General features: G+C 41.6%; 1 protein-coding gene and 1 pseudogene across 7 annotated transcripts; both read right to left on the bottom strand.

The window, feature by feature from the left end:
- Positions 1–36237: 36237 nt before the first annotated feature.
- LOC118640310 lies at positions 36238–36907 on the bottom strand (annotated as a pseudogene).
- Positions 36908–40299: 3392 nt separating this feature from the next.
- On the bottom strand, positions 40300–58123 carry ZNF202 (zinc finger protein 202). 7 transcript variants are annotated; one of them, XM_036276836.1, is made up of 11 exons: positions 58031–58123; positions 57001–57124; positions 56686–56803; positions 54089–54125; positions 52807–52927; positions 47557–48054; positions 46705–46915; positions 46302–46390; positions 44346–44475; positions 43737–43847; positions 40300–43227 (listed from the first exon to the last, which is right to left on the bottom strand). In XM_036276836.1, exons 6-11 carry the CDS (start codon positions 47956–47958, stop codon positions 42236–42238), a joined length of 1935 nt encoding a protein of 644 aa, XP_036132729.1. In that variant the 5' UTR covers positions 47959–48054; positions 52807–52927; positions 54089–54125; positions 56686–56803; positions 57001–57124; positions 58031–58123; the 3' UTR covers positions 40300–42235. The 7 variants fall into 7 exon arrangements, with proteins under 7 accessions (XP_036132729.1, XP_036132726.1, XP_036132725.1 ...); XM_036276833.1 differs by having other exon boundaries at positions 56691–56803; positions 56902–57124; XM_036276832.1 differs by having other exon boundaries at positions 56902–57124.
- Positions 58124–72089: the final 13966 nt, after the last annotated feature.

Below are 72089 nucleotides of genomic sequence, written 5' to 3' on the forward strand. Positions count from 1 at the left end.
TAAGCAAGTTAACAGAACTAGAATTTAGAGCCATGATGTTGAGGAAGCTCAACAGCATGTGTAAGAGTTGAGCACCATGAATAAAGACATAGAAATGTTGAAAATCAACCAGTTGGAAATTAAAAACCACCAAGAAGAAATGAAGAATGACATATCAGAAATTAAAAACAATTGGAAGGTCTAAAAATCAGAGTAAGGGAAGCTGAGGACCGGATCAGTGAATTAGAAGACAGGGTAGAAAAAGTAAACCAATCAGAAAACCAAAAGGAAAAAACGATTATAAAACAGGAAGACAGCTTAAGAGAACTGTGGGACAACTGGAAATGGAATAATATTCGCATCATAGGAGTCCCTGAAGAAGAAGAAAATGATCAAGGGTTAGAGAATATATTCAAAGAAATAGTGGCAGAAAACTTCCCTAATTTGGTGAAGGAAGAAGGCATTCAAGTTCAAGAAGCACAGAGAGCCCCAAGTAAGAAGAACCCAAACAGGCCCACACCAACACACACAGTAATCAAACTGCCAAAAATTAAACACAAAGAGAAAATCCTAAAGGCAGCAAGAGATAAGCAACAGGTTACCTACAAAGGAACCCACATAAGGCTCTCAGCTGATTTCTCAACAGAAACACTATAGGCCAGACAGGAGTGGCATGAAGTAATCAAGGTCATGAAAAACAAGGATCTGAATCCAAGACTACTCTACCCAGCAAGGCTATCATTCAAAATAGAAGGTCAAATAAAGAGCTCCCCAGACAAAAAAAGGCTAAGGGAATACATTAGCACCAAATCAGCACTTCAAGAAATGTTAAAACGACTGCTGTAATTACCAGGAGACAGGGGAAGAAAAATAGAACCACACTAAACAAAAATGGCAATAAATAAGAACATATCAATAATCACCTCAAATGTAAATGGATTGAATGCTCCCATAAAAAGACAGAATAGCTGATTGGACAAGAAAGTATCACTCAAATATATGTTGTTTACAAGAGACCCATCTCACAAGAAAAGACTCACATAGATTGAAAGTGAAGGGATGGAAAAAAATCTTCTAAGAAAACAGAAAGAAAAAAAAGCTGGGGTAGCAATACTCATATCTGATAAAATAGATTTCAGAATGAAGGCCATAACTAGAGACAAAGAAGGCCACTGCATGATATTGAAAGGATCTATCCAACAGGAAGTATAACCTTGATAATCATATATGCACCCAATATAGGAGAACCAAAATATATTAAAACACTTCTGGAGGACTTCAAAGGAGAAATCGATAGCAATACAATCATAGCAGGGGACTTCAACACAGCGCTGACATCACTGGATAGATCCTCTAGACAAAAAATTAGCAAGGAAATAGAGACTCTAAATGAAGCACTAGACCCGATGGATTTAATAGATATCTACAGAGAATTATACCCCGAAACTACAGAATTCACATTCTTCTCAAGTGCACATGGGACATTCTCAAAGATAACCACATGTTAGGGCAAAAACTAAGTCACTACAAGTTCAAGAAGATTGAAATCATATCAAGCATCTTCTCAGATCACAATGGCATGAAACTAGAAATCAATTGCCGGAAGAACATACAAAGACATTTGAACACATGGAAGCTAAATAACATGTTATTAAACAATGAATGGGTCACCGAGGAGATCAAGGGAGAAATAAAAAACTTCCTGGAAACCAATGAAAATGAAGACACAACAACACAAAATCTATGGGATGTAGCAAAAGCAGTTCTGAGAGGGAAGTTCATAGCACTACAGGCCTACCTCCAAAAAGAAGAAAAATCTCTAATAGATTATCTGACCTCACAACTTAAAGAACTAGAGAGCAAACAAAAAGAAAACCCCAGAGCAAGTAGAAGAAAGGAAATATTAAGATCAGAGCAGAGATAAATGACATAGAGACCAAAAAAACAATTCAAAGAATCAATAAAACAAAGAGCTGGTTTTTCAAAAAGATAAACAAGATTGATGGACCCTTGGCTAGACTTACCAAGAAACAAAGCGAGAGAACCCAAATACACAAAATCAGAAATGAAAGAGGAGAGGTAACAACTAACACCACAGAAATACAAAAGATCATTAACAACTACTATGAACAATTATATGGCAACAAATTCGACAATCTAAGCAAAATGGACAAATTTCTAGAAACACATAGTCTCCCAAAACTGGACTGGGAAGAGATAGAAAACTTGAACAGACCAATAACAACAGAAGAAATTGAAGATGTAATCAACACTCTCCCAGAAAACAAAAGCCCAGGTCCAGATGGCTTCACGGGGGAGTTTTACCAAACATTCAAAGAAGAACTAATACCCATTCTCCTAAACCATTTCAAAAAATTCAAGAAGAAGGAAGACTTCCAAACTCGTTTTATGAAGCCAGCATAATTCTAATTCCAAAACCAGAAAAAGACAATACAAAGAAAGAAAACTACAGGCCAATATCTCTGATGAACCTAGATGCCAAAATCCTGAACAAAATACTAGTAAATTGGATCCAGCATTACACCAGAAAAATTATCCACCATGACCAAGTGGGATTCATCCCAGGGATGCAAGGCTGGTGCAATATTCGCAAATCAATAAATGTGATACACCACATAAATAAAATGAAGAACAAAAACCACATGATCATATCAATAGATGCTGAAAAAGCCTTCGACAAAATCCAGCATCCATTTTTGATCAAAACGCTCAGCAGTGTGGGAATAGAGGGATCATATCTCGACATAATAAAGGCCATATATGAAAGACCTACAGCCAACATCGTACTCAATGGGCAAAAACTAAAAGCATTTCCCTTAAGAACAAGAACAAGGCAAGGATGCCCAATTTCGCCATGCTTATTTAACATAGTACTGGGAGTCTTAGCCACAGCAATCACACAGGAAGAAAAAATAAAAGGGATACAAATTGGAAAGGAGGACGTGAAATTGTCATTATTTGCAGATGACACCATACTATACATAGAAAACCCCAAAGACTCCATCAAAAGTTTACTAGACTTAATAAATGAAATTGGCAAAGTAGCAGGATACAAAATTAATGTCAAGAAATTGATGGCATTCTTATACACCAATGATGAACTCACAGAAAGAGAAACTAAGAAAACAATCCCATTTACCATCACGGCTAAAAAATTAAGATACCTAGGAATAAACTTAACCAAAGAAATAAAGGACCTATTCGCAGAAAACCTCAGGTCATTGAAAAAAGAAATAGAGGAAGATATAAAAAAAAAATGGAAGCACATACCTTGTTAATGGATTATTTGAATTAACATCATTAAAATGTTCATACTACCCAAAGCAATTGATAGATTCAATGCAATCTCCATCAAAATACTAACGGCATACTTCACAGAACTAGAACAAATACTTCAAAAGTTCATATGGAACCAAAAAAGACCCGGAATAGCCACAACAATCTTGAAAAAGAAGAACAAAGTAGGTGGGATCACAGTACCAGATATCAGGATATACTACAAAGCCACTGTAATCAAAACAGCCCGGTATTGGCACAAGAACAGGCATATAGACCAGTGGAACCGAACAGAGAATCCAGAAATGAACCCAAGGGAATATGCTCAATTAATATTTGACAAAGGTGGCAAGAACATGCAGTGGAGTAAGGACAGCCTTTTTAATAGATGGTGTTGGATAAATTGGACAGCTACATGCAAAAAAAATGAAACTAGACCATCAACTTATACCCTACACGAGAATAAACTCAAAATGGATAAAAGACTTAAATGTGATCCATGAATCCATAAAAATTCTAGTAGAAAATGTAGGCAACAAAATTTCGGACATCATACGCAGCAGAATTTTCACTGATACATCACCTAAGGCAACAGAAACAAAGGACAAAATGAACACATGGGACAACATCAAACTACAATCTTCTTTACATCAAAAGAAACAACCATCACAATGGAAAGGCAACCCACTGTATGAGAGAACATCATTGCCAATGATATATCAGATAAGGGGTTAATTTCCAAAATATATAGAGTATTCATACAATTCAACAAAAGGAAGACAAAGAACCCAATTAAAAATTGGACAGGGGAGCTGAATAGACACCTCTCCAAACACGAGATACAAATGGCCAAGAGACATACGAAGAAATGCTCAACATCACTAATCATCAGAGAGATGCAAATTAAAACAACAATGAGGTATCACCTCACACCTGTCAGAATGTCCACCATCAACAAATCATCAAACAAGTGTTGGCGAGGTTGTGCAGAAAACGGGACTCTAGTACACTGCTGGTGGGAATGCAGTCTGGTGCAGCCACTATGGAAAACAATATGGTGTTACCTCAAATAATTAAAAATCGAACTTCCATTTGACCCAGTGATCCCACTTCTAGGAATATACCCTAAGAAGCCCGAAACACCAATCAGAAAGAATATATGTACCCCCAAGTTAATAGCAGCACTATTTACAATAGCTAAGATCTGGAAACAGCCCAAGTGTTCATCAGTAGACGAATGGCTAAAAAAGTGGTGATACATATACACAATGGAGTACTATGCAGCGGTAAGTAAGAAAGATCTCTTATCCTTTGAGACTACATGGAGGGACCTGGAAAGTATCATCCTAAGTGCAACAAGCCAAGCAGAAAAAGACAAATACCACATAATCTCACTTATTTCTGGAATATAATGAACATAACAGTCTGAGGAATAGGATAGACCCAGAAACATAGAAGTAGGGTACAGACTGACAAGCCTCAGAAGAGGGTGTGGTGGGGGGATGGAAGAGATAAACCATAGAATTTATATGCATGTATGCATAACCGATGGACATGGACAACAAAGTCGGGTATGGGGCGGGGGGGATGGGGAGGAGGGTGTCAATTGGGTAAAAAAGGAAAAACATTTGTAACAAAAATAAAATAAAAAATAAAATAAAAATTATAAAAAAGAAAAAAAAGTTAAAATAAATAAATAGGGATTGTAATTCATAAAAAAAAAAAGGAAACTCTCCAGTCTATAGTGTTTTGTGAAGGCAGCCCAAGTGTACTACGACAAGTGCTTTTCCCATCTCTTTTTTCCTCACACTTACCCAGTGTCTACCAGTGATAGTGAACAAAGCCTGCTTTTTAGTCACAAAGCTGCTAAGTTCCAAAATTTCTTAATAACAGAGGCTCAGGATAAAAGGCTATCATCAATAATAAATGATCTTAGATGAATAAAAGCTGGGCATAGTAAAGAAGTCTTGCTGCATACTAACAAAACTTTAGAATAAGGTTTGAAAAGTAAAGGTTTAGGGAAATTTTTATCAGTAAGTGTAAATGGTTAGTCATGCTCTCTGCAAATAGAGGGCCTTATCATTTCCTACATCTCCACCCAATCAATCTCTTACCCCTTCTCCCCACACTTTTCCAGAAACATTCTGTAACAGCTTCTAAGATGTGAAGGAGACTTGAGACTGAATTCATAATACTTTTTAACTTTTAAAATTTAGCCTTGGCCCATATTCTTGGCAGAAAATAATATTTGTGTTTGCCATGCAAGGAGAGAGAAAGGGGCATTGAGCAGCTGGCTGCTTTCTGATTACCGTTGGAAGCCTTCTCCAGTTACATGAGCAAAGAAAGGAGGAAATATCTTGTTTCATGGTTCATATTGATTTCCTCATCATGCCTGATACTAGCCTGTGGAGAGACTTACTGGCTACAGATAAATGAGGCTTGTGGAGTGAGCAGAAGAGGCTAAAAAAAAGAAATCTAAAAATATAAGGTCTGTTAGGTCCAAACAAACAGACAAACAAACATGAGGCTTTTAGACTGCAATTTACTCTGGCCCAGCCAGCCTAGGCATTGGGGAGAACTTAAATCATGATCACTGGAGTCTGATTTGTGGATAAAAGGCTTACAATCAATACTGTGTAGGGAGAGAGAAACAAAATTCAACTACTGCCTCTCCATGAAGTTGGCTGAAGGTGAAGGACACTCTACACAGATGCTTCGCCACTTTGCCCTCTTAGGTGAGCCTCTTAGTGCCCCTGTTAGGCTCCCTTTGATGCTGGGATGCTGGACTTGGTGTTGATGATAAGCAGTAAGTGTTTCAGCTGTATCCTGATCACAATTCTTCATTCTTTCCCTAATGCTAGGCCTTTTCTACATAATAAATGTTCGTGCCACCTGGGTACTACTCATTGTGCACTACTGTGCATTTTTCCCCTATAATCTGTCTGCCAATGAGATGGCAAGCTCCGTGCACACCAGAGCCAGGTAGCATGCCTTCTGCATCTCAGGGAATTTCCCCATAGTGTCATATGCAAGAGCAAAGTGAGGTAAGATCTACTTAAGAGAACAGCAAAGGACAGAGGAAGTGGGCACAGATGTGACACTAGAAGACTCCAAGTAAAGGGGAAGGGATCGAGAGGGTGTATTTATGTGAAGTCGCAAGAAACAAGCACTGTCTGGGGCACCAAACATGGCCTAAGACTAACAGGACAGCCCACACAATGGGGAGCTAGTCAGTAAAGCAGGGTGGTCCAACATGAATAATGGGTGCACGTTCCTTGGACAGACAGAATACAGTGATGGAGAAACTAGGAGTAAGCCATAGTCAGGGACTCAAGCAGACACAAGGCAAAATCAGGGCATTTTCTCATTAGGTGGAAGAAGCCTAGCCACTGCCCAGGTGTCAAGGACAGAGTGCCAGTCCTAGAGGACTGAAGGACAGATTGACAAGAATATGGCAGAGTCCTGGATTCAGGAGGCCTTTGTAGTAGAGAGAGTATTTGTTGGATATGTGAGCTCAAAATTCAGTTCTCTAGGTTTGCATCCCAACATGAGCAGTATTAACTTTGGACATTTACTAAACTTGTAGGTGCCTTAGTTTCTTCATTTGACAAATGGGGATCATAATGGCACATACCTCATAGGTTGATAGGCATTATATTACATAATCCATGTGAACCAAAAAGGACAGTATCTGGCATATAGAAGCACTCAATAAATGTTTGGTGCTATTGGTTTTGTAATTATCGCTACTATTATAAGATTGAACCATCTGAAATTGCTGACATTGAACTACTTTTAAACTATAAAAATGAATGATATCTTATAGTATACTTAATTCTAGTCAGGTTATATAGACAGATAAACAGTCATAAGGGTTATAGTATTATCTACCATTATTATCTACCATTTATTCTATGGTGCAGTTTTGGTTAATCCTTTTAGCAGTATAAGACACACAGGAAGTCCATGAAGCACAGAGACTCCAAAACAAGGTGAACCCAAAGAGGTCCACACCAAGACACATCATCATCAAATGAAGAAGATTAAAGACAAATCTTTAAAGCAGCAAGAGGAAAGCAGTCAGTTACCTACAAGGGAGTTCCCATAAGACTGTCAGCTGATTTCTCAAAAGAAACTTTGCAGGCCAGGAGAGAGTGGCAAGAAATATTCAAAGTAATGAAAAGTAAGGACCTACAACCAAGATTACTCTATCCTGCAGAGCTATCATTTGGAATCAATAGATATATAAAGAGTTTCCCAGACAAAAAAAAAAAAAAGCTAAAGGAGTTTATTACCACTAAATCAGTATTACTGTATATGAAATGTTCTTGAAGAAGAAGACAAACCATATGAACAATAAAATGGCAAGATATATCGTAATTAAAATGATAAGTGTAACTACAAAGGAGCTACCATAAAATTGTCAGCTGGCTTCTTAACAGAAACTTTTTATGCCAGAAGTGATTGGCACAAAATATTCAAAGTGATGAAAAGCAAGGACCTACAACCAAGACTACCCAGCAGGGCTATCACTTTAAAAAAGAAATAAAGAACTTCCCAGAGAAGAAAAAGCTAATGAAGTTTGTTATCACCAAACAAGTATTACAAGAAATGTTAAAATATTTTCTTTTAAGAAGAAAAAGAAAAAAGAAACATATTTAAAGAGAATAAAATGGTAGTGACTATGTATCTATCAAAAATCACTTTAAATGTAAATGGCTTAAATGCTCCAATCAAAAGACATAGAGTAGCTGAATAAATAAGATAACAAGACCCATATATATGCTGTCTACAAGAGACCCATCTCAGAACAAAGGATACACACAGACTAAAATTAAAGGGATGAAAAAAGATATTTAATGCAAATGGAAACAACAACAAACTGGGATAGCAATACTTGTATCAGACGAAATGAACTTTAAAGCAAAGGCTGTAAAAAGAGACAAAGAAGGACATCACATAATGATAAAGGGCTCAATACAACAAGAGGATATAATCATTGTAAACATTTATGCACCCAACATATGAGCACCTAAATATACAAAACAAATGTTGATGAACAGAAAGGGAGAGACTGACAGAAATATAGTCATAGTATGGAATTTTAACACCCAATTGACATCAATGGATGGATCTCCCAGAAAAAAGATCACCAATGAAACAGCAAGCTTAAAGGACAAACTAGACCAGATGGATTTAATTAATATTTTCAGAGCATTTTACCCTAAAGCAGCAGAATATACATTCTTTTCAAGTTCATATAGAACACTTTCTAGGATAGACTGCATGTTAGGACACAAAACCAGTATCAATAAATTTAAGAAGATTGGAGTCATATCAAGCATTTTCTCCACCACAATGGTATGAGACTAGAAATCAGTTACACAAAACACACACAAGCACATTTACATGTTAGTAAATAACATGTTACTAAACAATGAAAATGTTAATAATGAAATCAAAGAAGAAGTCAAAAGTTACCTTGAGAGAAGTCTGGGTGGTGCCCTACAGTGGTCCAGACCTGCACTCTCAGATTTTGAGTAATTCTTTCCAGAGAAAAACAGATCATAAAAAGGAATTAGAGAGAGTGATGTCAGAGGAATGGCAGTATGAGAGATTCCCCTTGGTCTCTTCCCTTGAAGTTTTAACAATTTGAACAGTTATCATTCAACAATGGATTCCTTGCTCAACATGGAAACACAACTAAGAGATCTGTTCATTGAAACATCTAGAGGTGGGCAAATGGAAGCAAAAGAGGGAAGCAAAAATGAAGAAACTATGAGATGAGCAAGAGATACAGCCAAGAGATACAGGAGTTCATGGTGGGGCTCAGTCGGGAAAGGGGGAAGAATCAGGTTGTGGATAGAAATCTCTTCAGCCAGGAGGAGCAGAGAGATTCCGTGGGCATTCCTGCAGGAATGGGCAATACAAACTGTGGCTGAGCATAGTAACCTGGGCAGGGACACAGCACAGAGGTGTGGCCATGATTGTCTGGTGTTTGGCATTTCAGACAGAGAAACAAAGCATGGGGCCTGAACCTCCCAGAGTTTTTTCCCTTTGCTCTTCGTGTTGAATTGTGGAGCACAGTAGCTGCAAACCCAAGAACTGGTACTAGAGAGTCACTTTTTCTCTGAGCAAAAGGTACACTCTGTTACTGGCCCCAGAATAAGGGGTACAGGTGGGATTCCACAGAGGTCTGAGATTGCTATTATGGGGGGAGGGTGAAAAACAACTTAGAAGGTGGCTGGACTACCTCAGCCAACCCTACCCCAAAAAATCATGGCTACACTGACAACAGCGTCTGGCTATGGAGGACAGCACTTGGATTTCACTGATTTGGAGTCCCATCACCCACCACATTTCTTTGTGGGGTTAGTCCCCTGGGACTGGGGTGACCAGATCAGAGGGGGAGGATCTACCTTCCCATTTTCTACCACTTCACAAAGATCTGAAAAGCCAGAAAAGTACAAGAGATCTAAAAATCTTGTGATTCAGCAAAACCTACTGGAAAATAGTAGAAAAACTTCTTTGTACCAATTTACTAGAGAAATGCCACTCATACATAGATGCCTAGATAGAGCAGGAACCCATAAATGCCATGAATAGCCAAGGTAGTGAGCCAACTCAAGAAGAAAATAAAAAATCTCCAGAAAACAAACTTAAAGACATGGAGATATGTGATTTAAATGACAGAGAATTCAAGATTGCAGTTCTGAAAAACCTCAACAAGATGCAATACAATACAGATAGGAAGTTGAATGAGCTCAGAAAACAAATCAATGAACAAAATGAAGACTTTACCAAAGAAACCGAAGCTTTAAAAAAGAACTAAATGGAAATTCTGAAGGTGAAGAACTCAATCAAAGAGATCGAGAATAACTAGCAAGCATATGAAATAGAGCCGGTCAGATAGAGGAAATTATTAGTCATACTGGAGATAGAAATCTAGAAATGATGCAGAGGGAAGAAGAAGAGACTTGAACATTAAAAAATGAAAGAATTTGACAAGAACTATCTACTCCATCAGAAAGAGAACATTAGCCATGCCAGAAGAAGAGAGCGGGAGAAAGAAACAGAGAACCTATTCAAACAAATAGTTCACGAGAACTTCCCAAACTCATGAAAAGAGCTAGATCCTTGAATCAAAGAAGCAAATAAAACACCTAATTACCTCAATCCAAAAAGGCCTTCCCCAAGGCACATTGTATTAAAACTGTAAAAAATTAATGACAAAGAAAGAATTCTGAAGGCAGCCAGAAAAAAGAAGATGGTAACTTATAAATGAAAGCCCATCAAGTTATCATTAAACTTCTCAGCAGAAACTCTACAAGCTAGAAGGGAGTGGAACCAAATACTCAAACTACTGAAAAAAAAAAGAAAAAAGAATCAACCAAAAATAATATATCCAGCAAAGTTATCCTTTAGATATGAAGGAGAAACAAAGACTTCTCCAGACATATAGAAGCTGAGAAAATGTATCACCAGAAGCCCTCCATTTCAGGAAATACTCAAGAGGGTTATTCTACCTGAAACAAAGAACAAAAGATCACAAAATTATGAATGATAACACCAACAGACTTACAGGATAAACAGGAATAGTTTCTCACAACAAAAACATTAAAGGGGAGCGATAAAGGTCAGAATTTGCAAAGATGGAGATTAGACACATTTAAAAAACAGGACTAATGTATATATAAAACTTTCTTTTTCATAAGCCTAATGGTAGCCACATACAGAAAACAAAACTGAGATCATCATTAGAAAAGGAGGGGGGTGTGGACAGAGAAAGGAGGTATGGAATATTACCATACAAAAGCAACATATAGAAACACAAAGAAAAAGAACCAATGGAAACACAGATATCAGAAAACAAAAAAATAAAATGGCTATAGGAAATCCTCATACGTTAATTGTTACCCTAATTGTAGATGGACTGAATTCACCAATTAAACAGGCCAGAGTAGCAGATTGGATCAAAGTACAAAACCCAACCATGTGCTCCTTTCAATAGATACATCTACACTGCAAAGAAAAAGATAAACTAAAAGTGAAGGGTGGAAAATAATTCTCCAAGCAAATAGCATCCACAGAAAAGCAGGTGTAGTCATACTTATAGCTGACAAAACAGATCTCAAGATAACAAAGGTAATAAGAGACGATGATGGACATTTTATAATTATAAAGGGAACACTACATCAAGAAGACACACACTTCTTAATAATATGCCCCCAATCAGGGATCAGGGAGCACCAAAATATATAAAATAAGTACTAACAAAAATAAAAAGAAATTGAAAAAAAACACAATCATAGTTGGGGACCTAATCCTTGATTGACAGTTCTAAACAGACCATTCAAATAGAAAATTAATAAAGAAATATTGACCTTAAATGACACATTAGACCAAATTGACATAATTGACATTTACCGATCTTTTCATCCCAGAACATCATATTATACATTCTTCTCCAGTGCACATAGGACATTCTCAAAGACAGACCATATTTTGGATCACAAAACAAGTCTCCACTAATTTAAGAAGCTTGAAATCACACCAAGCACATTCTCTGACCACAATGCTTTGAAATTAGAAATCAACTATAAAAAGGAAGTAAGGATACCCACACATATGTAGAGATTGAACAATATACTACTAAAAATGTACTGGGTCAATGAAGAAATAAAAGGTGAGATCAGAAGATACATAGAGACAAATGAGAATGACAGTATGACATATCGAAACTTCTGGAAGACAGCGAAAGCCATGATAAGATGGAAGTTTATATCAATACAGGCCTGGCTCCCCTCCAGCTTTATTTCTAATAAGCATGCAGGGGATGCTGCTGGGCCATAAAATTACTTTGGGGAGTAAGGGGTGCAATGTATTGGGAGTTGGGACACCTGGATTGGAGGCCCAGCTGCAACACTCTCTGTGGATTTAAATAAATCTTATAACCAATCTGTAAGTAAATGGATTTACGTCAACACTAGTCCTTTCTAACTTCTTTAAGTAGGAAAACAGGTGTGATTATTGATTAGAGGCAGGACAGTGCACATCAGGGATTCTTACCCAGAAGACCTCATGGGATACAGAATGCACATGAAAAAAATAGAAAGAAGGAAAAAATGAAATAATAGAAATCTCAAGTAAACAACCTAACATTACAACATAAAGAACTAGAAAAATAAGAATAAAAGCAACACAAACTAAGTAGAAGAAGGAAAATAATAAAAATCAGAGCAGAATTGAATGAAATAGAGAACAAAAAGACCTTACAAAAAATTAATATAATGAAGAGCTTGTTCTTTGAAAAGATTAATAAAATTGACAAACCCCTGGTTAGACTCACTGAAGAAGCAAGAGAAAAAAACACAAATAAACAAAATCAGAGATGAAAGAGAAGTTATCACAGACATACAAAGATCATACTAGAATACTATGAAAGATTATATGCCACAAATTTTAATAACCTAGAACAAATGGGTAAGTTCCTAGAAGTATATGATCTTCCTAGACTTAATCATGAAGAATTGGAAAATCTAAATAGTAGACTGGTCAACAGTGAGGAAATTTATATACCCGTCAAAAACCTCCCAAAAAATTAAAGTCCAGGGCCAGATGGCTTTATTAGTGAATTCTATCAAACATTCAAACAAGATTTAATACCTATTGTTCTTAAACTCTTTCAAAAAAACTGAAGAAGAAGCAATACTTCCTAACACATATTATGAGGCCAATATAACCCTAATATCAAAACCTGGCAAGGGTAACACAAAATGAGAAATCTACAGACTGATATCTCTAATGAATACAGATGCAAAATTCTAAACAAAATACTAGGTATAGAAGAAAAATACCTCAACATAATAAGGACCATATATGACAAACCCTCAGCCAATATCATACACAGTGGTGAAAAGATGAAAGCTTTTCAGCTAAATTCAGAAATGTAAGAATAGTTATTCCCACCATTCTTATTCAACATAGTTTTGAAAGTACTCGAGCATTCAGCAAGGTAGAAACATAAAAGGTATCCAAGTTGGGAATGGAAAAGTAAAAGTGTTACTTTATGTAGATGACATGATTCTGTATGTAGAAAACCCTAAAAACTCCACCAAAAAAAACCTATTAGAAATAATAAAAAATTTCAGTAAAATTGCAGGATGTAAAACCAATGTACAAAAATCCACTGCTTTTCTATATATTAACAATAAAATTTCAGAAAAAAAATTCTTTTTGCAATTGCAACAAAAATTAAAATACCTAGAAATACACTTAACAAAGGGTGTAAAGAGCATATATACTAAAAACTACCAAAGCATTATTAAGAGATTGAAAAGATACAGTAAAATAAAAAGATTTTTCATGTTCATGAATTAGAAGAATCAGCATTGTTAAAATGTCCATATTACCCAAAGCAATATACAGATTTAATGCAATTCCCATCAAAATTCCAATAACAATGTTTGAAGAAATAGAACCAAAAAATAATAATCTTATTTGCATAGAACCACAAAAAATTTCAAATAGCCAAAGCAATCCTGAGAAAAAGTAACAAAGATAGAGGTATCAAACTACCTGACTTCAAATTATACTACAGAGCTATGATAATCAAAAGAGTATGGTATTGGCAGAAAAACATGCACACAGACCAATGGAACAAAATTAATAATCCAAAAATAAAACCACATGTATGTGGGCAAATAATTTTTAACAAAGAAGCCAAAACCACACAATAGAAAAAAGAAAGCCTCTTCAATAAATGGTGCTGAGAAATTAGAAAACCACATACAAAGAATAAAACAAGATTGTAGTTTGTCCCCATGTACAAAAAATGATACAAAATGCATCAAAGACCTAAATATAAGCCCTGAAATAATAAATTACATAGAAGAAAACAGGTACTAAACTACAGAATTGGTCATAGAGAACATTTAATGAATTTAACCCCAAAGACAAGGGAAGTAACAGCAAAAATAAATGAATTGGAGTATATCAAACTAAAAAGCTTCTGCAGAGAAATTGAAACCAACAACAAAACAAAAAGGCAACCAACTGAATGAGAGATGATATTTGCAAACACATGTTCTGACAAGGGGTTAATATTCAACATATATAAAGAGCTCATACAACTCAACACTAAACAAACAATCTAATTAAAAAATGGGCAGAAGACCTAAACAGATACTTCACTCAAGAAGACATACAAATGGCCAACAAATATATGAAAAGATGCTCAACTTCACTACCTACTACAGCAATGCAAATTAAAACTACAATGAAACACCACCTAACACCTGTTAGAATGGTTATTATCAACAAGACAAGTAATAATAAGTGTTGGAGAGATTGTAGAGAATAAGGAACTCTCATTCACTGTTGGTGGGAATAAAACTGGTCCAGTCACTATGGAACACAGTATGATACTTCCTCAAAAAATTAAGAAAAGAGCTACCATATAACTCAGCAACCCCTTTTCTGGGTATCTACTGAAAAATCTCAAAAACATTTATTCACAAAGATATATGCACCCCTATGTTCATTGCAGCATTATTCATGGTGTTTGAGACATGGGGACCACAAATTATCCTTTGATAGAGGATTAAATAAAGAAAATGTGGTACATATATACTATGGAATACTACTCAACCATAAGAAAATATGAAACACTGCCATTTTGACCCTGGCCGGTTTGGCTCAGCGGTTAGAGTGTTGGCCTACAGTCCAAAGAAACCCGAGTTTGGTTCCCACTACGAGCTCTTACCTTGGTTGTAGTTTGTCCCCAGCCCTGGTTGGGTCATGCCGCTGGCCACTAGATGTGTCCCTTTCACGTCGATGTTTCTCTCTCTCTCTCTCTCTCTCTCTCTCTCTCTCTCTTCCTCTCACTCTCTCCTGCTCTGTCTGAACAAAAAATGGAAAAATGGGAGGGTAAGTGTGTGAGAGAGTGAGCGAGTGTGTGAGAGAGTGTGAGTGAACATGAAGGTGGACGACCAAACCGAGTAGTGCAGAGCTGCAGAGCAGAAAGTTCCTGTGCTGTGGACAGGAGCAGCCAGCTATGTCTGTAAGCGGCCTTTCAGGGTGCTTCTTCCTGCACCTCAGGGAGGTCCCACCATTTTGGAAGATCTCGGGTCTTCCCTGGGAGGATGCAGTAAGAGCGACTAGGGCCCAGCAACCTGAGCCCACCAGCACACCTGGCACCATTGGACCAGTGGACACTCTGTGTCAACACAGTCAGTGCACAGTAGTGGAGCTCCAAGGTGCCAGTCACGGAAGCCGCAGACCACCCAGAGCCCAGCACCATCCCCCATAGTAGCAGCCCAATTAGAGTCGAGATATAACCCTAGCAACAGAGGCTGGGGAAAAGACATCCATCTGTAGGCAACAGAAGCACAGAGCAGCAGCTGAGACCCATCCCCCAAAACTACAGCAGAAACTGACCAGGAGTTGAGCCCTACAGGGTAGCAGCACTCCCCAGCCACCAGCAGCATGACCTGGGGCTCCACACAGGCCTGTGAGGTCCAGTAGCCCACAAGAGCAGTGGGAAGCTGGAGCCCTAGAGAGACTGGTGCTATCTAGCTGCCCACTGATGAGAATTGCAGGGTGTGGGGGCACCAGAGAGGCCTGTGTGATCCAGCAGGGACTGCCCGATTTAGTTACCCATGGGGCCCGTGGGGTGCTGAAGCATCAGAGAGGCCTGTGCAACCCAGCAGCCCATAACATAGGCATAGAGCCGGGTCCCCAAAGGGACTGTGTGCTATCCAGTTACCCACAGGACCTGCAGGGTGCAGGGGCACCAGGAAGGCCTGTGCGACCTAGCTGCGCACAAGCTAGGCATAGAGGATGTGAAAAGGGAGGTGGAGTAAATGGAAGTTACACAGAAAAAAGCAACAGAAAAGCAGCAGGACAGAACCATATAACCAGGGAGACTGGTAGGATCTGCAGAGACATGAGAGGGTGGCAGGCTGGGAGCCCACAGACAGCCACAGTCTTAGCTGTAAGCAGCGCCCTTGGGGAATAAAGACCAAGCCTGGTCCACAGCACAGAGAGCCAGGACAGAGTGTTAAATAGCTACAGCCACTCAACTGGGGGCTACGGCAAAGGGAGGGCAGACTGGGCTGGAACTCTGTGGGGACACCAGGGATTTGGAGGGCATTCAGAGTTTTTGCTGAGTTATGGACACAAAGGACTGTGGCCAGTGTGCTCCTTCCCTGAGCTGTGAAGAAAAGCAGCAGCCCCCTCCCCATCAAAGATTCAGCCTTTCCCAGGTGAGGCAAAAAAGAAAATGCAAATTGAGGCTCATTAATAACCAGCATCTTTCCCACCCTCTGGAAATCCTCTTAGGCAGAACACCAGGGCTACACTCCAAGGCACTGAGTAACTGAGACCACTAGGCACCAAGAAAAAGCTAGAGAGTAACCGAACCTTTCCTGGGCTTGCAAATCTACCCAGGAAAGTAAGACTTTACAGCGGTGTTTAATATGGGCCCACCTATGCTCATCCAAACCCAGTAGAAGGAGCCACAAACAGCAGAACACCAACACCCACAGGAAAAATTTGTCAGGCTCCACAACCCACTGAGATAGCAAAAAAATGGTGAAACAAAGAAACAAATCCCAAATGAAAAAACAAGAGAACTCTGTCGAAGATGAGATCAATGAAATGCAGCTAAGCAAATTATCAGAGGTAGAGTTCAGAGCCATGATCTTGAGGAAGCTCAACAGCATGAGTAAGGACATCAGCACTATGAATAAAGATATAGAAACACTGAAAACCAACCAAGTGGAAATGAAGAATGACATAGCAGAAATTAAGAACACATTGGAAGGACTAACCGTCAGAGTAGAAGAAGCTGAGGACCTGATCAGTGAATTAGAAGACAGGGTAGAAAAAAACCAACCAATAAGAAAACCAAAACGAAAAAACAATTAAAAAACAGGAAGACAGCTTAAGAGAACCGTGGGACAGCTGGAAACGTATTAACATTCACATCATAGGATTCCCTGAAGAGAAAATAAATGGTGAAGGGTTAGAGAATACTTTTGAAGAAATAGTGACAGAAAACTTTCCTAACTAGGTGAAGGAAGAGGCATTCAAGTTCAAGAAGCACAGCGAGCCCCAAGTAAGAAGAACCCAAACAGGCCCACACCAAGACACATAGTAAATAAAATTCCAAAAATTAAAGACAAAGAGAGAATCCTAAAGGCAGCAAGAGATAAGCAACAGATTACCTACAAAGGAATCCTCATAAGGCTCTCAGCTGACTTCTCACCAGAAACACTGAAAGCCAGAAGGGAGTGGCATGAAGTAATCAAGGTCATGAAAAACAAGAATCTGAATCGAAGACTACTCTACCCAGCAAGGCTACCATTCAAAATAGAAGGTCAAATAAAGAGCTTCCCAGACAAAAAAGGCTAAGGGAATATATTAACAATAAACCAGCACTGTAAGATATGCTAAAAGGACCGCTGCAATTAATAGAATAGGAAGAAAAATAGAACCACACTAAACAAAAATGGCAATAAATAAGTACATATCAATTATCACCTTAAATGTGAATGGATTGAATGCTGCAATAAAACGACACAGAATAGCTGACTGGACAAGAAAGCATGACTCACATACATGTTGTTTACAAGAGACCCACCTCACAACAAAAGACTCATAGGTTGAAAGTGAAGGGACGGAAAAATATCTTTCAAGCAAATGAAAAAAAAAAAAAAGCTGGGATAGCAATACTCATATCTGATAAAGTAGATTTCAACATGAAGGCCATAACTAGAGACAAAGAAGGCCACTACATAATATTGAAAGGATCTATCCAACAGGAAGATATAACCTTGGGAAACAAATATGCACCCAGTATAGGAGCACCAACCTATATTAAAAATCTTTTGGAGGACTTCAAAGGAGAAATCAACAGCAATACAATCATAGGAGGGGACTTCAATACCCTGCTGACATCACTGGATAGATCTTCTAGACAAAAGATTAACAAGGAAACACAGACTCTAAATGAATCATTAGATGAAATGGATTTAATAGATATCTACAGAGAATTACACTCCAAAATTACAGAATTCACATTCTTCTCAAGTGCACATGGGACATTCTCAAAGATAGACCACATGATAGGACACAAACTAAGACTCTACAAGTTCAAGAAGATTTAAATCATATCAAGCATCTTCTCAGATCACAATGGCATGAAACTAGAAATCTATTGCAACAAGAACATGCAAAGACATTTGAAAACATGGAGGATAAATAGCATGTTATTGAACAATGAATGGGTTACCAGGGAGATCAAGGAAGAAATTAAAACCTTCCTGGAAACCCATGAAAATGAACACACAGCAACACAAAATCAATGGGATGCAGTGAATGCAGTTCTGAGTAGGAAGTTCATAGCACTACAGGCCCACCTCACGAGGCAAGAAAAATTTCTAATAGACTATCTAAGCTCACAACTTAAAGAACTAGAAAGCAAACAAAAGAAAACCCCAGAGCAAGTAGAAGGAAGGAAATAGTAAATATCAGAGCAGAAAAAAATGACATGGAGACCAAAAAAATAAAAAATAAAAAAATCAAAGGATCAATGAAACAAAGAACTGGTTCTTTGAAAAGATAAACAAGATTGATGAACCCTTAGCTAGAATCACCAAGAAACTAAGAGAGAGAACCCAAATACACCAAATCAGAAATGAAAGAGGAGAAATAATAACGGACACCACAGAAATAGAAAGGATTGTTAACAAATATTATGAATAAATATACGGCAACAAATTCAACAATCTAAGTGAAATGGACAAATTTCTAGAAACACATAGTCTCCAAAAACTGAACCGGGAAGAGATAGAAAACTTGAACAGACCAATAACAACTAAGGCAATTGAAGATGTAATCAAGACTCTCCCAGCAAACAAAAGCCCAGGCCCAGATGGCTTCGTGGGGGAATTTTACCAAACATTCAAAGAAGAATTAATATCAAGACTCTCCCAGCAAACAAAAATCCAGGCATGGATGGCCTCACGGGGGAATTTTACTGAACATTAAAAGAAGAATTAATGCCCATTCTCCTGAAACTATTTCAAAAAATTCAAGAAGAAAGACTTTTAAACTCGTTTTATAAGCCAGCATAATTCTAATTCCAAAACAGAAAATGACACTATAAAGAAAGAAAACTATAGACCAATATCCCTGATGAACATAGATGCCAAAATACTAGCAAATCGAATCCAGCAATACATCAAAAATTATTCACCATGACCAAGTGGGATTCATCCCAGGGATGCAAGGCTGATACAATATTTGCAAATCAAAAAAAATGTAATACACCACATACAAAAAATGAAGAATTAAAACCAAATGATCATATCAATAGATGCTGAAAAAGCATTTGACAAAATTCAGCACCCAGTTCTAATAAAAATGCTTAGCAATCTGGGAATAGAGGGGTCATATCTCAACATAATAGAGGTCATATATGAAAGAACTACAGCCAACATCATACTCAATGGGCAAAAACTAAAAGCATTTTCCTTAAGAACAAGAGTAAGACAAGGATGCCCACTTCGCCACTGTGATTTAACAGAGTACTGCAAGTCTTAGCCACAGCAATCAGACAGGAAGCAAAAATAAAAGGGATCCAAATTGGAAAGAAGGAAGTGAAACTGTCATTATTTGCAGATGACATGATACTATACATAGAAAACACCAAAGAATCCACAAAAAATATACTAGACTTAATAAATGAATTTGGCAAAGTTACAGGATACAAAATTAATGTCAAGAAAGAGATGGCATTCTTTTTTTTTTTTTTTATCCTCACCCGAGGATATTTTTCCATTTTTTGTACAGATAGAGTGGGAGGGAGAGAGAGGAAGGGAGAGACAGACAGAAACATCGACGTGAAGGGACACATCGAGTGGCTGCCACCCGCACGACCAACCAGGGCTGGGGTCAAACTGCAACCGAAGTACGTGCCCTTAGCGGGAACCGAACCCGGGTCTCTCCAGACCGCAGGCCGACGCTCTAACCGCTGAGCCAAACTGGCCAGGGCGAGATGGCATTCTTATACACCAATGAAGAACTCACAGAAAGAGAAAGTAAAAAAATAATCCCATTTACCATTGTGGCAAAAAAATTAAGATACCTAGGAATAAACTTAACCAAAGAAATAAAGGACCTATTCACAGAAAACTACAGGTCATTGAAAAAGAAATAGAGGAAGATATAAAAAGGTGGAAGCACATACCTTGTTCATGGATTGGAAATTAACATCATTAAAATGTCCATACTACCTAAAACAATCTATAGCTTCAATGCAATCCCCATCAAAATACCAACAACATACTTCACAGAACTAGAACAAATACTTCAAAAGTTCATATGGAACCAACAAAGACCTTGAATAGCCACAGCAATTTTGAAAAAGAAGAACAAAGTTGGAGGGATCACATTACCACATTTCAGGTTATACTACAAAGCCACTGTAATCAAAACAGCCCGGTACTGGCACAAGAACAGGCAGATAGAGCAGTGGGACAGAACAGAGAATTCAGAAATAGACCCAAGGCAATATGCTCAATTAATATTTGACAAAGGAGGCAAGAGCATACAGTGCAGTAAAGACAGCCTCTTTAATAAATGGTGTTGGAAAAATTGAACAGCTACATGCAAAAAAAAAAAAAAAGAAAAAAGAAACTAGACCATCAACTTACACCCTACACAAGAATAAACTCAAAATGGATAAAAGACTTAAATGTGACTCATGAATCCATAAAAATCCTAGAAGAAAATGTAGGCAACAAAATTTCGGACATCATACGCAGCAGAATTTTCACTGATACATCACCTAAGGCATCAGACACAAAGGACAAAATGAACACATGGGACTACATCAAACTCAAAAGCTTTTGCACAGCAAAAGAAACAACCACCAAAATGGAAAGGCAACCCACTCTATGGGAGAGTATAATTGCCAATGATACATCAGATAAGGGGTTAATTTCCAAAACATATAGAGTGCTCATACAACTCAACAAAAGGAAGACAAAGAAACCAATTAAAAAATGGGCAAAGGATCTAAATAGACACCTCTCCAAACAAGACATATAAATGGCTAAGAGACATATGAAGAAATGATCAACATCACTAATCATCAGAGATATGCAAATGAAAACTACAATGAGGTATCACCTCACACCTGTCAGAATGGCTGCCATCAACAAATCATCGAACAACAAGTGTTGGCGAGGGAGTGGAGAAAAGGGAACTCTAATACACTGCTGGTGGGAATGCAGACTGGTGCAGCCACTATGGAAAACAATATGGTGTTACCTCAAAAAATTAAAAATCAAACTTCCATTTGATCCTACTTCTAGGAATATACCCTAAAGAAGCCTGAAATATCAATCAGATAGAATATATGTACTCCCATGTTTGTAGCAGCACTATTTGTAATAGCTAAGATCTGGAAACAGCCCAAGTGTCCATCAGTAGACGAATGGATAGAAAAGTTGTGGTACATATACACAATGGAGTACTATGCAGTTGTAAGAAAGAAAGATCTCTTATCCTTTGAGATGACATGAAGGGACCTGGAAAGTATTATCCTAAGTGAACCAAGCCAAGCAGAAAAAGACAAATACCATGTGATCTCACTTTTTTGTAGAATATAATGAACATAACAGTCTGAGGAGTGGGGTAGTCCCAGAGACGTGGAAGTGGGGTACAGACTGACAATCCCCCGAAGAGGGGGTGGTGGGGGAGGGATAAACACAGAATTTATATGCATGTATGCATGAACAATGGACATGGACAACAAAGCTGGGGACAGGGCAGTGAGGGAGGGGCAGGGAGGGATCAGTGGGGGAAAAAGGGGAAATATCTGTAACAAAAATAAGAAAACAAAAAAACAAAATTGAGGCTTCAAACTGACAACCAGATTCATGTTCCAGAGCTGTGAGGGGAGGTGTCTTAAAATGACTGTTTTCAGTCTTCAAGTCTTTCATGTGAGGCCCCGGACATCATGAAGAAGATATAAGACCTGTTGTACTCTGTATAAATTCTGGATGACAGAATATGTGAGCTTAGTAAGTGGTTGCTTTAAGAAATAAAGCATTGAAGTAAAAAAAGAAAAAAGAAAAAATGTCCTTGGGTGAGGATAAAAAAAGAAATACTGCTGTTTGTGACAACATGGATGGACCTTGAGAATAATATGCTAGGCAAAATAAGTTAGTCAGAAAAAGCTAAGAATTGTGTGATTTCACTCATATATGGTATATAAAACTGAAACTCATACACAGACAACACCATAGTGGTTACCAGAGGGAAAGGGGGGGGGGGGAGTTAGTAAAAGGTGAAGGGAGAATAACATATGGTGACAGAAAATAATTTGACTTTTGATGGTGGGCACACAATGCAATATACAGATAACGTATTATAGAAATGTACACTTGAAACTTATATAATCTTATTGACCAATATCACTCCAATAAATTAAATTTAAAAAGTTACCTTGGGACAAATGAAAATGAAAACACAACAGAAAATCTATGGGACATAACAAAAGCAGTCCTAAAAGGGAAATTCATAGAAATACAGGCCTATGTCGAGAAGCAAGTAAAATCTTAGATAAACAATCTAACCTTATACCTAAAGAAACTAGACAAACAACAATGAACAAAGCCCAAAGTGAGTAAAGAAATAATAAAGATCAAAGCTGAAATAAATCAAATAGAGTTTTAAAAAATAAAATAGATCAATGAAACCAAGAGCTGATTCTGGAAAAAACTAGATTGATAAATCTTTAATCAAACTCATGAAGAAACAGAAAGAGAGGACCTACATAAATAAAATAGGAAATGAAAAAGGAGAAGTAACAACTGATATCACAGAAATACAAAGATTGTAAGAAAATATCATTAATCTATGCTAATAAATTGGACAATCTGGAAGAAATAGATACATTTTTAGAAACATACAATCTTCTAAGACTAAATTTTATCAGAAAGAAACAAAAAAGTCTGAACAGAGTGATTACAAGTAACAAAATCAAAGTAGTAATTAAAAAAAAACAAACAAATTTTGAACAAACAAAAGTCTTGGACCTTAAGATCAGGAGCAAGACAGGGATGTCCACTTTCACCACTCATATACAACAGAGTGCTGGAAGTCCTAGCTACAGCAATCAGATAAGAAAAAATGACTAGAAGTATTCCAAATTGGAAATGAAGTAGTAAAACTTTCATTATTTCCAGATGACATGATACCATATATAAAGAACCCTAAAGATTACACACACACACACAAATGCTAGAATTAATAAATGAGTTCAGTAAATATAAGAATACAAAATTAATATTCAGAAGTCATTTGCATGTTATACATTAAGAATGAACTATCTGAAAGAGGAAATCAGAAAACAATTTATTTAAAATTGCATCAAAATAGAACTGTCTGGTCAAGATAGCAGTGTAGGTAAACATGGTACTCAAATACTCTCACAACCACACCCCAAATACAACTGAACTATAGAAAACCATCATTTAGATACTGCCTGAAATCTAGTTGAATGGAAGTCCTACAACTCAGGATTTAAAGGAGAATCCACATTGAGACTGGTAGGAGGGGTTGAACTGTGGAAGGGGCTGGTCTCACAGCCCTGTGTGGCAGTTTAAAATCCAGTGGAATATGCTGGCCGTAGAGGTCCCCACTGAGAAGTGAGCTGTTCCAGCCCCACACTAGGTTCCTGAGCCCAGTGCCAGGAAGAGAAGTCTCCATAACTTTTGGCTGTAAAATCTAGTAGGGGGAATTCTGGTCAAGGTGGTGGTGTAGGTAAACGCAATACTCGCCTCCTCCCACAACCACATCAAAATTACAACTAAACTACAGAACAAACATCATTCAGAACTGCCTGATCAAGCTAAATGGAAGTCCTACAACTATGCAATTAAAGAAGAAGCCACATCAAGACTGGTAGAAGGGGAGAAACGGCAGAGGCTCATACGGCCTGGTCCCACACCCATGTGTGGCAGATAAAAATCAGGAGACTACCTTGGCTGTGAAGGTTCTCTCAGGGGAGAGAGGGGTCCCTATCCCACACCAAGACTCCCAGCTCAGGGTTCCAGTGCCAGAAAGCGAAGCCCCCAGAACTTCTGGCTATAAAAACCAGTGGGAACTGAGGCTGGGGCTTCTGGAGCACCAGGCAGTTCCCCCTAAAGAGCCCATGCGCAGACTTATTCAGTCTTGCTCCCTTTGAGCTCCAGCGTAAGGGAGGCAGCTCGAAAAGCACCAGAGACATATGGGGAAGAACTGATTTGTTTGGCATCGAGGGAGAGCTGGAGAGGCAGTGTTCTCCCAGACAGACTTCCTGGTGGGGGCTGGTGTACCTTTGGTGAGCCCTTCCCCCACAAGGCCGGCAGACTGGTGCCATATCTGGGACTCGAACAACCTGGCTCACACTGTTTGCCCTACCCTGGTGATTCCCTGAGACCCTGCTTCATCCAACGTTTTGAATCCACTTAAGCTGTTTCCAGTGGCTTTACCATAGAATTGGCCTGTTTTGCCTCCTGCTTCAGATTTTCCTAAATTCTCTCAAACAAGCAGCATCTGGCCACAGCAAGCCCCACACCTCTCTCTAAGTGGCCCCAGGCACTAGAAGCAGCTAACCTTGGTTCACAGCTTGGCTTTGCCTGGACACCTTCAAGTCCAGTAAAAGAAGCAGCCATCTGAAGATTGCTTTGTAGCTTATGCCTGGTGGCCCCAGGTGGAACACAGGCAGTGGCTGTCCTTGCCCCAGAGCCAGCACACCCAGTGGACAGCTTCAGACCACAACAAAGAACCACCACCTAACCACCTCCACAAGTGACACACTCAAGGAATGGACTAAGTGGGTACTAGAACCCTGCTGAAGTAAGTCTTGCTCCGTGTGGTGGGCCCCTGCCCAGCTGATCCTCCAAGGTAGTCAGAGGTCGGTGGTTAGTGGACATAGCCAGTCCTTGCAGATGATCAGCTGAGTAAAAACCTGCCAACAGCAATCAAGACTCAATTACAACAGAAGAGATAAGGTCCACATGAGGGGTGCACCTCAAGAGCCCAGCTGGGTGATCAGGGAGGCTGTGCCACTGGACCCTACAGGACACCTACTACAACAGACCACCGTAGGAAGCCTAGGAGACATAGCAACTCTACCTAATACATAGAAACAAACACAAGGAGGCAGCCAAAATGAGGAGACCAAGAAACATGTCCCAAATGAAAGAACAACAACAACAACAAAAAAACTCCAGGAAAAGAACTAAAAAAAAAAAAAAATGGAGATAAGCAGTCTAACAGTTGCAGAGTTCAAAACACTGCTTATAAGGACCCTCAATGAACTTAGTGAGGACCTCAAGAGCATGATAAAGGACCAGTAAGAAATAGAGGATGCTCTAACTGAAATAAAGAATAATTTACAGGGAATAAACAGTAGAGTAGGTGAAGCTGAGAAGCAAACCATCAATTTGGAGTATAAGAAAGTAAAAAGCACCCAATCAGAAAAGCAAAAAAAAAAAAAAGAATCCAAAAAAATGAAGATAGTATAAAAGACAGTATGTGGGGCAACTTCAAATGTACCAACATTTGCCTCATGGGAGTGCCAGAAGAAGAGAGAGGGCAAGAAATTGAAAACCTATTTGAAAAAATGATAGAAAACTTTCTTAACTTGGTGAAGGAAATAGACATACAAGTCCAGGAAGCACAGAGACTCCCAAACAAGACAAACCCAAAGAGGTACACACCAAGACACATCATCATCAAAACGCAAAAGTTTAAAGACCAAGAGAGAATCTTAAAAGTAGCAAGAGAAAAGCAGTTACTTACCTACAAAGGAGCTCCCATAAGGCTGTTAGCCAATTTCTCAAAAGAAGTTTGGCAGGCCAGAAGAGAGTGGTAAGAAATATTTAAAGTAATAAAAAGCAGGGACCTAAAACCAAGAACACTCTGTCCTGCAAAGCTATCATTTAGACTCGAAGGCCATATAAAGAGTTTCCCAGACAAATAAAAGCTAAAAGAGTTCAGCACCACCAAACCAATATTATATGAAATGTTAATCGGTCTTCTTGAAGATAAAAAAATATGAACAATAAAATGGCAATAAATACATATATATCAATAATTGAATGTACAAAAAAAATGAGCAAGCAGAACAGAAACAGACTCATAGATACAGAGAACTTTTTGTTGACTGCCAGATGGGGGGGGGGTTGGGTAAAAAAGATGAAGGGATTAAGAAGCACAAATTGGTTGTTAGACTGAGGAATCTCAAAGGGAAGTGAGAAGGTGGGGTGGGAAGAGAGAAACCAAAGAACTTATATGCATATATGCATAACCAATAGACACCGACAATAGTGTGGGGAAGGCAGGAGGGGAGTGGGTGGGGGGAGGAAAGGTTCAAGGGGGGAAAAAAGGAGGGGCATCTATAACACATTCAACAATAAAGATAAGTAAAAAACAAACAAAAAAAACTAGCGGGGGTTGTGGCTGAGTGAAACAGAGGGCTCTAGAGTCCTAGCAGCTCCTTTTAAAGTGCCCATGCAAGGACTTACCTGGACTCCCTCCCTCTGAGCTCCAGCACTGGGGCAGCAGCTTGAAAGGAATGAGGGACATAAGGGAAGGGACCGAATTGTCTGGAATCAGAGTGAGGGTTGAGGGAGCTTTCTGACAGACAAAAATGCTGGCAGAGGCCATTGTTCCTTTTCTGAGAACTCCCCCAGAGAGCTGACAAGCAGGTGCCACATCTGAGACTCCATCAATCTGGCTCACTATGTTTGCCCCACCCTGGTGTTTTTCTGACACCCTGCTCCACCAACATGCCAGCTCATCCAAGCTCTTTCCAGGGGCTTTTTCATATAACTGGCTTCTTTGGCTTGGCTCATGCTTTGGACTTTCCTAAAGTCTCTCAAACAAGCAATATCTAGACTATGCATACCCCCTACTCTTGCTAAGTGGACCCAGGCCTGGCACTAATAGCACCTCACCTTGGTTCACAGATTGGCCTCTCCTGGGCATTTCTAAGTCCAGCACAAGTAGCAGCCACCTGAAAATTGCTCTGTAGTTTGTGCCAGGTGGCTCCAGGTAGGGCAAAGGTGGTGGCTGACTGTACCTCCCAGGAGGCTCCAGAACCAATGTACCCAGTGGACAGCTTCAGACTTCACTAGATTACAACCCTACAACCTCCATGAGTGACACACTCAAGGGGAAGACTCAGTGAGCACCAAGGTCCCAATGAAGTAAGTCCTGTTCCATAGGGTCAATTTCTGCGCAGCAGCTCCTCTGCTGTAGTCACAGTCAGTTGTCGCAGCCAATTTGCCTAGGAGTTGGGGGGAGGTCATTCTCTCACAGTGATGCCAATAGCAATCAAGGCTCAACTATAAAAGGGCAATGCACACGGGCCACACAGGGGCGCACCTGGAGCGTCCAGCTTGGGTGACTGGGGAGGCTGCACGACGGGCCCTACAGGGTGACTACACAGGGTGACTCTACCAAGTCCAGGAAATATAGTAGCTGCACTTAATACATAGAAACAAACATAGGGGAGCAGCCAAAATGCTGATGTAAATAAACAGGTCCCAAATAAAAGAAAAAAAGTTATCTCTAGAAAAAGAACTAAATAAAACGGAGGCAAGCAAACTACCAGATAGAGAGTTCAAAACAATGGTTAAAAGGATGCTCAAGAAACATAGTGAGAACTTCAAGAGCATGAAAAAGGACCTAAAACTATAAAAAAAAGAACCAATTGGAAATGAAGGATACACTAACTGAAATGAAAAATTTGCAGAGAATCAATACTAGAATAGATGATGCCGAGAATCAAACCATCAATTTGGACTATAAGGAAGAAAAACACACCCAATTAGAACAGCATAAATAAGTAAATAAAATAAAGAATCCAAAAATATGAAGATAGTGTAAGAAGCCTTTTGGACAACTTTGAGTGAACCAAAATTCACATCATGGTGGTGCTGGAGGGAGAGAGAGAGAGACCAAGGAATTGAAAACCCATTTTAAAAATTAATGACAGAAAACTTCCCTTACCTGATGAAGAAAATAGACACAGAAGTCCAGGAAGTTCAGAAAGTCCCAAACAAGATGATCCCAAAGAGGCCCACACCAAGACACATCATAATTAAAATGCCAAAGGTTAACGACAAAAAGAATCTTAAAAGCAGCAAGAGAAAAGCAGTCACCTACAAGGGAGCTTCAATATAACGTCCAGCTGATTTCTCAACAGAAACTTTGCAGGCTACAAGGGATTGGCAAGTCATATTAAAAATGATGGAAAACAAGGTCCACGAACAAGATTACCCTACCCAGAAAAACTATTATTTAGAATCAAAGGCCAGATAAAGAGCTTTACAGACAAGAAAAAGCTAAAGGAGTTCATTACCACCAAACCAGTATTACATGAAATGTTAAAGGGTCTTCTTTAGGAAGAATAAGAACGAGAAAGAGGAGGAGAAGGAGGAGGAGGAGGAGGAGATGGAGGAGATGGAGGAGATGGAGGAGAAAGGTAAAAAATATGAACAATACAATGCCAATAAATACATACCTATCAACAATGGATCTAAAATCAAATGAACAAACAAGCAGAACAGAAACAAGCTCATATATATAGAGAACATTTTGATGGTTACCAGATAGGAGGGGGTTTAGGAGGGTTGGGTGAAAAAGGTAAATGGATTTAGAAGTACAGATTGATACTTACAGAATAGTCCTGAGGGTGTAAATTATAGCATAGGAAATATAGTGAATAATATTCTAATAACTATGTATTGTGTCAGATGGGTGCAAGATTTATCAGGATTATCACTTAGTAAGTTATATAATGTCTAATCACTGAGGTGTACATCTGAAAGTAATATAATATTGTATGTCAACTGTAATTAAAATATAAAATAATAATACTGAAAAATTGCATCAAAATAATACCTAGAAATAAATTTAACCAATGAGGTAAAAGACTTGTACTCAAATAATCATAAGACATTAAAGAAAGAAATTAAAGAAGTACAAATAAATTGAAACATATACCATGCTCATGGATAGGAAGAATTAACATTGGTAAATATTTATTATATCCAAAGCAATCCATAGATTCAACACAATTCATATATATATATATATATATATATATATATATATATCTCCATCCCATGGTGATTTATAGAACTAGAAAAAATAATCTAAAAATTTATATGAAACTACAAAAGATCTCAAATAGCAATAGCTGTCTTGAGAAAGAAGAATAAAGTTAGAGGTATTATGCTACCTGATAACAAACTGAACTGCAAGACTATGGTAATGAAAACAGCATGGTACTGGCATAAAAAGAGATACATAGATCAATAAAAAGAATAGAGAGCCCAGAAATAAATCTAGGCCTATATGGTCAATTAATATATAACAAAGAAGGCAAGAACATACAATGGGGTAATCTCATTTTATTTAATAAATGGTGTTGGGAAAATTGGACAGATACATGCAAAAAATAAAAGTAGATCACCTTCTTACACCATACACAAGAGTAAAAAAAAAAAATGAATTAAAGACTTAAATGAAAGATTCAAAACTATAAACTTCTGGAAGAAAACATAGGTAGTAAAATGTCTAATATTCCTTTTAGTAACATTTCTTCTAACATATCTCCTCAGGCAAGAAAAACAAAAAAATAAGCAAATAAAACTACATCAAACTAAGAAGTTTCTGCACAGCATAAAAAACAAACCTACTGAATGTAAGAACATGTTCACCAATGGCACATTCTATAATGGGTTAATATCCAAAATTTATAAAGAACTCATACAATTCAACACCAAATAAACAATCCAATCAGAAAGTGGGCAGAATACCTGAATAGACATTTCTCCAAAGAGGACATACAGATGGCCAATAGATAAGTGAAAAGATGCTTGACATCACTAATCATCAGAGAAATGCGAATTAAAACGACAAGGGGATATCAGAACGGCTAGCATCAATAAATCCGCAAACAAGTGCTGGCGAGGATGTGGAGAAAAGGGAACCCTCGTGCACTATTGGTGGGAATGCAGATTGGAGCAACTGTTATGAAAAACAGTATGGAGTTTCCTCAAAAAACTAAAAATAGAAATTCCTTATGACCGAGTGATTGCACTTCTGTGAATATATCTGAAGAAACCTGAAACACTAATTTGAAAGGATATATGCACCCCTGTGTTTATAGCAGTGTTATTTACAATAACCAAGATTTGGAAGCAACAGTAGTGCCCATCAATAGATGAGTGGATACAAAACTCATGAAATATTATTCAGTCATAAAAACGAATGGTATTTTACCATTTGTGACAACATAGATAGAATTAGAGGGTATTATGTTAAGTAAAATAACAGAGAGAAAGACAGATACCATAAGATTTCACTTATAGGTGGAATCTAATGAACAAAATAAGTAAACAAACAAAATAGAAACAGATTCATAGATACAGAGAACTGACTGATGGTCTCCAGAGGAGAGGTGTGGGGGGTGGGTTGGGGATAGTTTAAAAGGTGAAGAAATTAAGAAATCCAAATTGGTAGTCACAAAATAGTGCTGGGTATATAAAGTACAGCATAGGGAATATGGTCAAAAATATAATAACTATGTATTTGGATACTTAAAATATGGAGGAATCATTATGTAAAACATATGTCTGTGCACCTGAAAGTAATACAAAATAATAATACTGAATGTAAACTGTAATTAAAAAAATAAAATGAATTGCTGTGACCAGTTTTGCTCAGCGGTTAGAGCATCAGCCAGCAGTCCAGAGAGACCCGGGTTCAGTTCCAGCTAAGGGCAAGTACCTTGGTTGCAGTTTGTCCCCGGCCCTGGTTGGGTCGTGCGGGAGGCAGCCACTCGATGCGTCCCTTTCACGTTGATGTTTCTCACTCTGTCTCTTCCTCTCTCTCCCTCCCACTCTATCTGAACAAAAAATAGAAAAATGTCCTCGGGTGAGGATAAAAAAATAAGTAAATAAAATAAAATGAGTAAAAGAAGACCTATAGTAGAAATATGTGCTATATTTCAATGATTCTAGATTTAGATAAGTTTTACTTTGAATATAAGTCCCTGCAGACAGTGGACCCTGTGAAACTCCAGCCTTCATTAGGGTTACACATAGAACAAGATGGTCCGAGGTAAACGTAATTTTTCATGAAGCATACTGAGGAGAAAGTGTGGACGCCAAGTGCACTGTATTTCCAAATCTTTCTTCCTTGCACTCAGTACTCCTCAATCAATCCACTGTCAGGAGGAACCCTTGCAGTGGTGGATCGGGTTTGGAAGCAGCCAGTGCCCTTCGCCCATGGATGAAGTCTCTGCAGCTTGAAGACCGGAGCTCAGACTCTGTCAGGTGTTAGATAGCACAGGCTTGGGGGTAGTTCCCTTCTGGGAAAGGCCAGTGGGAGGTGACGTACAATGGCCAGATTCTAGCACTGGACATATAATCTCTCACAGCTTCCGCCTGTACTTCTTGTGAGAAGATTTATTCTGAAAATTTTTTCATGTTGGAGTGGTAAGAACTGAGACTCAGATTTGGGTGTGGAGGTAAAGGGAGGACATAGAGTTCATCCAGATTCACTCAAGTCCTGTTGTGAAGTTTGGGGCTAAAGCCTCTACTATCTTACTTTCTTCTTTGCTTACATGTCCCTTAGGGAGCTTGTGTTATGCAGTAATTGGTCAAAAGAAGTATTCTCTGGTCCTCCTCCAAAATAGCATCGTCATTAAATTGTGAGTCAGGGACCATTCTCTGTCTTTCCATTTTTTGTTATACCAGTTCCCAGACAATGCTGATGACTACATCAGTCAACTTCTACACATTCTCCTATACTTTTACAGACACCAAATTACCCGTCAATGAAGTTATCTTCTCAGTAAATATTTTAATCCTAAAGCTAAATGTTGAAATAGAGAGTTGCTGAGATGCATATAAATACATATATATTTCCTACCATATACCAGGAACTGTGCTACATGTTGGGCAAACAAAACCAAGAGAAAAGTTAACAGGTGATTACAGTACAATGTTCAAGGACCATGTGAGAAATATATGGAGGGAAAATAAAAGCACACTTCTTGGAGAAAATGAACCACAATTTGAGTTTTAAAAAAACTAGCAGGTAAGGGTAGGTAAGAATGGGACATGCACAGAATGTGGGGTGGACAGAAGCAGCTGCATGCCAAGGCAAATTGCATCTCATTTTTTTTATAAAAAAATTTTTTTCCTTTATTGATATTGTAGAAAGAGAGGAAGTGAGAGGGAGAGAGAGAGATAGAAACATTGATGAAAGAGAACATTGATTGGCCACCTCCTGTATGCCCCTCACTGGGAATCAGCCCCACAACCTGGGCATGTGCCCTGACCGGGGATCGAACCGGTGACCTCTTGGTGCATGAGTCGACGCTCAACCACTGAGCCACACCGACCGGACTTTTTTTTTTTTTTTTGGTATTTTATCTTCAGTGTGCTGAGGAGTCATTGGGCATTCTATGCTGAGAATAGGATGTGATTTAATATTCAGAATGTTTGCTGGCGATCATGTGGAGCATAAACCATGGAAGGGGAACCTGGAAGTGTCACATCTGTACGAATGCCACTGCACTAGCTCACTGACGAGGTGTGAACCTCTGCAGCGGGGGAGGGAAGGAGAGAGAAAGGCGAGGAGAGCACAGAGGTGGACCATTAAGGATAATTTAGAATTAACCTCATTCATGGGATGCAGAGAGGAAGGGACAGGAAAGAATCTAGAACAAATCGCAGGATTCTGAGTTAGGTAGGTAGTGCCCAGTCCCTCCCAGGAGAGTAATAGGTGTGGGGGCTTTGGCTTTAGTGAGGACACAATTCTCTCCCTCTCTTTACCTGAAATGCTTTCCATTTTGGAGGACGACTAATGGGTATTTGATAAAATGAAAAAAAAAAGTCCATGGGCACCGTGTTATATTTTTGTACTGAATCCTCAGGCCCTCTGAGCATGTACTCACCCGTTTAGATGGCTCACCTCAGAGCCAGAAGGTGAGTCCGCTGCTTCCCAGCTTGGCTGCAGAGGAGAGTTTGAGGTCCACAGATCTAACTGCTCATAAGCAGCCACTTTTTTTTGTACCTATATCTCTTGCAAATTTGACACAGTGATAAGGAGCTTTGGAAACATTCGGATCCCACTGATTTCCCTATTTGTTTCCACTCACTAGTTGTGTAGACCTGGAGTCCCTATGGAGGGAAGGAGCCTCCAGCATTGGGGTTGACCTCTAGTGGCAATTCCTTGAACTGCACCTGCAATGCGGGTCTGCAGGTGAGCAGAACCGGACCGGAAGAGGCGTTCACCTGCCAGGCTGGCGGCAGCTCAGAGTTCAGGCTTCGGTTTGTGGTTTCTGGCACTGCACTTGCCACCCTCGGGTTCCTTTTATTTTTTTGTTTAGCAAGTGGTCAATAAAAATTCCTAGAACTTTGAAAAAATAAATTTCTGTTTGAAGCAACTCAGTGTGTGGTACTTTGTGTCGATCAGTGTGTTGCTGATCCCTATCACACAGGATAAACAAGTGATTGTTAGGGAGTCCCCGGAAAAGGAATACACGAGGGTTCTCAGAAATCAGGCAAAGCAGGTCAGAAACTGGCACTTAGTGTTTTACAAGTGTTTGCTCTCATTCATCTCATCACACGAGTGGAAAACAGTGGGCCCAGATTTAAACTCAGACTATCACGCAATACTGACTTTGCAAAATGGGAAATATCAATTACATACCAATAAAACGGAAAAAAACTTTCATAAAACATAAGACTAATAGTGTGCGTATAGAAGACATTAATAAACAAAGTATACCTTTTTTCTATTTAAAGCAGCGAACAGCCCTGCCGGTTTGTCTCAGTGATTAGAGCGTCGGCCCTCAGACCAAAGAGACATGGGTTCCATTCCGGTCAAGGGCACATGCCTCGGTTGCAGTTCAGGCTCTGGCCCTGGATGGGTTGTGCGAGGCAACCAATCAAAGTGTCTCTCTCACATTGATGTTTCTCTCTCTCTCCCTCCCACTCTATCCGAAGATAAATGGAAAAATATCCTCGGGTGAGGATTTAAAAATAATAAATACATAAATAAATAAATAAAGCAGGAATAAACATAGACTTACATGGTTGAAATTAAGATAAAATGTAAAGCATGAATGTATCCTTGTAAAAGTGATTTGTCATCTTTTTAGACAAACTGACAAGTTGCTCATCCCTATCACACAGGATAAACAAGCCAAACACTGTTTTTCTTCACGTTCTGGTTTACAAGGTTGAAAAGAGCCACCAGCAGCATTACAGGGCTAGGAAAGAATTAGAATTTTGCTAAAATTGAAAAATAAATGTAGGAGATTGGGATTTAAGGTGGAGCCTGGGTACACATCTGTGAGTTTTACTTGGTTGACTTTGGAATACAGGGGACTGAGGTTATAATCCAAGGCAAAGGCCCTCACCACCCTTCATTTCAAAGAATTCAGCAGTGGGAAACCAGATATATCAGAGAGTGGGAAGGGAAATAAGAGAATTGAAATACATAATATGGATTCTATAAGTAGAGATTCCTCTGAGGGAACCCACAAATGCACCCAGAACTTCCAAAGCATGAAAGAAGTCAAGGATTTCCAAAGCCATTCTTCAAGAGAGGAGACAGTTCACGTGGAGAAGAGTTTTCTCCTAGGACACAGGAAGCTTCTGAAGGGGACGTGCCATCTCTGATGCTTCGTCTACCTAGTCCTAGGAAGTCAGACAGCTCCTCTGCTCTAGTCTAAACAGTATGCGATTATAAAAGTAACTGGCGTTGCATCAGACAGTCTTGATTTTCACACTGTTCCACTCATAATAAGTGCATTTGAATAAGCTTCTCTCCTTTCGGCTTTGGTTTCTTAATCTGTGAAATAAGAAAGACATACTGATGATTAAATAAGTTACATTAAGCACCCAGCATAAAGCGATCACACTGGACTCCACAGATGAGTGGTAACTGGGAGGAACCGCACACTAAGAAAAGCAGTTGGCACCTTGTTTGTTCTGTTTTCCCTCCCACTAACCCCACCCCTTTCCCTCAAATGTTCCCTTCTCCTTAGGCTAGGCACAGGTTTTCGCGTGGTGTGCTCTTCTCTGCCTCTAGCCCTGTGATAAAGGTAGCTATTTTTTTTTTTTTAATTTAGATTCTGAAAACCTGTCACCTGCTTTATTTCTGGAGGAGGGTCAAGGAGAATCTTCACTTTATTTTGAGGGGCTGGTGAATCGGAAGCAGCAGCAGCAATCCTGCCTCGACAGGCCCTCGGGTCCACAGGGAAAGCTTAACTTCCTAGTTTGATTCAAGAGTCTAATTTTTTCCTAAAGCAAGATCATCCATTTTCATTGGGATAAAAGAATAAAGAACAAACTCAATAGCACCAAATGGGGTTTAATGCAGAAAACAGGGCCCGGTGTCTCCTTTCAAATAAAACTTTTACATTAAAGTGTGTTTAGAAGTCACAGTTGTTTTTCCTCTTTTTTAGCCTCATCTGAGTACATTTTTGCATTTATTTTCACATAGAGTGGGAGGGGAAGGGGGGAGGGAGACATCAATGTGAGAGAGACACATCACTGGCTGCCACCCACATGACCCCAACCAACTGGGGACAAATTGCAACTGAGGTACGTGCCCTTAGTGGGAACTGGACCTGGGACTCTCTGGGCCGAAGCTCTAACCGCTGAGCCAAACTGGCCAGGGCTGTTTTTCCTCTTGATTCAACCCTTCTCCTTACCTAATAGGAGCCTGAAGCCTGAAGAACAAAACACTACAGCTGCCCCTTCCGCACAGGACTCTGACCACCAGTGGGCTGGCCTAGCTCAGCCCGCCGCAGCGACAGGATGCAGACTGTGCTCTCAGGGAGAAGGGCACCGAGGACGCCACCAGTCAAGAGTCGAACACCTGATCACGGTGCAGTTTCCGGCCACCGTGGACAGGAGAGTCTTGGAACACCAGTCTCACTCGGTATGCCGCATGTCCCTGCTCACATAGATCCTAAACAGGGTGTTGATCATCCCCATGACAACTGCAATAAAGATGAAATTGAGGGTGGTGACCTGCAGTGGGCAGCAGTCCTGGTCAGGGTTGGTGTGAACACCCCCGTACTGAACAGGTGGCTGCAGCCCTCCCACGCTCTTGCTCTTTAACCTAGCAGATTGTTTTTTTAACTTGAAGTTGAATTCCCACAATGGATCCTATCTGTTCCCAACGATCTTTCTACACCAGAAAAGTAAGCATTTGGAATTCTTTGATGTGCTGGGCAGGCTGTCTGCAATGATGGGGTATTTGGAGATTCCGGCAGCAAAGGGCTCATACACATGGTAAAGATTGGATCACACGCCTGGAGGCAGTGAAGCTTCTCCATGGACTCTGGTTGCAGGTGCAAAGGCAGACAGGCATCCAGCGTGTAGTGCCTTTGGCACAACCTACTCCCACAGGCAGCCGTGCAAGTGACAGTCCAGGCATTCTTACAACTCAGGGAAACATTCACAATGTCCTCAGGACGGATGCAGGAGACCAGCTACAGCCAAATCTTCAGATGGGGGGGTGGGGACATCGATGTGACTGGTTGTCACCCACAAGACCTCAACCGGGCCGGGGGCAGCAACCGAGGTATGTGCCCTTAGCGGGGACTGAACCTGGGATTCTCTGGTCTGCAGGCCGACGCTCTAACTGCTGAGCCAAACCGGCCAGGGCTAAAGGTAGCCATTTTTATTCCCTTTTTGGTTACACCCATTCTCCACCGAAAATTCGCTTTAAAGAATGCTTTGTTTATTTTGAGAATCATCAACAGGCTTTAATGATGAATGGATACACAAAATGTGGTCCATCTACACAAGGGAATATTACTCAGTAATGAAAAATGAAGTACTGACACCTGCCACAACATGGATGAACCTTGAAAACATGATGTTCAGGGGTAGAAGCCAGACACAGGTCACATACTATATGATTCCATTTACATGAAATGTCAAGATTAAGCAAATCTATAGATAGAAAGATTAGTGGTTGCCAGGGAATGAGGGGGGTGTTAGGAGAAAATGAAGGCTGACCACTAATGGTTGTAGGGGGCTCTTTTGGGGCGATGAAATGCTCTAGAATTGATTGGGGTAATGGTCACACAATTCTGAATATACTAAAACCACTCAATTCTACACTTTGGATGGGTGAATTATATCTAATAAAGCTATTATTTTTTAAATGGCTTTATTGACCCTAAAGATGGCAAAAGTCCAGGGATCCCCCACAGCACAGGGTCCCAGAGCTCCTTTCTTCAGCCAAAGTGGGGTTTGGCCGCCCAGATGGTGCCAATAGCACAGCCCTTCTCAGAACAAACCTGCCCTCATCCCAGAATGGTTGGAAGCTCAGATGAGAGATATGAACCCTAGGAATGTGGGCCTAACTGCAACCAGGAGGGGGACTGTGGACACGGCAGCTGCTGCGGGTTTTGACTACATAGTACCCGTTTTGGGGGGGGAGATACAGATTTTTCTCATTTTTATCCTACATGTGTCTAGAATACTATTCTTCGGACAAATGATGTGTTTGTTTCCTGTTACTATGTAATAAATTTCCATAAATTTATTGGCTTAAAACAGTACCTGGTTATCACTCCATGGTTCAGGAGGTCAGAAGGCCAGGCCAGGCATGACTGCGTTCTCTGTTCAGGGTCTCAATAGCTGAAATTGAGGATCAGCTGTGGCTTCCAAGCTCACTGAACGTCGGTAGAATTCAGTTCCTTTTCACTGTCGGACTGAGGTGCCATTGGCTTGCTGGCTACTGGCTGGAGTCCCCTCTCAGCTCCTAGAAGCCATTCTCAGTTCCTTGTGCTGCGACCCCTCCATCCTGATAGAAGATGGAGCACACATGGGCTTGAGGATTGCATGGTCCTTGATGGAAGAATCAGCATCATTTACTGTGAGATAGCACTTGATAAGGCCCTGCTCTCTGAGCATTTCCTCATCTGCAGGACGGGGAGCATGCCAGTACGTACACAGGGCCGTGTGCTGGGGGTGCAGGCAGCTCCCTGCAGGCTGCTTTGGCAGCATCTGAGAGAGCTTAGAGTGCTGTTTATAGTCAGCCTTTCTGTGTTCCGTTGGGGCTGTTCGTTCTGCCATTTGTCTGTTTCCTCATTCCACTTCCAGGGAATTTTTCTAGTTTCTTCCTAACCTGTCTCAGAGGTAACTGTTATACCAAACAAACTATTTAAAATATTGGTGTGTGCCTGGCCAGTGTGGCTCAGTGGCTGAGTGTCGACCCATGGACCAAGAAGTTGCCAGTTCGATTCGCGGTCAGGGCACATGCCTAGGTTGTGGGCCAAATCCCCAGTGGAGAGATGCACGAGGTGGACAATCTATGTTTTCTCTCATTGCTCTCTCTCTAAAATCAATAAAGAAAAAATATTTAAAAAATAGGTCAGTGTGGAAGAGCACCAGATTACTAATCTGTACTCTGTAGAGTATAACTTCATTGACCATTTCTCAGTCAAGCTTCAGGTTTATAAAACCATCATGGAGTGCAATCAGCTCTAATCAGGGTTGCCGTCCTTCCTGGGAGTCAGGTGAATCAAAATAGTTTTTGGGGGGGCACATACCTCACTTTCCTCATGGGAAGGAATGATCTACAGGCTGCGGTCCTTGATGTCAGGCAGCACCTGCGAAGGCTGTCAAGCCTCAACCTGATAGCGGGGTCCAGGTTCTTGTCATAGCACAAGCAAGGATTTGAGAGTGTGACAAAAGGATTTAGCAAAGCACAGTGCATTTATTAAAGTGATAATATGCACTCAAGAAGTGCGAGTGGCGACCTCAGTGAATGAGATGCCCCATAAGGTCTGGGTGGAAGGTTTTTAGTAAATGTGGGCAAGGGAGGGAATAGGGTGGTCCTTGGCTTCTGACATTGGTGGGGTGACTGCCAGTGCAGATCCCTCCTCTCCAGATAGGGATTTGTTTCTGTTACAGGAAATTGGGGAGGGGGGGGGAGCAGGGAACAGATGGCCAGCAAAGGTCATGTCGGCACTGTTTCAGCCAAGATGGGAAAGGGGAGTGAGAGCTTAAGTCCTTTGTTCCTATTCTAACTTTCCTGCCTCACTCTGACCTGAGAGGATTAAAGCAAATGGTTCCTTCCAACTTTGCAAGACTCAGTAGGGCATGTTCTTGTTCACTATTCTGCTCCTTGATGGAAAACGTCCTCTTCTTTTAGATCCATCACTTGAGTTGGGCTTCGGTTCTAGTGTTTTGATGTTAATACAATAAATGAAATTCTCCATGGAGTTCACAATTCGGCTCTAGTTCAAAGCCAACATTCTAGATAAAAATTCATTTTGCCTTTATCTCTTTCCATTTTTCTCTTGGGACCTTGGGATGGAGAAGAGGCCAAATATTCCTTGGTTATTACAAAACCAGTGGCCAAATATTTGAATATCATTTAATAACTTTATTAGCTCATCTTTCCACCATTTCCAACAATCTAGCAAGTCTCCAAGTTGCTGATTTAGACCACACTACAGCTTCCTCCCAATACCTTCAAAATCCTGCCTTTTTCTTCCTTGGAAATGCTTATGGTAACAAAGACATTGGGATTCAATGCTTAAGAAAATTCTACCAGGAGCCCTTGGTAAATGGTAAGAACAGCCTATACTCCAGCATCTATGTTCAACTGTACTGCCTCTTGCTCACTCCAGGGTACCTTGTACTGGCCCTATTGCTGCACAGGGCCAGCCTGTGTTTGGATTTAGGAGAAAGTATGTCCCTCCAGGAACCCCTGTAATTTACAGGAGGCCAGAGATTTAGTATTAGTATATAAAATTTTGCAGGGGGATCAGCAATAACTATTTATGTTCCACCAACTGGGCCAGTCTCTTAAACATATGTAGAATTCTCTTGACAATTCTCATTTATTGCTATAATCAGAAATATCAGCAAATAAAAAGGTAGTTCCATTACAGCCAGAATTTTATCAGCTTCCATACAATGGTAGTCAGTAGAAATGACCTGAGGCTGACATTTCATCCGGAATCAATTGTGTGGAGGTATGGTTCAAAGATGTCTGCCGATCAGGACAGTCTCCAGGTTCAGGCCTTGCCTGTGTGCACAGCCCCCGTGGCTTTGCTAACCATGCCAAGCCTTCTCTATCCTCATGGAAAACTACTGTGTACTCCCTTCTCTCTTTTTGAGTATGAATGATGTTCAGAAGAACCAGGAACCTTAAGCCCTGGAAAGCAAATAGATAAAATGGAAAGTTCCAGAAACTTTCCTGCCAGGGAACTTGGCTGCCAGTGTTCCTTTCATTTGTTTCATGTTTACATCTCCAAAGGACAATGGCTGACTGGTATTAAAACCAAAACAGTCAATTGGAATATTACTGACCAGAATGAGAATTTTCTTGTTGAGCTGTCAGGGCTGGGGCCTTCTATCCCACCCACACTCTTCTGGTGTACCCTGGCACACATGGATGGAAAAACAGAAGAAACCAGGCACAGAAGGCTCCCTTCTCATGCTTTAATCCCATACCCTGTGCTCCATTTATGGAGGACAGTCTCCCCAGTCCTTGCCACTCCCACAATCAAAGCAGGTAAGGTTCCTAATTACTCAGCCTCAATTCCATGGAACCTTTATCAGGCAACAGAGATCCTTGGGCCATGAGATACTACTATTTAGATCTTAATTACATGAAAATGAAATCACATAAGAAAAAGCAAACAATGCAAATACATGAAAGCCTGGTCAATCCTTCAGGGTCCCAGCTGCTGGGGTTCATCATTTTCCCTGATCCCAGAGAACCAGGGTAGGGGTGATGGGGGCTAGGTGTCAGAGCAGTCTTGATAACCTCTGCCAGCAGCAACAGCTTTCTCTTAATTTCTCCATAATCTGATCTCAGATCTTTTCATTTTCTTCATGTAAGTGGTGTGACCCAGTCAATTATGATTCTTTAATTATTATAGTGCCCCTGTAAAATGACACTGTTCCAAAATTCTCACAAACCCTTGTGAAGAGGATGGGGTGGGTGGGCTTGTAAATATGTAGGAATGTAAATGTTTCCATGATTTAATTATACTTTATAAAATCCCTTAGCACCCAAATGCCACATCCCACTGGTAGTAGAAAAAGTGCTAGGGACAAAACCAAGAGACCAGTAGAACAGTAGGAAGACTAACAGCATGAGTATTGTAATGGGGTAGGGGGGACCTACAAGGAAAGAGGCTTCTGACTAGGTCCTCCTTTTTAGTGTCTGGCGCCTGACATCACTTTGACAATGGGGACTGGAGCACCCTGACAAAGTCCACGTGAAGCAGCTTTAAGGTTTTTGCCCATCAACACTTCCCCCACCCTCCCCAGTATCGAGGAAAGCGCATGGTGAGGAAGTGAATCAGTGAGATGTGCAGTTATCCCGTAAATGGGTGGCAAAGCAATCAGGATGCAGATATCCGGCCTTGAGTTCAGGGCTGTGTGCTTGAAGATCTGAGCCCAGTAAGGACAGAGCCCCTACAGGCTGGTTCCTTACCACACCTGAGGAGTTGTCCTGGGCAACTTTAAACTTGAGGCTGTTGAGTCATCCTTAGGATATCTAACAGCTGATTTCTGGGAAAATACAATAACCATAACTTTTAAGACTTCTAATTGTCCTACCTCATACCCACAAGGTAGAGGCAGGAGCACTCCAGTCAAGGAGAAGCCTCAACTCAGGTACTTTGGGCAAAATTGCTCCTTAAGAAGAAAACTGAGACGCTCTGCCCGGGGGGGATTTACTTAATTGTGGGAAGAGTTCTATCAATCTGGGCAAGTCAAGGAGACTCCCTGGAAAAGGTCTCCCCAGTATGAGCAGAGGGTTTCTCCTAGCCTATCCTTGGGACAGGGCTGAATGCACATCTCCTAACATGGGTTCCTAGCTAGGAGGTCTTTCCTGAATGGGTCCTCTGATGCCTGATTAAATGATAGCCTCTGCTAAAGCTCTTTCCACAGGTAGGGCACGTGAATGGTTTCTCGCCAGTGTGTGTTCTTTGATGCCTGACGAGGTGGTCCCTACGACTGAAGCTTTTCCCACATTCATTGCATCGGCAGGGTCTCACTGAGGCATGTCCTCTCAGATGCTTGGCAAATGCAGCACTATGGTTGAAGCACCGCCCACACTCACTACAAAGATAGAGCTCTTCAGCTGCATGTGTCTTCTGGTGTGCCAGGTACCTCCTGTGGTCACTGAAGTCCTCTCCACACTCTCCACACAAGTAGGGTTTGCCTCCAAGGTGGATTCTTTGGTGTGTTGTTAGCACAGATTTCTGGCTGAAGCTTTTGCCACAAATAGTACAGAAGAAGGGTTTTTCTCCTGTATGTGTCCTCTGATGCCTAACAAGGTCTGAGGTCCAGCGGAAGTGTTTCCCACAATCATCACATCTATACGGCTTCTCAACAGGTGGAGTCCTCTCAGCTGGGACCAGAGGGGAGGTCTCTTTCAAGTTCTTCCGGTTTAAGGGTAATTTATAAGAAGTCCCCACTTTGTGAATCTTTTGGTGCCTGGCAAGATGTGAGCTCCGTGTGTAACTTTTTCCACACTCCATACATTTATAGGGTTTTTCTCCTGTGTGAGTTCTCAGGTGTCTAACAAGGTGGGAGTTACATGTAAAACTTTTTCCACATACAGGACAGCCATGAGGTCTCCCTAATAGGGGGTGGATAGTTGTGGTTTCCTGAAGATTCATTAAACTATTAACTTGAGAAATATTTGTATCAAATCTTCTTTCATCAATTCTACCTGGATCATCCTCAAACACTATTTCCCAGTCTGGAGTCTGGTGGATTTCTGGATCTCCTAAAACAGAGGTGTGTAGATCCTCCAAATTCAGATCTTCTTGCTCAAGAAACTCTTCATCTTCACTCCTATCTCCTGAAGAAAGAGGGTGAGAGGAGAAAAGAGAAAATTATAGAGGTAATGATGGTTTCTACGCAATGGGGAGATTTGAAAACAGAGTTCTGGAAAGGCCAGAGCACACAGTGAGAAGCCCTATTTTATAACTATACAGCATATGCCAGGCACTTTCTTATGTCATCTCAAGCTGTCAATAAACCTTCATTTGGAAAATCATTATCCTCATTTCACAAATGTGGACTAAGGATCTAGAATTCAAGTGAACTGCTCAATTATTGGTTTAACTGCAATTCCAAAAGTCCCAACTTACTTTCTTTCACTATTTCATATTACACATACCTCAAACACATGATGGAAGGGGTAGGAGAAGAAAAAGGATAGAAGAATTTGGCATTTAGAGGGGGAGAGTAGTAATACCTGGCATATTTTAAGAACAAACGAGGGCGGTACCCCAAAGGGAGAAAGGAGCACAGACTAAAGGAACTGCCAGCTCAGGGGAGGAAGGTTCCTTTTTTGCCTTTCCTTACCTGTGTAAGTGAAACTCAGGATTTCTGGCTCTTGAGACTCTAGGATACCAGGAACCAAAGGCTCTTCTTCTCTAATGTGGGAAAGCTCATCTAGTCTAGGGATTGGAAATGCTGTTCAAGAGAGGGGAAACAGGACATTATAATTGGTTAAACAATTCCCTGTTAAAAGCAGATCAGCCAGGTCAGCTGATCAAATATTTGGTCTCTTTTGCTTAAGCACCTCCAACCAAGTACTGCATACCTTTTGTCTTTTACTTACAACTCAGTGATTATACAACTGTGAATGCTACCCTCTTTTCCCATATTCAAATAAGTAGATTATCTCCAACTTTTATTACTTGTTTCAAAACTCATGCTTACTCCTCAAATACATTAGAGCTGTAATATTCTAACTTTATTTTCTTATTAGACGTTTCCAATCACTTTCTAAGCAGTTTCTCTTCCCTTTAACTTAGAAGGATATCCTCTTACTTGGCTAATCCTTCAATCTCATTGGTGGGGTAGGCATAAGAGAAGCATAGTACAATCTAAGCTCTAAGCCCCCATAATTTCCAGCAAGAGAAAGAACTCTATGTTCAGAACATTCTAGAAACGTGTGAATTTCCTTACACAAGGAGACCACAATTCCACAGTCTTCTTCCAAGACATATTCTCCATAGAACTCTTTTTGTGTTGGATCCAGATCACTCCACTGGTCCTGGGAGAAGCACACAGCCACATCCTTGAAAGTTACCAATCCCTGAAACAACAGCAGAATTTAATTAAAATGTGATGCTTCATGGAGCTTCATATTTTGTTCCTAGAATGAAGGTCTCTGGTATAGGCAGAATCCACCCAGATCAAAGGAACTCGGATGGGACACTTGGCTCCCTTTCGGGCAATCTGTGTTTTGCCCTGTGTCATTGCTTCCCGACGCTGTGCTTTCACACTGGCCCACTCCCACTCCCTCCAGTCCTAGCTCTCAATGTGTTCTACTTACTCTTGAGGATATTGGTGAATTACAAAAAAAGTCTTAAAAGCCATCATTCAACTCCCTATTTGATGCTTTAATGCCATTTACATTTCTGTAAAAAGTCATCTTTTCTAGGAAACTTTCCCTAACTGACCTTCCCTTATCACTTACAAAGTCTACAGAGCATAAATAGGGCATTTTCCTTCTGCCAGTCTGAAAATACAGATACATTCTATTCCTTTCTCCTCCAGCCACACAGTGTAGTTTCTGGGCTGACCACGGCCAGCAGGACTGAATGCTGTCCCTGGAAGAGTACTCCATGTAACTTCAGAAACCATTTCTGCAGCAGTCAGCCATCCTTTCAAATGACTGTCACGTTTATCCTTACAAACTAAAACAAACCCTCGTTCAACAACGTCAAAGTTGTACTGAAGTGTTACAAAATAATCCCATTCAGTTAGTCCCCCTGGCCAGTGGCAAATAAGGGGGCTTTGGAGCCTGCAGATCCAACTGACATTATTACGATTCCTTTCATTAGATGCAACTCCTGCCCCTGAAAAGTGAAAAACTGGGAATTTAAACTGACAAAAAGAATGGAAATATGTATATTGTCTGACCCATTGAGTATATATGGCTAACACCACATGGTTCTTTGAATTCTCTGTGGAATACGGGGACATGAAGGTGCATAGGCAACAGAGCAGGGGGACACAAAGGTACTCTTGTGACAGAGCAGGGGACACGAGGGTGCACTGGTGACAGAGTAGGGGACACGAGGGTGCACTGGTGACAGGGAAAGGGGACCACGAGGGAGCACCTGTGACAGGGCAGGAGCACATGAGGGTGCACCTGTGACAGGGCAGGGGGGCACGAAAGTGCTCCTATGACAGAGCAGGGGATATGAGGGGGCACTGTTGACAGGGCAGGGGACAGGAGGGTGCACCGATGACAGGGCAAGGGGACACGAGGGAGCACCTGTGACACAGCAGGGGACAGAATGGTGCACCTGTGACAGAGCAGGGGACACAAGGGAGCACCTGTGACAGAGCAGGGGACACGAGGGTACACCGGTGACATGGCAGGGGACATAAGGGAGCACCTGTGACAGGGCAGGGGGACACAAGGGAGCACCTGTGACAGGGCAGGGGACACAAGGGAGCACCTGTGACAGGGCAGGGGGGCACGAAGGTGCTCCTATGACAGAGCAGGGGATATGAGGGGGCACGGGGACATGAGGGAGCACCTGTGACACGGCAGGGGACACAAGGGAGCACCTGTGACAGGGCAGGGGACACGAGGGAGCACCTGTGACAGGGCAGGGGACACAAGGGAGCACCTGTGACAGGGCAGGGGACACGAGGGAGCACCTGTGATATGGCAGGGGACACGAGGGAGCACCTGTGACAGGGCAGGGACACGAGGGTGCACTGGTGACATGGCAGGGGACATGAGGGAGCACCTGTGACAGGGCAGGGACACGAGGGAGCACCTGTGATATGGCAGGGGACACGAGGGAGCACCTGTGACAGGGCAGGGGACACGAGGGAGCACCTGTGACAGGGCAGGGGACAGGAGTGTGCACTGGTGACAGGGCAGGGGACAGGAGGGTGCACCTGTGACAGGGCAGTAAGAAGAGCGACCATCTCTGGGTTTCCGGTGTTCCTCTCCTCAGGAAGGTCTGGGTCCCGGGGCACTGGCACCTCTGTGAAGAAAAGAAGGTAGTGATCAGCAATATGCAGTGCACCCCCATAGCTGGCAAGGAGCTCAGCACCCCATCATCTTCGGCAGGAATCAAGTGGCCTTAGGGCAGCTCGTGCAGTCCCAACACTATGACCTGTACCACTCAGATGCCAAGAGATTAACCAAGAATGCTGCTCTCTAAGCTCAGGCCTACTCAGGGGACTCCAGCCAGTACTGTGTCCTCTTAACACCTGGCTCCTGTGAGTTTTCCTATCACAGTCTACCCAGTCTCGCTGGTACAGAAGTAGCCCTCCCCGCACTGCCGAGGGTTCCCACCGCTCTCCTGCAGGGGCTGCAGCTCCAGTTCACGGCACAGGCTCTGCTCTGCTGGTGCCCTCGGGGCTGGGCTCTGTGTGGTCTCCTCACAGGACTGCTCAGGGCTCAGGGTCTGCGCAGGGTCCTGTGGCTCACTAGGTGACTCGGGCTCTGCTCCTGGATGCACTGTCTCCTCTGACAGGACTTCCTGGCCATGAACATGGACAGTCACCTGGGAATAATTCCAACTTCCAGTCACCATGGAGTCAGGAGGAAAGTCTTGGTTGTCATCAGGACTTATTTTAGGAGAAGCTGCCAATAGAAAAAAACTCCCAGAGGGACCCAGATGAAGAGGGGAGCCTCGTTCCAGGGGGGCACGCAGGGAAGTGCTGCAGGTTGTTCTCACCGGCACAAAGCACGGACAATCGGGCACTCCACTGCCTTCTCCCCTCCCCGACCGGCCCCATCCACCTGGGCTGAGGCCCTGCCCTCCCCTCCCCCCAGCCACCTGCATTGTCCCTCACTGTCTGCTTCCCCACCATGTTGACCTGAGCAGGGAATCTGTGACTGAGGGTTTATAAGAACCTTTGAGGAAGTGACAACATTTTCCTCCTAAGGAACTGAAGAGTCAACATCCAAAGAAGGGAAAACCAAAGTCAAGTGACCCTGGCGTGACAGAGGCCCTAGGCAGGTGTTTCAAAACACCAAAAAGCCACACACACACAGACACCGCCTCTGCCCATGGGGCTTATGGATCTAGGTGCAACCCAAGGGCAGAGCCAATCACATTGAAAGGGTGCTTTATGGGGCCCAAATCCATCCTTCCAGCAAATGGCCCTCCACATTGCACAGGTCAGGACGCCCCCTCCTCACCCACCGCCTTGGTGTCCTGGGCCGGTTCTGCAAACCCTCCACCAGCGTCACTGCCTCCTCGCCGCTCTCTGGCCGCTGGCCCCGCACCCAGCTCTGCAGGTCTCCGGGCAGGACAGTCAGGAACTGCTCCAGCACAAGCAGCTCCAGGATCTGCTCCTTTGTTCTCCTCTCTGGCCTCAGCCACTGGCGACACAGTTCTCGGAGCCGGACGAGAGCTTCCCGAGGACTGGCTGCTTCCTGGTAGCGAAAGCGCCGGAAGTTTTGGTGCGAGGTCTCAAGCACGGGCTCATCCCTCTGCAAGACAGATTCTGGCCTACAGGTGAAATCATCTTCCAATTTCACCATTAGAATTCCCTCTTCTTCCCAAAGATCCTGGTCCTCCGATTCCAAGGCTGTGGCCATTTTTTGGCTCTGGGCTGGTCTCACACCATCTAGAGTTTACACTGTCATTACCTCCAGTCTCAGCCTGGGTACCTTGAGGAGTTTCTCCCGAAGGACCTGGGGTAGAGAAGTAGACACACAGTGTAAGCACAGAATTATACACAGGGAGAGCAGTTGAGTCTGATCATAATCTTGCGCATATACCACTTTCTCAAACTATTAAGTCCCCTCCCCCTAGTCTCTATAAACTGTGTGCTGTTTAACTAGATAAACAGATCTAGTTGGAACAGGATGACACATGTTGCAAGCAGGTTCCCCACCTCTCTTCACACCCCGTTGGAAAATAATGCATTTCCACTTCATGAGACTTGTGAACCTAGAAGGAAAAAGGCTGGCAATAAGGACACACAAAATCATCTGCTAAAAACTGTGGTACTCAGGCCTGTTCTATACACACACATTTACATACATATTAGAATGTATATGCTCAGAAGAGACACATGAACATGGCTGGAAGAGGGAGAAAAGGCCTTACTGAAGTTCCCCTGACCTGAAGCATACCCAGTATTAATTTCTCCTGTGAAGTGGAAACTCTCAGATGTGAGGGGAGGCTTGTGCGAGTTAACAGTGAGGAAAGCCACTCACAGTGACTGGCGCATAGGCACCCCAAAGAGCAACTTTTCTCTTGTTAAGACATCTTTAGTTGGGAGACCTACAGGCACTCACAAACCCAGTGTTCAAAACTGAGCTCATTCATCTTACTCTCAACCCTCTCCTCTTCCTGGAACCCTGTCTTGGCTGGATCATCACTTGAGAAGTCAAGACTCAACTTAGTAATCCTTGGATTCAGCCTTGCTTCTTCCCATTGCTTACAGCTCATTAAACCAATTCTACTTCTTAAGCCTCTGAGCCGGTTTCCTTCTTTCTCAGAGAAGCTTCGGTCTGGGCCTCACGTCTTGCCTGGACCACTGCCATGCCTAACTGGGGTCCTGGCGGACTCCACTGCGAGCAAAGGCCAATGGACTACCTGTGAGCTGCAAACCAGCAGCACACATCACTCTGGATCTTCTGATCCAGTCAACCGAGGCAACTGGGTCTTCAGAAATGCTGTGTGTGGTTCAGATGTGCACCGTGGTTGCAACACCTAGGGTGTGTAAGGTCAGACAATAATGCTGTGTGTGTGTGTGTGTGTGTGGGGGGGGGGTCGGCAGGAGGGTGTCAATGGGGCAAAAAGGGGAAACATCTATTACAAACATTAATTAATTTTTAAAAAAGTGAGAGTCCTGGAGTCGGGGTACTAGCGTTTGAATCTGGGCTCTATTGTTCACTAGGTATGAGGCCATGGGCAAGTTCTCGTTCTGCTTACGCTTGTTCCATTTCAGAATGAAGGTGACAATGGCATTCATCACGTAGCGTTACGGTGAGGGTTACATGTGTTACTGTCTGTGAAGTGCTGAGGAGTACGGGCGCCCAAAGTCAACTGTTTTAATGTTTCTAATTTACAGTTCCAACTGCATCACTCAACATTTAAAAATAATTTTTGCCCTGGCTGGGTGATTCAGTTGGTTGCAGTGTCAACCCATACCGAAAGGTTGTGGGTTCGATCCCTGGTTCGGGTGCATGCGGGAGGCAACTGATCAATATTTCTCTCACATTGATGTTTCTCCTTCTCCCTTCCCCTCTCTCTAAAATCAGTAATACAAACAAAGAAACAAACATATACCCCCGGTGAGGATGAAAAAATATTGTTACTGTTAGTAAGATCAGTTCCAAAATACTAAGCATGACATGAAGCTCTTCACAATCTATTTTCCCTACTTCACATCCTACCGTCCTCTCATTACCGGGCTGTATCAAATGCACTGCTGACGTCCCTACAACAGGGGGTCTGGTCTCTCAGGCCTCCGTGCCTGCATGAAGGCTTTGCCTTCTCTGGAATACTCACACCCGCCCTCAGTGCTGCATGGTGTTCCTATTTCTTGACAGGGTCCTTCTTCATTTTCATAATTTGCACAATAGGTCTTATCAGTCCTTATCTGGATTATTGACACTACCTCCAAACGGGAGCTACCTGCCCTCAGCCATGTTACCTTCAAGTTACCGCTCGGCAAACCTGGTCTCTATTTAAGACCCTCGATCAATCCTCCGTCTTTAAGTGAAACACAAACTTCTAAGTATCACAGACCAGGTGGGCCCTCACCTTACCCCTTGCCCTCCTCTCCAGTCCTTCCAAACACATGAACGCAAAGCACACAAAAGCCCCAAGTTGTTTGGCTTTTGCACATGCCGTTCCTTCTGACTCTTTACACTTCATTAGGTCAGACTTTACTAATCTTTCAAGACATAGCTCAGGCTTCATGTCCTCTGAGACGTTTTCTTGACCCCATTCCCCCTCCTCAGACCTGGTTAGAAATCACTGTGCCACACAGCAACCTGGGCACATGTCTCTCGCGGTATCTGTCACATCAAAGAGCCATTTTTATCTTTCCTGTGAAACGCCTGGAAGTTAGGGGCTGTGCTTTCCATCAATCTCCAATACTAATAATAAAGTGCACAATAAAAAATGCATTTAAATGAATACACCTCTACTTTGAAGTTTTATGTTTCTACTCTTTCACCCAATTTTGTTAATCCTACGTTCCAAACTTCTTTCAGATTCATCCTCCTCATCTTCACCATGAGATCCTTGGCTGAGCCACTATGACCCACTAAAAGGCGTTAATAGAATCCTTTAAAAAACAAGGACATCCTCAGCGCTACACCTCACTGGCACACAAATGAGGAATGAAGGACTGGGGTTCAAGTTTTAGCACTGGTCTTCCTGGCCCTGTCCCCTCCAGAACAAGCTGCAGTCTCACATGCAACCTGAGAACTTCACTTGTCAGTCTTTTTGTGCTTCTTGTGCCTCAGCTGAACTGCCTCTGACCCACCTTCAAGGTCATCGATCCACTTAACAGCTGCGTCCAATGTGCTGTCGCCCATCAAATGAGTTTAATTTCAATGACCATATTGTTCATTTTCATTATCTGTATCATACTGCTCTTCATGCTTATTTTACCATTATCCTAAAATATTTACTATACACTTTCAGTTTTAAAGTCCCATTCTCTAGATCTTCATATGCTAATTGCCTACTTATTGAATCTGCTGTCTCCTGGTGATTTACTTTCTCAGGGTTTGTAATTTTAAAATTTTATGCCCATGTTCAATGAGATTTTTTTTTTACATTGGGAGTTTCGAGAGCCCTAGGTAATAAAAGTGAGCTCTCTGAATAGAATTTCATTTACTTCTACCTAAAAAATAATGGTTTCAGTGATCTTGGATGAGTTTTTATGTTCATTTCCCAAGGGTGTTCCTGAAGCAGGCTTATTATTTGGACCTGTCTGTGATTTCTGTGCTAGCCAGGGTTATGGAGGCCTACTTTCCTGCCCTTTTGATCGATCACTAGACAGATTTCCATGGCTCTTCAAGGCTCCAGGCTGTCAGATGGCTCAATTCCATGTGCCACCCACCCCCACAGGTGCCCCAGTTCATGTCTCCTTGTTGGAGCACAGATATTAGAACCCCAAACTCTAGAAGCCTTTATTTTAGCCTGAGATCTCCTTGGGCTGTGATGAGGTCAGCTTGTACTTACTACTCTAGTTTTTATTTCTGAAGCCTAAACATTTACCTTGTTTTTTGTGTGGAGTGGGGCGAGTACGTGTAGGGATTTAACAATGGGCAGAAGCCCCCTCGACATCAGTTGCACCTGCAATCCTGCAGGAAGGTCTGAGTGAGTTTTCTAACATACAAAACCAGCAAATAGCTTCACATTATTGTTCATAGAATAAAATTTAAACTTATGATTTGATTCTCAAAGCCCTTCAAGACCTGGCCCCTATTTACCTCTTTTCACTCCCACTGCTTCAAAGTACTGTCCGTCCCTTTTCTGTGCCCTCCCTGAGACTCAGGCTGCTGTACACTCTGCCTGAAAGCCCTTTCTACCGCCCTAACGCGACTCATTCTTCAGGCTTGTTTTCCCAGGATGCTCCCCTTATCCGTCCAGTTTGCTCCCACAGGACATTATAGCACACACAGCTGCCTATTTTCTGTGCGGTGAAAACTGTTCATCTTGCTGTTTAACTCACCAGACTGGAAAGCTCTGAAGGCAGGGACATAAAGCACCCAGCTCAACGCCTGTCATGCAACAGGCACTCACACACAGAACAGTTCTTTTTCTGGAAGGATGGATGCCTCATCGTATTAATTCTTACTCATTCATTTATCAAGCAAACTGTGTGCTGGACAAGAAATAAATAAGGAAGAGCTATTTACTGCTTGGACTGTGCGCAAACCGAATACTTAGTGGTTCCTAACACGATGGAACCACAGCTCATCACAAGGGGTCTTCAGGCTGCCCTGGGATAATCCAAACGCAAGTTGTGCATTTGAAAAAAATAATAATTTTACTTCGAGAATTTAAATAAACTTTAATAAGCACAAAACCAGACATCCAGTAATTTAATGAAACTACAATAATGACTATTTATCCAAAGCTTCCAATCCCCATCCCCACCCCCAATCTTGCAAGACAGGGAGAGAAGAGGAAATTGATACACAGGGTCTTCTGGCTTAATGAAGGGACCTCTATTACCTTAGAAGCCCGAGAGCCCAGTGAAGCCGACTAGGAACCCTCACTGTTTTCATGTTGTACTAGCTACAAGACTCCCTGCTATGGAGTCTATGAAGTATGCACTGACAGAAGGGTTCTGCTCTCACAGGGTACTGCTTTCCAAAGGAAAAACATGTAAAAGTGCCACATAAAAACTGCCATTTTTAAATGACCTTCGGAACCATGCACTGAGATTTCCAATGCTTGTTTGTATTTACTTTGGCAGCCTAAGAAACTGAGATGAAGGCAAACGATCACCAGCGGCAGAATGAAGAGGAGAGGAGTCCTTGGTGGCGCAAGAGATGGGAGAAGGCAGCAGGCAGCAGGCAGCAGGCAGTGCTGTGGAAAGAGCCTGGATTAGGCACCCAAAGATGAACGGTCCAGCCCGAGGATTTCATGAGATAACATACTCTAGAGCCCTTGTAAAGGGCAAAGCCCTCTGCAGATAACTGCTCTGACTCACGAGATTGGCTGAAATCTGTGGGAGTTTATTAACTAAAGTGTGCCTGCAGTTGTCAGGTATCAATATTAGAGAGAAAACGACCCTGCCCTATTCCTGCAATCCATGGGATGCACTACACTGCAAGTCCGTCTTGCAAATTTGTTGCCCTCGCTATTCTAATACCTTTCCATTCAATGCCTGTCCTTGGAAGGGTTCCACATCAACAGATAAAACCGAACAATAGGATAATACAGAGAGAATGTGAAGCCAGCCCAGGAAGAATGGAAGACTTGGTTCAGAAGGCTCTGAAACGGTGTGTGCAGACATGTTTCACAAGCCCACACCCTGTAGTCTCTTGAGTGTGCATTTCTAGGGTGTATAGGGCAGAATTGTGGGCGATGTGGAAAAGGTAACAACTTTCTCTAATCTTTGGTCCAGCTGCCTCTGCTTCTTATCTGAACGTGCCAGAGGCCTGGGAAGCCCTAACTGAACTCTACCTGCGAGAACAGCAAACTGCAGGCCATGGAAGGTTACTTGCTTCTCTACCTTAAAATGTTACTACGTGTGGTGATCTTTCTGAAGCCTACTGACAAGGCTTGTAGTCATATAATATCTATCTAAAGGTGAGATGGTGACCAATTTAGTAGCAAATAGTTAATTTTCAGAAGAAAACAGTGATCAGAAAGGTTCAAATGATTATATTTAACAGACACCTATATCCTTTCCAGTCTCCATTCTTATCTTTTACACAAATGCAGGTCCATAACCTAGAAATTTGAACACGACTGTTCACTGGGTCATTGCAACAGCTCCTCTCATTGTTCAAGAATAGAAACCAACTAATAAAAATTGTTAACTGCCTTCTTCCAACGCTGTATTGTTCTTTAAAACTAAAGATTATCCCAGTATGATCCTTCCACTGGAAAGACTCTTTTGTTATGTTAACTGTCCCATATATAACTGTTCACCCATGCTTTCTATATAATGGTTAGGGGCTTTATACAGAGCCCTGTGTTGGATCCCTCTCCTCACTTATAAGCCATGACCCTCTCTCTCACCTTCAGACTGTGGTTCACATTTCCTCATATGGCTGTCCTAAGGAGAAAATAGAGTAACATATAGAATCACTCAGCATAGAGGCTGGCATAGGGCAGGTGCTCAATATAGTTTGTTCTTTTTTCAACTTGCTTTAAATCCTTTAAGGAAGAAGGTAAGATTTAAATGTTAAGCAGTCTGTTATTTCATTGTAATCACACAAAAATTAACATGTACAAGAAAAATTTTGGTCTGTTTACTGTTATATCAAAAACAAAATATTAAACCATAGGAGTCCTTGCTTTGATGGCACTTATAAGCTAGAATTAAATAAGATCCTTTTCCAAGGGCTGGAAACTTAAAGACAGGATTGAAATAAACTTTAATAAGCAGTTACATGAAATCCTGCCAAACCACATGAGCTATGTATCTACTGATCAATATCAGAGTCCCCTTCCCTCCCTGTACTGGGAGGAGGCAATTTGATTGAGGCAACTATTAGTGTACCCAAGAAGTCCCTTGAAAACTTAACTCAGAAGACCAAAGAAATAAAAGAAATGCATTCACTGACTTTTGGCTTTCAAACACATCATAATCAGTATGCCTCAAACTATGTTTAAAAACTATTTTTGCCACTTAAATACTTTCATTAGATTCAACATAAAATATTTGAGTAGCACGAGAAGTGGCTCCAAGTTTATTACAACAGGTTTCAGAGACAGAACAATGTGTAAGGGGAAGACAGGAAGAAAAAGGTCAAACGGGGGTGGCAGTACAGCGGAGTCAGTGGAGTCTAAGATATATCTTCCACCTCGAAATTCTGTAGACTTCGTCATTGAGAGTAAATGTAAACATGAAAAATGTAAAATAAAGTTATAAAATCATAATTCCCTTTATTTTTTACTTGACATGTTTTCTATGGGTATGTACCAAAGGCCCAGGAGGTGAACAGTTGACAGTTCTGCCTTTGGAGGTGGATGACCTGCGTTCTACCTCCTAAAGGTGTCATCTTGGACACGTCACATCAACTCATCTTGAAATTAGGGATCATTCTCTACCTGAAGGCAGAGAGCTGGACCATCTTGTGAGAAACTGTCTAACTGTTTGATGGTAATAAAGGAGGTATTTTGAGAGGAAGAAGGATATATGGCTTTTTTTTTTTTTTTTTTAATCCTCATCTGAGGATATTTTTTTCCATTTATCTTCAGATAGAGAGGGAGGAAGGGAGAGAAACAGTGATGTGAGAAAAACATATCAGCTGGTTGCCTCCTGCAGGACCCTGACCAGGGCTGGGGACCAAACCACAACCCACATACGTGCCCTTTACTGGAACCAAACCCGCGACTCTGGTCTGTGGGCCAACGCTCTAACTGCTGAGCCAAACTGGCCAGGGCTATATGACTTCTTTATTGAGTACTTGGGCGTCAATAATACAGCCTAGGGTGGTGAGTGGGATTCATTACAGAGATGAGGTAGGCTAGAGGCCAAATACAGATTTTACGAGCCCAGAATTAAATATACGGCCATCATGATCATATTGGTTAATCTCCAAACATGAAGCCAGGCCTTTTAACCTTAAGGGTTATTACCCAGAGGTGGTTAATGGCCTATATAAAACAGGCTTCTATATGCGCCAGGTGAAAACAGAACCCAGACTAATCTGAAGTAGGAAAAAGGCAGTCATCACACCTGACTCCCATCCTGACAATGGCAGCAGCTTTCATTTGGCAGCCAGAGTTAAACTAGCTGTAGCCACTGAATTACTACAATGAACATGGTCAATGCCAATCACACAGAGGAACCGTTATTTAATAAAAAAAATAACAGAATATTGTAAATACAGCCTGACTTGAGGGATAAATACAGATAGTTCAGAACAGTTAATTCAAGAGTCATTAACTAGGATTTTAGTTTTGTAATTAATATTCTAGTCAGGATGCTCCTTGCTCTGTACCTAGATGGCTCCTTTCCATATGAGATGGTCAAGGATGGGACCCATGCTTGCTGGACCAGAGGAATCTGAGAAGTGTCAGGTTTCCACTGCCGAATTAATCATGGTCCAAAGTAGAAGTAATCTCAGGATGCTATTCTTGCTGTGGGCACTGTTTAGCATCTTTATCTCCTACTGTGAGCCCTCCCCTGAGTGCAAGGACCTCCTTATTAATTTTTATATTTCCAGTGCTTAACACTTTGTCAAACATTTGGTAGATAAGGCGCTCCATAAATGTGTTGAATTTAATGAAGCTATTTCTCTTCCAACTTGGTTACAGAAACACTGAAATTCAGAGTTGGTGGATGCCAGACCAGCAACATCTGCATCAAAAAACCTGCTAGATCTGTAAATGATCAAGCTCCAGCTCAGACCTATTAACAGTAACTCTGGGCTGGCCCCAGCAAACCATGCTTAACAAGCCCTTCAGGTGCTTAAGATGCCTAAGTTTGAGAACTAGTACCTGAGGCAAAGGAAGTACACCTGAGGTTCAAGCAGAACAGATCCAACTTTTCCAGTGTTGGCCAAACTGAAAGGAGGGTTTGCAAAAGTAGAAAAAGTCTAGGACTGTTATATGTTTTACGCCCGTGCCAAATTAAATGGGAAAAATGTTGTAAACCTGTAACTTACCTCACCTGTATAGTCTGTAATGCCCAAGAGTCCCTCACATCGTAGTAAAGCTTGCTGTGCCCTTGAAATGACTGTCTACTGCGATTTAGTACACAGGGAGAGAGCAAAAGGGGTACAGCTGGAGGAGAAAGGGGTAAAGATTATGAATACCAGGTGTTTGGTCCTAGGAGAAAAAATTCCCTTCCTCCCTCCAAACCTGCCACCTTGTTATGCTACCTAGTAAGAGCAGAAAGTTACTCAAGACACATGGCACGAAACCTAACTGCTCTGCTGTCACACCTCCCAACAACAGGCCTCCCCTGGCTACCCGGCAACCTTCCTGAAGTGGCTTTCTGGATCAAGGCTCATGCATGGGGTGCCTGGATGAGAAGCTGGGAGGAGGGTGAGGTTCTTCACTAGCATTCCTTGTGGCTTCTGAGACAGGCTGCCTGGCTATCACCTGCAGAGTGCGGACAGAGGAAAAGCAACAGCTCTAAACCTAGCCTCCAAGGGAGGGCCTGGGTGTGGCACCGCCCTCCCGGGACCACGGTGGTGGAAGAGCCAGGGCAAGGAGCTGCACCCAGGCGGGCAGGGCTATCGGGGCGCCTCGGAGACAAGGGCAGCCGATGCCCAGAAAGATGAAAACTGGGCTGACACCTTTGTGCGAGAACACAGTATATCCACGGCACACAAACTAACAAACTTTGAGCTGAACCAGACGACAAGCAGGGCCCGCACACCCCTGCCGGGGTAGCAGCGGCGACAGGAAGTGGTGCCAAACTGGCTGCTAGGAGTCGGGGCACGAAAGCTGCAAGTGAAGGGAGCTGGGGTCCTGTCAGAGACCGCTGAAAGGCCACACGCCAGATTTCCTCCCAAGCCTACTAGGACCACGCGTGAGTATTTCTGCGTGTGTGTCGGAGCACGGGTTAGTGGTGGAAGAGATGGGGCTCGTCCAGGCCGGGAGAATGAGGGGGTGATTCCCGAGCAACCTGAGAGCGGGGTGAGGACACGCTGGGAGAAAGACAGGGGCCTGGATCACTCCACCCTCGGCCCCGGGGGGAGGCTGGCGCGGAAGCAACGGGAGGTACGGCTTTTCTGCAGGCCTCAGGGGGGCGGCGGGGCGGCGGGGGAGAACGCCGCTGGAGCGCCCCCACGCCCCCGGAGGGTCTAGCTCTGGCCACCAGGACACACGAGGGCCACGACGCCTCCCCCGGGCTCACTGCACTGCCGCCGCCCTCTCTCCAGCACAGTGCGATCCCCCAGGATCGGGGGGGGGCGGGGTCTCCGACCTCTCCCCTCTTCCCCGCCCTGCGCTGCCCAGCTCAGCCCGGTCCGGCCCGGTCCGGCCCAGCCCGCCAGCACTCACGGCTCCGACAGCTACGGCGGCTCCTCCCCTGCCAGCCGGCTTCTCCCCCACCCACTCCCGGCCGAAGCAGCGCCACCAGATCTGAGTCGCGCGGGGCCCGGAGGGTCGAAACACGTGGGGCCTTTGCACCCGGAACCGGAAGCTGCGCTGCGCCCCGCCTCCTCGCTGCGCGTAGCCTTTCTAGGCGCTGGGAGGTTCGTTCCTCTCTATGTGCCGGGCGCGAGCTGCGGCTCCGGGCCGTGGCCGCCGGGAAGGGCTGTGGCCCAGCGCTTCTGCTCGCGCGGGCTGGCGCTGCTCTGCTTTCCTTTTGTTCTGCTTTTGAGCTTTGTTTGTTTGTTTGTTTTGATTATGATGCCTAAATCTCTACTTGTTTTTCTTCATTTTTCCCCCCTTTGCATTGTCTGCGAAGCATGGTTTGAATAATGGCCCTTTCATTTTTTTATTTAAAAATTTTTAATGTTGACATTATTGCCCATCTCCACCCACCTCCACCTCCCCCTTCCTTGGCCTTCACCAAACTATTGTCACTGTCCGTGGGGTCTGAATATATGTTCTTTAGCTAATTCCTTCACCTTCTTTTTCCAACCCCCTCTCCCCCTCTCCCCTTGGGCACCAGCCAGTCTGTTTCATGTATCCATGCTTCCTGTTCCATTTTGTGCGTCAGTTTATTTTGTTCATTAGATTCCACATATTAGTGAGATCATATGCATTTGTCTTTCTCTGTCTGGCTTATTTCACTTAGCATAATACTCTCCAGGTCCATCTGTGCTGTCTGCAAAGAGTAAAAGTTCTTTTTAAAGCCTATAGCCGCATAGTAGTCCTTTGTGTAAATGTATCAGTGTAATTTTTTCACTTGAGAATATTTTTACATTTATCTTTAGACAGAGTGGGAGAGAGAGAGAAACATCGATGTGAGAGAGACACAATGACTGGCTACCACCCGCAGAGCCCCAACCGGGGCTGGGGACAAACTGCAACCGAAGTATATACCCTTGGTGGATATCAAACCTGGGACTCTTTGGGCTGCAGGCTGAGATTCTAACTTCTGAGCCAAACCGCCCAGGGCTACCACCACTTTTTATCCACTCATCTACTGATGGGCACTTGTGCCGTTTCCAGATCTTAGCTGTTGTGAATATAGCGCTGCAATGAATGAACATAGGGGTGCATATATTCTTTCTGTTTGGTGTTTTGGGATTCTTAGGATATATTCCCAGAAGTGGGATGGCAGGGTCAAACAGCAGTTCCATGTTTAATTTTTTGAGGAAACTCCAAACTGTTTTCCATAGTGGCTGCATTAGTCTGCAGTCCCACCCACAGTGTGCTAGAGTCCCCTTTTCTCCACATCTTTGCTAGCACTTGTTATTTATTGATTTATTGATGGCAGCCATTGTGTGAGGTGACATCTCATTATGGTTTTAATTTCATCTCTCTGATAATTAGTGATGCTGAGCATATTTTCATATGCCTATTGGCCATCTGTCTGTCGCCTTTATCAGGTTCTTTGCCTTTTTTGTTTTGAGATAAAATAGATTTTAATGATGTCTCTATAATAAAAATGTTGATTTCCATACATTACAGTGTCATATATTTGTCATTATTTTTATTTTTGAAAAGAGCTACGATTTCAGTCTCAATTACAAGTAGTTAACAACCCAACCACTGTGCCGCAGGAAACATAGCATTTCTCTCAGTATTTGTAAGAAGTCAACAAAACATGCCAGTATTTCACTAGAAATGGTTTTAACAATTAAGTACTGTGGAAATAATGGTGTTAGCAATTCAGGGGAGAAAACAGAATTGTATGTTTTTTATCTTGAAGATAATAGTGTATGTTTTCAACTTCAGGAAGCTGAATAGTGATGTTGGAGCAAGAGGTATAGAGAAGTACAAGCTGGATAAACTCTTGATCTGAGGAGACATGTTCTTTCTTTTTAAAAAATTATTTTTAAAATGTTTAAATGTATATTTTTATTTTACGTAATTTTTTTCAGCACCAATTAAACCCTCTTTGCACTCTTCCACCCCCACCCATTCCCTTCTGCCTTACCCCACAACCACTACACCGTTGTCCATGTCCATGAGTTTTCTCTCTCTCTCTCTCTTTTTAATCTTCACCAGAGGACATTTTCCCATTGATTTTCAGATAAAATAGGAAGGAGAGAGAAAGAGACAGAGAGAGAGAGAGAGAGAGAGAGAAACATTGATGTGAGAGAGAAACACTGACTGGTTGCCTCCTGCAAAACCCCAACCAGGGCCAGGGATTGAACCCCAACTGAGGTACGTTCCTTTGACCAGAATCAAACCCGTGACTCTTTGGTCCGTGGGATGATGCTCCAACTACTGAGCCAAACCAGCCAGAGCTCTCTTTCTTTTCTTTTTTGCTCAATCCACGCCCCCACCCCCCACCCTCCAATGTCTGCTGGCTTTCAATCTATGCGTCTCTTTAAAAAAAATTTTTTTTTTTTTGTCCATTTTTTTTTTTTTTGTTCAGGTAGAGTGGGAGGGAGAGAGAGGAACAGAGAGAGACATCGACGTGAAAGGAACACATCGAGTGGCTGCCACCCGCACGACCGACCAGGGCCGGGGACAAACTGCAACCGAGGTACGCGCCCTTAGCGGGAACCGAACCCGGGTCTCTCTGGACCGCAGGCCGACGCTCCAACCGCTGAGCCAAACCTGCCAGGGCTAAAAAAAATTTTTTTTTCCTTATTGATTTTAGAGAGGAAGGGAGAAGGAGAGAGAGAGATAGAAACATCGATGAGAGAGAACATCAATTGGCTGCCTCCTGCTTGCTTCCCACTGGGGATCAGGCCCACAACCTGGGCATGTGCCCTAACCGGGAATGGAACCGGCAACCTCTTGGTGCATGGGTTCATGCTCAACCACTGAGCCACACCAGCTGGGCGAGTCTGTCTCTATTTTGCTTGATAGTTCAGATTTTTTATTAAATTCCAAATACGAGTGAAATTACATGGTACTTGTCTTTCTCTTACTGGCTTATTTCACTTAGCACAATGTTCTCCAGTTCCCTGCATGCTGTTGCAAAGTATAAAATTTCCTTCCTTTTTACATCAGAGTAGTATTCCATTGTGTAAATGTACCACAGCTTTTTTATCCATTCATCTGCTGATGGACACTTGGGCTGCTTCTAAATCTTGCCTATTGCAAATAATGCTGCAGTGAACATAGGGTACATATATTATTTGGAATTAGTGTTTTGGGTTTCTTCAGATAAATTCCCAGAAGTGGAATTGCTGGGTTATAAGGCAGTTCCATTTTTAATTTTTGAGGTAACTCCATACTGTTTTCCACAGTGGCTGCACCAATCTGCTTTCCCACCAACAGTGCATGTGGGTTCCCTTTTCTCCACAGCCTCTCCAACACTAGTGGTTTTTGGATTTACTGAGGATAGCCATTCTGACAGGTGTGAGGTAATAACTCATTATGGTTTTAATTTGCATTTCTCTGATGATTAGTGATGTTGATTATCTTTACATATGTCTGTTGGCCATCTGTATTTCCTCTTTGGAGAAGTGTCTATTCAGTTCTTTTGACCATTTTTAAAACTTTTTCTAATTAATTTCTTTCCGTTACAGATGTTTCTCCTTTGTCCCCCATTCACACCCTCCTCCCCATCCCCCTACCCCATCCCCAGCTTTGTTGTCTATATCCATTGGTCATGCATACATACATATAAGTTCTGTGGTTTATCTCTTCCCCCACTCCCAAACTCCCTCCTCTGAGGTTTGTCAGTCTGTACCCCACCTGTATGTTTCTGGGTTAATTTTGTTCAACAATTTGTTTAGTTCATTATATTCCACAAATAAGTGAGATCATGTGATATTTGTCTTTCTCTGCCTGGTTTGTTTCACTTAGCATAATACTCTCCAGGACCTTCCATGTCATCTCAAAGGATAAGCGATTTTTCTTTCTTACAGCTGCATAGTACTCCATTGTGTATATGTACCACCGCTTTTTTATCCATTCATCTACTGATGGACACTTGGGTTGTTTCCAGATCTTAGCAATTACAAATAGCTGCTATGAACATAGGGGTATATACATTCTTTCTGATTGGTGTTTCAGGCTTCTTAGGATATATTCCTAGAAGTGGGATCACTGGGTCAAATGGCAATTCAATTTTTAACTTTTGGAGATAACACCATATTGTTTTTCATAGTGGCTTCACCAGTCTGCATTCTCACCAGCAGTGTACTAGAGTCCCCTTTCCCCACACCCTCCCCAGCACTTGTTGTTTGATGATTTGTTGATGGCGGCCATTCTGACAGGTGTGAGGTGATACCTCATAGTTGTTTTAATTTGCATCTCTTGATGATTAATGACGTTGAGCATTTTTTCATGTCTCTTGGCAATTTGTATGTCCTGTTTGGAGAGGTGTCTCTTTAGTTCCTCTGCCCATTTTTTAATTGGGTTCTTTGTCTTCCCTTTGTTGAGTTGTATGAGAACTCTATATTTTGGAAATTAATCCCTTACCTGATTCATCTTTGACAATTATAATGTCCCATATAGTGGGTTCCTTTTTCATTTTGATGGTTGTTTCGTTTTCTGTGCAGAAGCTTTATAGTTTGATGTAGTCCCATGTGTTCATTTTTTCCTTTGTTTTCATTGCCTTAGGGGTTATATCAGTGAAAATTCTTCTGCGTATGCTGTCTGAAATTTTGTTGCCTGCATTTTCTTCTAGAATTTTTATGTATTCACAAGTTACATTTAACTCTTTTATACATTTTGAGTTTATTGTTTGTATGGTGTAAGTTGATGGTCTAGCTTCATTTTTTGCAAATAGCTGTCCAATTTTCCCAATACCATTTATTGAAGAGACTGTCTTGACTCCACTGTATGGTTTTGCCACCTTTGTCAAATATTAATGGAGCAGAGAACCGAAAAATGGCGGCGGAGTAAACGGAGCTACACAGACCGTCTCCTAGAACCAAACTGGAATTACAACTATAACACAGACATTACAACTATAACACAGAAAAATCGACGGGAAAAACCAACAGAAAAGCAGCTTGCGAGGACCATACAACGAGGGACACTGACTCCATCTCAGTAGGCTTGCGAAGGGGCAAGACGGGGGCTGGGAGCCCACGGCAGCTCGGCAGTGGCCTTAGGTGGGAGCAGTGCCCTCGGGTTACACTCCCGGGCGGCTCCACAGCGCAGAGCCAGGACAGAGGCTAAAATAGCCATAGCCACTCACCTTGGGCTCCGGCAGAGGGAGGGCAGACTGGACTGGAACTGTGTCGGGACACTCGGGGTTTGGAGGGCGCTCAGAGCTTTGGCTGAGTGCAGCCACTCAGGACGGTGGCCACATTGCTCCTTCCCAGGGCTCTGAGGAGAGGCAGCAGCCCCTCCCTCGGAGATCCAACCCCACCCTGTGGGCCATTGAAGTGCTAATTGAGGCTCACTAACGACCAGCATCTGCCCCACCCTCGTGAAAGCCCCTTGGCTGATTACCAGAGGGAGTTTTTCAATCTACTGACAACCCAAAACTCATCAAGTAACCTATACTGCTAGCCTCCAGGCAAAAAGCTAGAGGATAACAGTACGTTTCCGGGGCTGGCAACTTTAACCAGGAAAGTAAGACTTGACAGTGGTGTTCAACGTGGGTCCTCCCTCGCTCATCTAAACCCAGGAGAGGGAGCCACAAACAGCAGAACACCAACACCCACAGGGAGAACTTGACAGGCTCCAAAGCCCACAGTGATAGCCAAAATGGTGAAACACAGAAACAGAAGCCAAATGAAAGAGCAAGAGACCTCCACCAAAGATGAGATGAATGTGGAGCAATTAGGCATGTTAACAGAGCTAGAATTCAGAGCTATGATCTTGAGGAAGCTGAACAGCATGAGTAAGGACATAGAGACACTGAAAATAAGCCAATTGGAAATTAAAAACCAACAAGAAGAGACAAAAATGACATATCAGAAATGAAAAACACATTGGAAGGTTTAAAAAGCAGAGTAGAGGAAGCTGAGGACCGGATCAGTGAATTAGAAGACAGGGTAGAAAAAATCAACCAATCAGAAAAACAAAAGGAAAAAACTATTAAAAAACAGAAAGACAGCTTAAGAGAACTATGGGACAACTGGAAACGTAATAATATTCACATCATAGGAGTCCCCAAAGAAGAAGAAAATGAGCAAGGGATAGAGAATATATTCAAAAAAATAGTGACAGAAAACTTCCCTAATTTGGTGAAGGAAGAAGGCATTCAAGTTCAAGAAGCACAGAGAGCCCCAAGTAAGAAGAACCCAAACAGGCCCACACCAAGACACATAGTAATTAAAATGCCACAAATTAAAGACAAAGAGAGAATCCTAAAAGCAGCAATAGATAAGCAACAGGTTACCTACAAAGGGAACCCCATAAGGCTCTCAGCTGACTTCTCACAAGAAACACTACAGGCCAGAAGAGAATGGCATGAAGTAATTAAGGTCATGAAAAACAAGAATCTGAATCCAAGACTACTCTACCCAGCAAGGCTATCATTCAAAACAGAAGATCAAATAAAGAGCTTCCCAGACAAAAAAAAAGGCTAAGGGAATACATTAGCACCAAAGCAGCACTGCAAGAAATGTTAAAAGGACTGCTGTAATTAGCAGTAGAAATGGGAAGAAAAATAGAACCACACTAAACAAAAATGGCAATAAATAAGTACATATCAATAATCACCTTAAACGTAAATGGATTGAATGCTCCCATAAAAAGACACAGAGTAGCTGATTGGATAAGAAAGCATGACTCATCTGTATGTTGTTTAGAAGAGATCCACCTCTCAACAAAAGACTCACATAGGTTGAAAGTGAAGGGATGGAAAAAAATTTTCCAAGCAAATGGAAAGCAAAAAAAAGCTGGGGTAGCAATTCTCATATCTGATAAAATAGATTTCAAAATGAAGACCGTAACTAGAGACAAAGAAGGCCACTATATAATATTGAAAGGATCTATCCAACAGGAAGATATAACCTTGACAAACATATATGCACCCAATACAGGAGCACCAAAATATATTAAAAATCTTCTGGAGGACTTCCAAGGAGAAATCGACAACAATACAATCATAGCAGGGGACTTCAACACCCCGTTGACAGCACTGGATAGATCCTCTAGGCAAAAAATTAGCAAGGAAACAGAGACTCTAAATGAAGCACTACACCAAATGGATTTAATATATATCTACAGAGAATTACACCCAAAACTACAGAATCCACATTCTTCTCAAGTGCACATGGGACATTTTCAAAGATAGACCACATGATAGGACACAAACTAAATCTCTACAAGTTCAAGAAGATTGAAATCATATCAAGCATCTTCTCAGATCACAATGGCATGAAACTAGAAATCAATTGCAACAAGAACATGCAAAGACATTTCAACACATGGAGGCTAAATAGCATGTTATTAAACAATGAATGGGTCACCGAGGAGATCAAGGAAGAAATTAAAAACTACCTGGAAACCAATGAAAATGAACACACAACAACACAAAATCTATGGGATGCAGCGAAAGCAGTTCTGAGAGGGAAGTTCATAGCACTACAGGCCTACCTCAAAAAACAAGAAAAATTTCTAATTGACTGTCTAACCTCACAACTTGAAGAATTAGAAAGGAAACAAAAAGAAAACCCCAGAGCAAGTAGAAGGAAGAAAATAGTAAAGATCAGAGCAGAAATAAATGACATAGAGACCAAAAAAACAATTCAAAGGATCAATGAAACAAAGAGCTGGTTTTTCGAAAAGATAAACAAGATTGATGGACCCTTAGCTAGACTCACCAAGAAACAAAGAGAGAGAACCCAAATACACAAAATCAGAAATGAAAGAGGAGAAGTAACAACCAACACCACGGAAATACAAAAGATCGTTAACAACTACTATGAACAGCTATATGGCAACATATTCGACAATCTAAGCGAAATGGACAAATTTCTAGAAAAACACAGTCTCCCAAAACTGTTCCCGGAAGAGATAGAAAACTTGAACAGACCAATAACACCTAAGGAAATTGAAGAGGTAATCAAGATTCTCCCAGCAAACAAAAGCCCAGGGCCAGATGGCTTCACGGGGGAGTTTTACCGAACATTCAAAAAAGAACTAACACCCATTCTCCTAAAACTATTTCAAAAAATTCAAGAAGAAGGAAGACTTCCAAACACACTCTATTAGGCCAGTATAATTCTAATTCCAAAACCAGAAAAAGACACTATGAAGAAAGAAAACTACAGACCAATATCCCTGATGAACATACATGCCAAAATCCTGAACAAAATATTAGCAAATCGGATCCAGAAATACATCAAAAAAATTATTCACCATGACCAAGTGGGATTCATTCCAGGGATGCAAGGCTGGTACAATATTCACAAATCAATAAACGTGATACACCACATAAACAAAATGAAGAATAAAAACCACATGATCATATCAATAGATGCTGAAAAAGCATTCGACAAAATCCAGCATCCATTTCTGATAAAAACGCTCAGCAATGTAGGAATAGAGGTATCATATCTCGACATAATAAAGGTCATATATGAAAGACCTACAGCCAACATCATACTCAATGGACAGAAACTAAAAACATTTCCATTAAGAACAGGAACAAGAGCACTGGCCAGTTTGGCTCAGCGGTTAGAGCGTCGGCCTGCGGTCTGGAGAGACCCGGGTTCGGTTCCCGCTAAGGGCGCGTACTTCGGTTGCAGTTTGTCCCTGGCCCTGGTTGGTCGTGCGGGTGGCGGCCACTCGATGTGTCCCTTCACGTCGATGTTTCTATCTGTCTCTCCCTTCCTCTCTCTCCCTCCCACTCTATCTGTACAAAAAATGGAAAAATATCCTCGGGTGAGGATAAAAAAAAAAAAAAAAGAACAGGAACAAGACAGGGATGTCCACTTTCGCCACTCTTATTTAACATTGTACTGGAAGTCTTAGCCACAGCAATCAGGCATGAAAAAAAATAAAAGGGATCCAAATTGGAAAAGAGGAAGTGAAACTGTCATTATTTGCAGATGACATGATATTGTACATAGAAAACCCTAAAGACTCCATCAAAAATCTATTACACTTAATAAATGAATTTGGCAAAGTAGCAGGATACAAAATTAACGTCAAGAAATCGACGGCATTCTTGTACATAAATGATGAACTCACAGAAAAAGAAACTGAAAAAGCAATCCCATTTACCATCGCGCCAAAAAAATTACGATACCTAGGAATAAACTTAACCAAAGAAGTGAAGGACCTATTTGCAGAAAACTACAGGTCATTGAAAAAAGAAATAGAGGAAGATATAAAAAAGTGGAAGCACATACCCTGTTCATGGATTGGAAGAATTAACATCATTAAAATGTCCATACTACCCAAAGGAATCTATAGATTCAATGCAATCTCCATCAAAATACCAACGACATATTTCATAGAACTAGAACAAATACTTCAAAAGTTCATATGGTACCAAAAAAGACCCCGAATAGCCACAGCAATCTTGAAAAAGAAGAACAAAGTAGGTGGGATCACAATACCAGATATCAGGTTATACTACAAAGTGACTGTAACCAAAACAGCCTGGTACTGGCACAAGAACAGGCATATAGACCAGTGGAACAGAACTGAAAACCCAGAAATAGACCGAAGGCAATACACTCAATTAATATTTGACAAAGGTGGCAAGAGCATACAGTGGAGTAAAGACAGCCTCTTTAATAAATGGTGTTGGGAAAATTGGACAGCTACATGCAAAAAAATGAAACTAGACCATCAACTTCCACCATACACAAAAATAAACTCGAAATGGATAAAAGACTTAAATGTGACCCATGAATCCATACAAATTCTAGAAGAAAATGTAGGCAACAAAATTTCAGACATCATACGGAGCAGAATTTTCACTGATACATCACCTAAGGCAACAGAAATAAAGGAGAAAATGAACACATGGGACTACATCAAACTCAAAAGCTTCTGCACAGCAAAAGAAACAATCATCAAAATGGAAAGGCAACCCACTGTATGGGAGAACATCATTGCCAATGATGTATCAGATAAGGGGTTAATTTCCAATATATATAGAGTGCTCATACAACTCCACAAAAGGAAGACAAAGAACCCAATTAAAAAATGGGCAGAGGAGCTGAATAGACACCTCTCCAAACAGGACATACAAATGGCCAAAAGACATATGAAGAAATGCTCAACATCACTAATCATCAGAGAGATGCAAATTAAAACAACAATGAGGTATCACCTCACACCTGTCAGAATGGCCGCCATCAACAAATGATCAAACAACAAGTGTTGGCGAGGGTGTGGAGAAAAGGGGAATCTAGTACACTGCTCGTGGGAATGCAGATTGGTGCAGCCGGTATGGAAAACAATATGGTGCTACCTCAAAAAATTAAAAATTGAACTTCCATTTTACCCAGTGATCCCACTGCTGGGAATATACCCTAAGAAGCCTGAAACACCAATCAGGAAGAATATATGTACCCCCATGTTCATAGCAGCACTATTTACAATCGCTAAGATCTGGAAACAGCCCAAGTGTCCATCAGTAGACGAATGGATAAAAAAGCTGTGGTACATATACACAATGGAGTACTATGCAGCGGTAAGAAGGAAAGATCTCTTATCCTTTGAGACGACATGTAGGCACCTGGAAAGTATTATCCTAAGTGAAAGAAGCCAAGCCGAAAAAGACAAATACCACATGTTCTCACTTATATATGGAATATAATGAACATAACAGTCTGAGGAATACAGTAGACCCAGACACATGGAAGTAGGGCACAGACTGACATCCCTCAGAAGGGGGGAGGGGGGTGGGGGGGTGGGAAGAGATAAATCACAGAACTTATATGCATGTATGCATGACCAACGGATATGGACAACTAAGCTGGGGACGGGGCGGAGGTGGGGTGGGGTGTGGGGTGCCAATGGGGTAAAAATGTAAAATATCTGTAACCAAAAAAAATAAATAAAACTATAAATAAACAAACAAACAAAATATTAATGGAGCATATTGTCTTGGGTCAAATTCTGGGTTCTCTGTTCTGTTCCATTGATCTATCTGCCTGTCCTTGTGCCAGTACCAGGCTGTTTTGTTTACAGTGGCTTTGTAGTATAATCTGACATGTAGTAATGTGATCCCACCTACTTTGTTCTTTTTTTTTTTTCATGACTGCTGTGGCTATATGAGGTGTCTTCTGTTTCCATATAAACTTTTGGAGTGTTTGCTCTAGTTCTATGAAATATGTCATTGGTATTTTGATGGGGATTGCATTGAATCTATAGATTGCTTTTGGTAGTATGGACATTTTAATGACATTAATTCTTCCAATCCATGAACAAGGTATATGCTTCCACTCTTTTATATCTTCCTCTATTTCTTTTTTCAATGACCTATAGTTTTCTGTGAAGAGTTCTTTTTCTGCTTTGGTTAAATTTATTCCTAGGTATCTTAATTTTTTTTTGCTGTGATGGTAAATGGGATTGTCTTTTTAGTTTCTCTTTCTGTGAGTTCACCATTGGTGTATGAAAATGCCATCGATTTCTTGATGTTAATTTTGTATCGTGCTACATTACCAAATTCACTTATTAAGTTTAGTAGATTTTTGATGGAGTCTTTAGGGTTTTCTATGTACAATATCATGTCATCTGCAAATAATTACAGTTACACTTTCTTCTCTCCTATTTGCATTTTTAAATTTTTTTCTTCATATCTAATTGCTGTGGCTAAGACTTCCAGTACTATGTTAAATAAGAGTGCCCAAAGTGGGCATCCCTATTTTGTTCCCATTCTTATGGGGAATGCTTTTAGTTTTTGCCCACTGAGTATGATGTTGGCTATAGATTTTTCTTATATGGCTTTTATTATGTTGACATATGATCCCTCTATTTCCACATTGCTGAGCATTTTTATCAGACATAGGTGCTGGATTTTGTCAAATGATCTTTTATATGATTTTTATCTTTCATTTTGTTCATGTGGTGTATCGCAAATATTGTACCATCCTTGCATGCCTGGGATGAAACCCACTTGGTCATGATGAATAATTTTTTTTGTATTGCTGGATCCCATTTGCTAATATTTTTTAAGGATTTTGGCATCTGTGTTCATCAAGGATACTAGCCTGTAGTTTTCTTTCTTTGTAGTGCCTTTATCTGGTTTTGGAATTAGTATTATGCTGGCCTCATAAAATGAGTTTGGAGGTGTTCCATTTTCTTGGATTTTTTGGAATAGTTTGAAGAGAACGGGTATTAGACCTTCTTTGAATGTTCGGTAAAACTCCCCTGTGAAGCCCTCTGGGCCTGGGCTTTTGTTTGCTGGGAGTTTCTTAATTACATCTTCAATATCCTTTGTTATTATTGGTCTGTTCAAGTTTTCTATCTCTTCCTGGTTCTGTTTTGGGAGGCTGTGTGTTTGTAGAAATTTGTCCATTTCTTCTAGATTGTTCAATTTGTTTGCGTATAATTGTTCATAGTATTTTTCGATTATCCTTCGTATTTCTGTGGTGTCAGTTGTTCCTTCTCCTGTTTCATTTCTGATTTTGTTTATTTGGTTTCTCTCTTTTTGTTTTTTGGTGAGTCTGGCTAAAGGTCCATCAATCTTGTTTATCTTTTCAAAGAACCAGCTTTTTGTTTCATTGACCTTTTGAATTATTATTTTTTTTTAGTCTGCTATGACCTTTAGTATTTCCTTCCTCCTACTAGCTCAGAGTTTTTCTTTTTGCTTGCTTTCTAGTTCTTTAGGTTGTTGGGTTAGAAAGTCAATTAGGAATTTTTCTTATTTCTTGAGGTAGGCCTGTAGTGCTATGAACTTCCCTCTCAGGACTGCTTTTGCTGTGTCCCATAGATTTTGTGATGTTGTGTGTTTGTTTTCATTGGTTTTCAGGAAGTTTTTAAATTCTTCCTTGATCTCATTAGTAACCCATTCATTGTTTAATAACATGCTGTTTAGCCTCCAAGTTTTTGAATGTTTTTGTGTGTTTTTATTGTAATTGAGTTCTAGTTTCATGCCACTGTGATCTGAGAAGATGCTTGATATGATTTCAATCCTCTTGAATTTGTAGATACTTGCTTTGTGTCCTAACATGTGGTCTATCTTTGAGAATGACCCATGTGCACTTGAGAAGAATGTATATTCTGTAGCTTTGGGGTGAAATGTTTTGTAAATATCACTTAAGTCCTACTGATCTAGTTTGTCCTGTAAGGACTCTATATCCTTGTTAATTTTTTGTCTAGAAGATCTATCTAGTGGTGCCAGTGGCGTGTTAAAGTCACTCACTATGATCGTGTCGCTATTGATCTTTCCCTTGAAGTTTCCGGAAGTTTTTAAATATATTTTAGTGCTCCCGTATTTGGTGCGTATATTTTACCAGGGTTATTTCCTCGTGTTGGATTGATCCTTTTAATATTATGTGGTGACCTTTTTTGCCTCTAATTATGGCCCTTGTTTTGAAGCCTATCTTGTCAGATATGTGTATTGCTACACCAGCTTTTTTTCCATTTCCATTTGCTTGGAAAATTTTTTTTTTATCCCTTCACTTTCATCCTGTGTGAGTCTTTTGTTGTGAGGTAGGTCTCTTGTAGACAGCATATATATGGATCATGTTTTGTTATCCAATCAGCTACCCTATGTCTTTTGATTGGAGCATTTACACCATTTTCATTTAAGGTAATTATTGACAGATAGTTATTAGTTGCTATTTTAATTTTATGCCTGTGTTCCCCTCTCTCTCTCTCTCTCTCTCTCTCTCTCTCACTCTGTTTCTTCTTCTTACAACAGTCCCTTCAGCATTTCTTGCAGTGCTGCTCTGGTGGTGGTAAATTCCTTCAGTGTTTTTTTTTTCATAAAGCTCTTTATTTCTTCTTCAATTTTGAATGACAGCCTTGCTGGATAGAGTAGTCTTGGATTCATACTCTTGCCTTGTATTACTTTGTACACTTCATGCCACTCCCTTCTGGCCTGCAGTGTTTCTGTTGAGAAATCAGCTGACAGTCTAATGGGAGCTCCCTTGTAGGTAACTTTCTATGTCTC

Source organism: Molossus molossus, unplaced genomic scaffold (genome assembly GCF_014108415.1).
Source record: "Molossus molossus isolate mMolMol1 unplaced genomic scaffold, mMolMol1.p scaffold_m16_p_22, whole genome shotgun sequence".
NCBI classification, from domain to species: domain Eukaryota; kingdom Metazoa; phylum Chordata; class Mammalia; order Chiroptera; family Molossidae; genus Molossus; species Molossus molossus.

What these genes read in the sequence shown, in the direction of transcription:
- ZNF202 (XM_036276836.1), bottom strand. Translation starts at nt 47,958, where the DNA reads ATGGCCACAGCCTTGGAATCGGAGGACCAGGATCTTTGGGAAGAAGAG. An exon ending in GCAGCCCCTGCAGGAGAGCG is followed by an intron (nt 46,391 to 46,704) that starts GTGGGAACCCTC and finishes TTTTCTTCACAG; the next exon opens with AGGTGCCAGTGCCCCGGGAC. An exon ending in TTCTTACTGCCCTGTCACAG is followed by an intron (nt 44,476 to 46,301) that starts GTGCACCCTCCT and finishes CTGTTGTTTCAG; the next exon opens with GGATTGGTAACTTTCAAGGA.